Below are 57,022 nucleotides of genomic sequence, written 5' to 3' on the forward strand. Positions count from 1 at the left end.
CAACCATCTCATCCTCTGTTGTCCCCGTCTCCTCCCACTTCACATCAAGTTCAAAAGTAGACAAAATGAAATGATGTTGTTCAGGGATGCATACAGAGAAAGTAAAGTTATAAAGAAACACATGGGTTTTAGTAGCATAATCATCAGGATGGTGGTTCCTGAAATTTCCAGTAGAGCGAGAGAAGGGGATTGTGATTGGGAGAAACATGTGGAAGCTAGGGTGCTTGATTTGAGTGGTAGCTAAATGTGTGTTTACCTTATCACTACCTCCTAAACTAAATGTTGAGGTTTTTCCACCTTTATATGCATATGCCAGATTTCACAATTTTTAAAAGTTTTTAAATGTTCAATAGATGGCTTTAATAGTGGATTAGAAATGGCTGGAGAAACAATTAATAAATTGTAAAACAGAGCTAAAGAAAGCATCCAGAATGTAGCACAGAGGCACAAAGAGATAGAAAATCTGAAAATACTGAAAAATAGGACACACTGAAGATAGAATGAGAAAGTCTAACAAAAAAGTAACTGCCGTGCCACAGGGAGAGGACAGACTCAGGCAACAGCAAGATTTTAAGAGATAGTCACTAAGAACTTTCCAAAATTGATGAAAAACGTAAGTCCACAAATTCAAGAAGCCCAAGATAAACCAAACAGGATAAAACACAAATATATCCAAATGTAGACATAGATCTTAGAAGCAGCCAGATTTAAAAAGCTGATTACCTTTAAAACCATGACTTTTAGACTGAAAGCTGCCTTCTCAGTGGCGTCAATGAAATCCAGAAGAGAGTTGAATAATATCTTCAATACGCTGACAGAATAACTGTCAAAGAGAAAAAAAAATACGTCATATTAAAAAAATCAGAAGCAAGAATGTTTTCTGACTTTTCAGTGAAGCACTAAGAATTAGAAAACATTGAAGCAATGCCTTCGAAATTTGAGGGGAAAATTTTCTCACCTAGAAGTCTACAACCAAACTGTCAACTTTCAGGTTAGACTAAAGGTTTTTCCAACATGAAAGAACTCAAATAGTTTACTTCCTCTGCATTCTTCTTTTTTTCTGGAAGCTACTAGAGAAGATGTGCCACTAAAACCAGAGAAAAACCTAAGAAAGAAGTAGAGATGGGATCTATGAAACTGGGGTCCCAAGCCAAAAAAAAAGTCAAGTGCAATCTCCAGGATGATGGAAGGGGAACCCAAGGTGGTAGTGGGCCTGGAGGGAAAGTCAAAAGACTCCAGGAAAGAATGCTCCAATTGAATGAAATCAATGGAACACTGTAGGACATCTTTCAGCAGCTGGAGAGGAGAGATAGCCAGTTTGGGAAAGTACTGACCTATGGTAAGTAGTAGAGAACAAGCAACATGGGGGTGGGGAGAAACAGTGTTAACTCTGAAGAAAACAAAATATCCAGACAGGGGACTTCCCTAGTGGTCCAGTGGCCAAGACTCCACACTCCCAATGCAGGGGGCCTCGGTTTGAGCCCTGGTCAGGGAACTAGACCCCCCCATGCTGCAATTATGACCCTGCAGAGTCAAATAAATAAATAAATATTTTTTAAAAAATATATTTAAAAATATATCAAGAGAGAAAGGTAAAATAATCAGGGTTGTCATAGACTTGATAATGTGAACACCAAGGAATCACCTAATGCAGATCATTGTATACTGTCCTGGGAGGATGGGGGTGGTGAAAGAGCTACATCATCATCTTTTATTGTAAGAATAGTCAATAATTCCTATAATCTAAAAACTAAAGAAATAGCACTATAAACAATTTATTTAGAGAATTGGAAGTAAATGCCAAAAGAAACAGCTAAAAGGGATGAATATAGTTGATTCTGGGGAGTGGATGGATTCCATCCCCAGATGGAATCACCCACCCCAATCTGTTGTGGGTGAAAGCAACAGATAGCTATTTTTGTAATAAACCTTGTAAGGGAACCCTTTTCCTCTTTGAACCAGGGGTTGGCAAACTATGGGCTGGTTTTGTACACTGGTGAGCTAAGTATGCTTTTACGTTTAAATGGTTGAAAAAATCAAAAGAAGGACATTTTCTGGCACGTGAAAATGATGTGAGGTTCAAATGGCAGTGTCCGAAGTGTTATTAGCACACAGCCACACTGATTCATTTACATATAGTCTCTCACCAACTTTGTGTCATAACAAAGGTCCAGTTGAGCAGCTAAAACAAAGAACATGTGACCACAAATATTTACCAGCTGGCCCTTTATAGAAACAGTTTGCTGATCCCTGCTTTAAATTATGTTCATACATACCACTAATAAATGAAAGAACTAAGTATTTTTAAAGGAAACACAATAAATTAAAATTTGCTAATGACTTGTTCTATTGGGAAATTTTATAGATATCAAATAAAAATTAAAATTGAGGTGACCTAAATTGGAAGGAAATCCAAAAAAAGAGAGGATATAATTATACCTGTAGCTGGTTCACTTCACTGTACAGCAGAACCTAACACAACATTGTAAAGCAACTATACACCAATAAAAATTATTTAATTCATTGACTACACTAAAGCCTCTGACTGTGTGGATCACAATAAACTGTGGAAAATTCTTAAAGAGGTGGGAATACCAGACCACCTTACCTACTTCCTGAGACACCTATATGCAGGTCAAAAAGTAACAGAACGGGACATGGAACAACAGACTGGTTCAAAATTTGGAAAGGAGTATTTCAAGGCTGTATATTGTCACCTTGCTTATTTAACTTATATGCAGAGTACATCATGTAAAATGCCACACTGGATGAATCACAGGCTGGAATCAAGATTGCTGGGAGAAATATCTATAACCTGAGATATGCAGACGACACCACCCTAATGGCAGAAAGGTAAGTTGAACTAAAGAGCCTCTTGATGAAACTCAAAGAGGAGAGTGAAAAAGCTGGCTTAAAACTCAACATTCCAAAAATTAAGATCATGGCATCTTGTCCCATCACTGCATGGCAAATAGATGGGGAAACAATGGAAACAGTGACAGACTTTATTTTGGGGGGCTCCAAAATCACTGCAGATGGTAACTGTAGCCATGAAATTAAAAGATGCTTGCTCTTTGTAAGAAAAGGTATGACTAACCTAGACAGAGACATCACTTTTCTGACAAAGGTCCATACAGTCAAAGCTATGGTTTTTCCAGCAGTCATGCATGGATGTGAGAGTTGGATCATAAAGAAAGCTGAGCACCAAAGAATTGATGCTTTTGAACTGTGGTGTTGGAGAAGACTCTCAAGAGTCCCCTGGACAGTGAGGAGATCAAACAAGCCAATCCTAAATGAAATCAATCCTGAATATTCATTGGACTGAAGCTTGTTCAAGGACTGAATATTCAAGGACTGAAGCTGAAGCTCCAATACTTCGGCCACCTGATGCAAAGAACCGACTCACTGGAAAAAGACCCTGATGCTCAGAGAGATTGAAGGCAGGAGGAGAACGGGATGACAGAGGATGAGATGGTTGAATGGCATCACTGACTCAATGGACATGAGTTTGAGCATGCTCTGGGAGCTGGTGATGGACAGGGAGGCCTGGTGTGCTGCAGTCTATGGGATCGCAAAGAGTCAGATATGATTGAGCGACTGAACTGAACTGAGCTGAGGGAGGCCTGGCATGCTGCAGTCCACAAGGTCACAAGGAGTCAGACACAACTGAGTGACTGAACAACAAAATGTAAATAAGAAAACTCAAGATTGAGAAAAGAATAGGTTGGCGAAAAAAAATGCAAGGCCACTAGTGGAAAAAAGAAACAGGTACATAACATCCAAATAACCAAGGGAAGAAAGAAAGGAACTCGATTAATCCAAAAAGCAGAAGGAAAGGAGGAACAAAATTAAATGAGATATCAGAGTAAATATAAAATAGAATGGCAATAAGATGTGATTATCAGTGACTCTATATCATAGTGAAGAACAGGGAAGCCTGGCATACTGCAGTTCATGGGGTCAAAAACAGCTGGACACGACTTAGTGACTAAACAATAATAAGAAAGCCGAGACAGCACAGAGTACTAAACATAAAAATGAAACTAAAAAGGTATCAGAAGAACACAACAGGAAATTTTTTTATAACCTTTGTGTGGAGAACATCTTTCTGAACAAATCTCAAGCCAAAATGCCATAAAGGAAAAGATTCACATACTGTACATGTACATTAATTTTTTTTTAATCTATAAACCTTCTTATAATGAAAGAAGTATAAAATTAAAAAGAAGCAACATTTCAGCTTGTTTCAAACATTTGCTCCTTAAAAATAAAATATCTCCTAATAAACTCATTCAGTTCACTTCAGTCACTCAGTCCTGTCTGACTCTTTGCAACCCCGTGGACTGCAGCAGCATGCCAGGCTTCCCTGTCCATCATCAACTCCCTGAGCCTCCTCACATAAACCCATCAGGGGTTGCCAAAAAAGAAAAGTATCTCCATTAATATTTTTAAAAAGCAACGGATTAAAAGATCTGCAATACCTGTAAGAGACAAAGGACTAATCAACATAATATTTTTTTAAATTCCTACAAATTAGGAAGCTAAAAAGAATTTACCAAACATAAAAACAGTAAATGGTTGTAACAGGCAGTTCAGAAAGGATGAACTGCGAATGCCAGTAAACGTACAAAAAATGTCCAACTGGAAGCAAATCAGACAGACATGAAACAAATTATTGAAAATGGTTTCCTTATCCATCAGAAGGCCGGACATTAAAAAGATGAACATTATTCATTGTTGACGGGGCCTGGGGAAAAGCGCACTCATATAACTGCGAATAGAATGACACAGAGGTTCTGGGTTTCATTGCGCCATTATCACAACACGAAGCCTTTAACCCAGCAAGGACGTGGGTCCCTGGCCGCCTTCAGGGCCACTGTGGGGGCTCTCGGGAGAGCAGCAGGTTTGAACTAAGTGGCTGAAATAAGGGTGTGTTGGTGCAGAGAAGGTACCGGGGGACCACGGAAGAGCACCTCAGAGTCACAGGGACGAGCTCCGTGGCCTTGCTGATGGGTTGGTTCGGCGGGGTTTGAAGTACAGAAGATTCTAGAAAAAGAAACAAGGTCCGTGCAGAAATGCCTTGCTGCCTCAAGACGCTCAGACCGCTTCACCTTTTGTGAACCGCGTTCCCCACCCTCCCCCCCACCCCGCCATGCCACGCCACCGCCCGACGTTGGGCTTCTGTGGGGCTGGAAAGGGGGCAGCTGCCAACTGGAAAATTCCAGCGTGGCTTTTATCATAGTGTGAGAAAATGCACAAAACAAACTTAACCACTGTAACTCTTTTAAAGCTTGTGAACGCACAGGCCCTCCGTTATTCGAGTCAACACGTCTCGCAACCATCGCATCTAGTTCCAGAAGTTTATCTTTTTTATCACCCACCCCCAAGGTAGACTCCGGTGCTGGTGCTGAGGCAGCTCTCTTTGAGCTGACAGGACAAGGGCAGATACAAAGGACTAATCTCAAGTTATCTCGAATAATGTGCGACATATGAATGACAAATATTCAAAATGCGTGGGATTGGAGGGCGCGCGGACAGAGCGGCGCGGGGAAGGGGCGGCGCGCGGAACGAGGAGGGAAGCGGCGCGCGGAACGAGGAGGGAAGCGGCGCGCGGAGGGAGCGGCGCGCGGAGGGAGCGGCGCGTTTGTACGCCACGCAGCACACTCCGCTGCATTTGCTCCTCAGACGCGGGCGTGTTCGCAGCTATGGCCGACGCTGAGGCGAGCACCGCGATGGCGGACGAAGCCAAACCTGACGCGAAGACTTTGCAGATTCTGCGGGACATGGCCAATCGCCTGCGCATCCATTCCATCAGGGCCACCTGCGCCTCGAGCTCTGGGTAAGGCGCCCTCGTCGAAGCTCGGGTCGTTAGGTGGCTCGCCCTGAGGGGACGCCTGTGGAGAGAGTTGAGGGAGCTGTCGCGGGGCGGGGAGGGCTCAGTTGTGGAGGCCCCGTTTCACGCTCTCCGGGTTTGGCCGCCACGTGCTCCGGCAGCCACCCCTCTAGAGCCCGTGGCCGGCCGACAGTGGCGGCCCGGGGCCTCCGGCCTCTCAGGTTAACGGAGAGGAGTCCGGGCGCGGCGGGCGGAGCGCATGGCCCGGGCGGCTATCGTGGGAGCGGGAGCGGCCTGGCGCTGTTTGTGTGAGGAGGTGTCCTCGACACCAAGGCCTCGAACCCAGAAGGTGGAGTTCGGAGAAATAAAGCTTGAAAGAAAGTGATGGGGAAGTAAGAATCCGAGCAAAGGGGGACTGTTGCTTCTGCTGGTATTTTGTCGAAGATGTTTCTGTCAATATTCATAAAAGATATTGGCCGTTAGTTTTCTTGGAAGGTGTTTGTCTGCCTTTAGTATTGGTATAAGGACGATTCTGGCCCAGAGTGAGTTTCAACGTGTTCTCTTCAGGGTTTTTTGTTTTTTGTTTTTTTCCTGGAAGAGTTGGAAGAGAATTGAGGATTCAGCAGTGAGGCCATCAAGTTCAAAGTTTTTCTTTGTCATGGAGCTTTTCCACTACTGATACAATTTCCGTATTGTAGATTTATTCAGATTTTTCTCTTTGTGAATCAGTCTTCTTCGATTTTGTTTCTAGAAATTTCTTATAGGTTGAATGATTTATTGCCATACAGTTGTTCGCAGTACTTTATAGTCCTTTTTATGGCTGTAGAATTGATGGTTATAGCCTTACTTTCATTCCTGAAATGAAATTAGTAATTTCAAATCTGATTTAGTACATTTAGTAGTTTTCTTTTTCATTTACTCTAGTTAAAGGTTTGTTAATTTTGTTAATCTATTCAAAGAACCAACTTCTGTTTTGGTTCATTTTCTACATTGTTTTCCTAGTCTATTTGTTTCTGCTCTAACATTTTATTACTTTTTCCATTTTGGTAGCTTTGGTTTAGTTCTGCGTTTTTTAGTAAGTTGTGAACTTAAGGGCTTCCCCTGGTGACTCAGACAGTAAAGAGCCTGCCTGCAGTGCACGAGACCCAGGTTCGATCCCTGGGTCGGGAGGATCCTCTGGAGAAGGAAATGGCCACCCACTCCAATATTCTTGCCTGGAAAATCCCAAGGACAGAGGAGCCTGGCGGGCTACAGTCCATGGGGTCACAAAAAGTTGGACAGGACTGAGCGAGCTCACTTTCTTTCACTGTGCACCTAGGTTTGTTTTTGTTTGTTTGTTTTCTGGGTGTTCTCTTTTTTCCCTTGAGAGACTTTTTTTTTTTCTAATTTATTTTATTTATCGGCCTCACCGTGCAGCTTGCAGGATCTTAGTTGCCGGACCAGGGATTGAACCAGGGCCCAGGGTAGTGAAATCGCCAAGTTCCAACGACTGCACTGCCAGGGGATTCCCAGAGATAGTTCTTTTTTAATGCAAGAATTTACAGCTATAAACTTCTCTCATCACTGCTTTTGCCACATCCCACAAATTTTGGTATAATGTGTATTTCATTTGTCTCTAAAAGTTTATCAGCTTTTCTTGCAATTTCTTCTTTGACCTATTCATTTAAGTACACTGTGGAGGATTTTTGTTTTCTTTTGAAATTGAATTATAGTTGACTTGCAATATTAATGTCAGGTGTATAATACAGTGATTCAATATTTTTACGGATTATACTGCATGTAAAGTTATTTTAATAGTGTGTTGCCTAATTCCCACAGAAGTGTAAGCTTTACCATTTTCCTTGTATTATTGACTTCTAACTTCACCCTGTCATGGAGATGTGCATGGTTCTGTTTTTGGTTTTTTTACACTTATTTTTGCTCCCTTCACCTTCTAAACTAATAATGGTTTACATTTTCTCAAGAGATCTCTGACAGGAGCATCTACTTAGGGGATACTTGGAAAGCCAAGAGGTTTCTCTCTCCATTTTCTGTATTGTGAAATTTGAAAGGGGAGATTAGTAATACACATGAGCTGCACTTAAAATCTTACTCTTCTGACTTTTGGGGCATGGCAGGGCTCTAGAGTGCCTGCCTGGATGCCCATGAAAGCTGCTTTTTTAAGAGCAAGGGTTGCTTCATTCTATAAGGGCCTCAAGTTATTCCACCATGAGAAACTTCTCAGTCTGACCATTTACTTCCTAAAAAAAATTCATTTTAGGTAGTAGAATGCATTTTATTCATTGGGGTTTTTAAAAATTTTCTTCCCCCCCCCCCAAAAAAAAAATTTTCTTTCCCACTTTCATTGAGATGTAATTGAGCACACGGGGCTTCCCTGGTGGCTCAGCAGTAAAGAATCTGCCTGCCAATGCAGGAGATGAGGGTTTGATCCCTGGAGAAGGAAATAGCAATCCACTTGAGTATTTATTCTTGCCTAGGAAATCCCATGGACAGAGGAGCCTGGCAGACTGTAGTCCATGGGGTCACTCAGAGTGGGACACGACCTAGCAACTAAACAATTGAGCACACAGCATTAATATATTAGCATAATAATTTGACTTAAATATATTGTAAAATGATGACCACAAGTTTATTTACCATCCATCATCTCATAGATTTAAAATAATGGAAAAGAAAAATGTTTTTTCCCTGTAATGAAAACTCAGGATCTACTCTTTTAACAACTTTCAAGTGTATATCATACAGCAGTGTTAACTATAGTCATTTAGTTGTGTTTTACTTCTCATATCTGGAAGTTTGTAGCTTTTGACAACTTTATCCAATTCCAGCTCCCCCCAACCCCCACCTCTGGTAACCACAAATCCGATGATCTTCTCTGAGTTTGGACGTTTGGTGTGGTTTTTTTGTTTGTTTTGTTTTTAGAGTCTACATGTAAGAGATAATACAGTATTTGTTTTTCTCTGAGTTATTTCAGTTAGAATAATATTCTCAGGGTCCATCTATGTTGTCACAAATGACAGAATTTCCTTTTTACGAGTGAATTATATTATATCATATATATGTACCACACATCTCCTTTATTCATTCATCTTTTTAAAATAAATTCTATATTTTGTTTATTTACTTAGTTTTGGTGGCTCAGCATGTGGGATCATAGTTTCCTAACCTGGGAAATCCCCCATTCATCTATCAGTGGACACTTAGGTTGTTTCCATGGCTTGGCTACTATAAATAATGCTGCTGTGAACATAGGGGTGTTCTGCTCTGGTGTACATTCCCACTGACAGTGCACAGGCTTCCCTTTTATCCACATCCTTGTGCTGCTAAGTCACTTCAGTCATGTCCAACTCTGTGCGACCCCGTAGACGGCAGCCCACCAGGCTCAGCTGTCCCTGGGATTCTCCAGGCAAGAACACTGGAGTGGGTTGCCATTTCCTTCTCCAGTGTGTGAAAGTGAAAGTGAAGTCGCTCAGTCGTGTCTGACTCTTCGCGACCCCATGGACTGCAGCCCACCAGGCTCCTCTGTCCATGGGATTTTCCAGGCAAGAGAACTGGAGTGGGTTGCCATTGCCTTCTCTGCACATCCTTGCTAGCATTTGTTAATTCACCTTTTTGATGATAGCCATTCTGATGGGTGTGAGGGGATATCTCACTGTGATTTGGACTTGCAATTTCCCTGATGATCAGTGACATTGAGTACCTTTTCATGTGCCTTTTGGCTGTCTATCCTCTCTGGGAAAATGCCTATCAGATCCATTGCCCATTTTTAATAGGATTTTTTGTTGTTATGAAATTGTGTGAGTTTGTTATATATTTTGTGTATAAACACCTTATCAAATATGTGATTTGCAAATACTTTTCTCCTATTCAGTATGTTGCTTTTGCATTTTGTTGATGGTTTCCTTTGCCATGAAGAATTTGACTCAGTCCCACTTGGTTTATGTTTGTTGTTGTTTTTGTTGGTTTTTTTTTTTTTTTGCTTTTGCTTTTAGTGTCAGATTCAAAAAATCCTCACCAAGACTCAGGTCAAGGTGCTTACAGCCTATGTTTTCTTCTAGGAGTTTTATGGTTTTCAGTGTTACATTGAAATCTTAATCCATTTCAAGTTAATTTTTGTGAGTGGTATAAGATAGAGGTCCAGTTTCATGTTTTTACATGTGAATATCCAGTTTTTCCCTTACCGTTTGTTGAAGAGACTCCTTCTTTCTGCATTGAGTATTCTTGGCTCCCTTGTCAAAAATTAGTTGACCATATAAGCGTGGGTTTATTTCTGCTTCGTGGAATTTCTGATTAATGATACCACAAATGAATTCAAGTGAAATAATACTCAAATGTTTACAGAGTCACCAGGTGAACTTCTCCAAGTATGCCGGTGCTCCACTGATAGAAGGAGGCTAGTCTATGAGGCCTTGCTCTCTTCAGGGAGAGGAGTTGTGAGATTACTGGGCCTTAAAGCATTCTTAAAAGCTGTGATCTTGGTTGGGGGGGGGGGCACTGAGTGGCTTAGCATCCCTTTCCCTTGACTGGATTCTTCTGGGGCTGGAAGAAATGACTGCTGCTTCTGGTTTGAGGAGACCATGTGTTGAAAGGCCTCCTTGTGCACTGTGTGTGTCCCTGGTGAGTCACTTGCCTGTGAGAAATGACCTGTGCCATGTCTTCCAGCCACCCCACATCATGCAGCAGTGCTGCTGAGATCATGTCTGTGCTGTTCTTCCACGTGATGAGGTATAAACAAACGGACCCAGAGAACCCAGACAATGACCGTTTCATCCTCTCCAAGGTAAGCTGGCACAGGAACCTAGGGGCAGCTCAGAAACTTGGTTCTTAAATTCATTTTAAAAGCCACCATGTGTCAACAAGGCCTGCGATGGCCTCTGTTTATCCTTTTGGTTCTTCCCTCTTTGCTTCATGTCTTCATCTGTTTAGGTTGGTATAACAAAACACCAGAGACTAGGTGGCTTATAAACAATAGAAATTTATTTCTCACAGTTCTGGAGGTGAGAAGTCTAAGATCAAGGCACTGGCATGGTTGTGTTCTTGTGAGGGCCATCTTCCCAGTTATGGACTTCTCATTATATCTTGAGGTGGAAGGAGAAATGGTTTCCCTTTTTATAAGGGCACTGACCCCACTCCTGAGTGTTCTGCCCTCATGACCTAATCACTCCCCAAAGACCCCCACCTCCTTATACCATCACCTTCAGCTTCAGATTTTCAACATAAGAGATTTGGAAGGAGGGGCACAAACATTCAGACTGTGGCAACTCATAAAGATCTAAAAGGTGTTCTAGCAAAAACTGCATAGTGGGAAGGATGACTTGCAGCAACTGGCAGCCCCTGTTTTCCTTCAGTACTTCACCTTAACCCATCTGGCACCCCTACCCAGAGTCTTGCTGCTCCCATCCTGGGCCGCCTTGGTAGAGGAGGGCAACATTGAGCTTGATTTTAAGGTACATCCCACTTCTATCAGTCAGCTTTCTCTTCCATTTTTCTGCAGATCACCAGTAGGGAGTTTCTCATGAGGCTAGATATGGTAACCAGATACCTCATGACATTGGAAGACAGGAAAGAAAAGGAATGTTAAAAATAAGATCGATCTAGGAGAACAAGCAGCTCTCTTGATGCTATCGGAAGGTTTGCTGTGTTCTGAGCAAAGTATTTAAAACTTAACTGGTAGAACATCATGTGCAAATAGAAACCCCAGATCTAAGCAGTGGAAAGTAAAGAGAAGGCAGAGTACGGGCAGAGAACCTGGAGCTGTAGTTAATGACCCTTGTCTTGGTGTCTAAAATGTAATCTCAAGTGAGGTTTGCCCAGGGATGAATAAAAGATGTGTGTAGAGGAAGAGAGAGAAAGCAGATGAGTGCAATTAGTAATAGCTAATAAAATCTAGGTAAAGAATGTGGGGAACTTCATTGTGTTCTTTTTACAACATTTCTGTAAGTTTATATTTCCTTCATCATAAAAAGTGAATAGCTATAGATATACAAAGTATGACTGTTTAGAGCTCTAGTTTGGTTTTGGGGTTTTTTGTTTATTGGTTTTGGGTGGGGGGCGGTGGCTGCAGCATTCAGAATCTTACTTCCCTGATCAGGGATTGAACCCATGCCTCCAGCAGTGGAAAAATAGAGTCTCAACTACTTGACCACCAGGGAAGTCCCTAGAGCTCTAGTTTTTTAAAAAAGGAAAGAGGGACTTCCCTGGTGGTCCAGTGGGTGAGACTCTGTGCTTCCACTGCAGGGGACTCAAGTTTGATCCCTAGTTGGGAAAGTAGGATACCCCATGCCATGGGATGCAGCCAAATAAAAAGAGAAAGATGTGGGAATTCCCTGGCAGTCCAGTGATTAAGATTCGGTGTTTCCACTGCCAGGGGTGCAGGTTTGATCCCTAGTCCAGGAGATAGCTGCAAGCAGGACAGCATGGCCTAAAAAAAAAAAAAATGCCTAGATTCTCTCATAACCGCTGCTGTCATATAATCAGAGTCATTAGCCTTAGAGGTATAGAGTGACTTTCTGGCATGCAATCGCAGGCTGGACACTGGTTAGCTACCAGAATTTGTGTGTTTGTCAGATTTATGCAGCAGATAAAGTTAGAAAAGAGAAAACACTCAGGAGCATAGTCCATCTCGGATCTGGTTGGGAATAGAGTAAATGGACTTGCTGGAGGCCAAGAAGCCAGGGTCTTCATAATCCGTGCTCCTAGGGCACCGGTGTCTATGCAGACAACTACAGATGGAGGCCACCTGCTCAGGTCTGGGCATGGCGCTAAATGAAGTGCTCAGATTCCCTTGGAGCCCTCATGGTGCTCATGATCCCTCCATCCACCACCCTGGCCTTAGTTTTTGTTTCACAAACTTTTGTTTTCTTCAACGAAGCAGGCCTGGGAAGTAACCAAAAAGCCTGTTTGTAAACTTGTTCTTGAAGTGTACTTTGTGTCACAACAAAGATGAGAAATGCTACCTAGAAGAGAAGACTTTCTTTTCTGGGTGCCCTTGGCACACTGAGTGCATCTTTATTCTTGTCTTGGACCACCTCAGTTGTGTGTCCCCACACAGCTTAGGAGTTCTTGGAAAAGAAAAGGGAACCCATGGATTAAACCTGGGGGAAGTGGAGTTGGTCTGAGCATAGAGCCCAGGCTTGGTCCAAGGGCAAGCAAGGCACCTGGGAATCAGAGCTTGTTACAGGAGTAAAGTAGGAGCTGTGGGGACGAAGACAAAGTTAGAAAGGTTGTCAGGAGGGATTTCAGTGGGACAGTTGTCAGAGCTAGAGATGCAAAACAGAAAAAGAGTGAGGGCACGAAGCACATGGAGGAAGGTCAGGAGCCCCAGGAGGAACAGAACCATAGGGTGGATCAAGACAGGAGAGGGATCCAAGAACTCACAAGTACCATTCAGCCATCCTGTAGTGACAACACTAACCAGTCTGCTTGAATGAAGCTGACATCTGAATGGAGGGAGGGGACAGAGAAGAAACAAACCCAGAAATAGCTAGCATGCCAGAGGGGCCAAGAATCCTAAATCCAAAGGAACTGGAGGGGCAGGAAGTACTAGGTGAAAGAGATGATCCAGAAAGGTCTTGGTGTCGACATTTGAGCTGAGAGTTGAAAGGAGTGAGCTGTGCCCCTTCTTAGGCATAAGCACCGGGCACTCTGGGGGAAGAGGAAGGCACAAGTGCTGAAGCCCTGAGTCAGGTGTGTGCCCGGTGCATTCAGAAGACAGCCAGGACACCAGGCACCCGGGGCAGTGGGGGAGAGAGTGAGAGGTGATGGGGGTCACCGCAAGAACCCCCATTGACGTTAGATGGCAAGACCTTGGACAGTTCTCCACAGCGATTGAGGCTTAGGTTTTAACATGCTCCGCCTGGTGGCTGTGTTGAGAATTGACTGGAGGGAAGCGGGGAGGCCACTGCAGTGACAGAGAGAGGTTTGTGGACAGGCTGAGATGGTAGCAGTGGAAGCATTGACCAAGTTTGGTGTCTCTTTAGAAGTTTGGGAGTGGGGCCTCAGTGCAGCAGACCTTTGACACCACCTTCTCTCCATGGGACAGTGACAGCCTGTGCCTACAAGCAGGGTGGGGGGGGGAACAATGGAGTGGTGGTGGAAAGGGATTTATTTCTAGCATGACCTTTTACATAACCCCTTCCCAAATCTCAGTTGACTTGAGTTTTACAAACCAGGGGAATGGAAGTCTTCAGTGTGTCTGATTCCTGTTTAAGAGCCCATGTTCTTCAAAAACATTGAACATCTGGTTTGTATATGGCTAGATAAAAGGCCTTGTGAAAATGGCAAGGCTCATGCTTAGATTTTTTTTTTTTTTTTTGGTTTGCTTTTGGGCTCTGCTTAGGCTGCCATGTGGAGAAGTTGCCCTCTTCTATGTTGTCAAATCTGCAGTCGCCCTCACCAGCTGCATAGATTCCATGTGACTTCCTTGTCTTTTTAATGTTGATCTGAGACTTGGAGAGCGTGTGGGTGTGGGGAAGAGTTAATTCCCTTGCAGGGTGGGAGGGGCTGCTGTGAAGAGTAACCTTTGTCTGGTGCCTGATCCTAGGAAGTTGGTGCACCCTGCAGGTGCACCTAACCTAGGTTCTTTTGGTCCCTTCTCCTACAGAGACTCTCATTTGTTGATGTGGCAACTGGATGGCTGGGGCAAGGACTGGGGGCTGCATGTGGGATGGCGTATACTGGCAAGTACTTTGACAAGGCCAGGTAAGACACTTACTCAGAAACCATTTAATTCTCCAATTACCCCACCCCTGGCACTTTGGCTTTGTTTATTCTTTATTAGTTTGGGAATACAGTGATTTAAAAGTTCAAGTCACCAAGTATTCAAGCAATAAAAAGAAATCGTATTTCAGGAAACTGTTACGGCATCTCTGGTTGGGTTCTAAGTGCTTCCTGCAGTATAGAAACTAGTTTGTTAGGATTCAAGTCTTTACCAAGATAGATATCTTCCTGTTTCCCATCTTTCAGTGAGCTTCACTATAGAGTGAACAGATGGTGTGTTCGCCTTTCCATTTGGGACCCCTGTATGTTAATAATCAAAGGTCTCTTTTTGGAATGATTCCACCTTCCAAAAGACAGGCAATTTCATGCCTTTATTATAAGGGTGTGTGTCTGGGTGCTGCTGATATAGGAGCAGCAAAATGGGGTGTCCCTGTTGTGTGCTAAGTCGCTCTTTAAAAATTTCACTTACAGCATTTTTCTGCCCCAGCAGTGGAGAAAGCACAATAAAGTGCTTCCAGAGGGGCTACCTGGGCTGGAACCTGGGACTGAGGGGCCACAGACTCAGGTGCCCTGGGGAACCGTGGGACTAGAACATACATTCCATGGTGTGCTTTCTCCACTGCTGGGGCAGTTGCCCTGCTCCATTTCCCATAAGACTATTGACTTTTTTCATCTCTCCTTTTTGCCTCTATTAGTCCCTGTTGTGTGGTTAATCACTTTTTTAAAAGTCCATTTACAGCCCGGGGTCTGCATTATATTTTATTGGTATAAACATTTCATGTTTCTGCTGTGGAGGAGTTTAATATTTACAACAACAAATGCTCCTGAAGTAGAATGTTTTGATTGTTATGGTTATTGTAAATAAGTTTGTAAGATCAGAAATAGAAGGTAGTTGTGCTTTAAAGAGCTTACCAAGAAACTGTATATGTGAATGTTTGGGTGTTTAAGGGCCTTCTCTCCATCCCCTCTTGTTTCTTGGACCCAGAGAAGTGAAAGAACCTAGAAATAGCGTTTGCAGCTAAAATGAGAAAACTAGCCAAAGGTGCAGCCCATCTCATGAGGCCCAAGCTTTTAAAGCTGCGATTCCTCAGCTGTTGAGTTTGGGCAGCTTTGACAAGGAAAACTGTCTCATAGGAACCTGCTGATCCGAAGCACGTGCTTCATTCTCTTCCTCTTGTTTCTCTTTGTGAAATGTACTTGTTCGAGTGGCTCAGAGGAGCCACAGGCAGGGTCATAACCTCTCTTGACTTGCCCCAGCTACCGGGTGTTCTGCCTCGTGGGAGATGGCGAGTCCTCAGAAGGCTCCGTCTGGGAGGCCCTGGCCTTTGCATCCCACTACAGTCTGGACAATCTTGTGGCCATCTTTGATGTGAATCGCCTGACCCACAGCACCACTTTGCCTCTCGAGTACTCCATAGATGTCTATCAGAAGCGCTGTGAAGCCTTTGGGTAATTGTCCTACTTGATGTCACCTCCTTTCTGCTCCTTCCCCCTTCGCCTTCTAACCTGGATGCCTCTTCTGTTGACAGGTGGAATACTTTGGTGGTGGACGGCCGTGACGTGGAGGCACTGTGCCAGGTGTTCTGGCAGGCAGCTCAAATGAAGAACAAGCCCACCGCTGTGGTTGCCAAGACCTTCAAGGGCCGGGGCGTTCCAAGTAAGGAAGTGTTGCTTTTATGCTTAGGGTTGTTAGCCTCTGCACAGCACATGAGGCTGAGGCTCGCTGAGCAGACAGACGGCTGACTTCATGCACAGTGATTACGCTTCTGACATGTGCCAGACGCTCTCACTCTCCTTGATGCTTGTAGATAGCAGATCTGGTCAGGGCTGGGGGCGGGAAACCCAGACGCCCAGCAAGTGATTTGAGCACGAGGGAGCACGAGGGAGCGGCTGGGAGGATAGTCCATCAGTTATCGAACCAGCAGGGAACCATCTCCACAGGGCATGCAGAGTGAGAGAGGGTGTGTGAGCAGATACTTAAACAGGAATGTATGCACATGCATGCAATGGCTTGTGCCCACGCTACCTGGGAGGACACACAGGCTGCTGGTAAAGTGGCCCCTCTGGGAAAGGCAGCTGTGGAACTGAGGGTCAGGGGAGGAGGGTGGTTGAAAGTCTTAATAACTTCTTGCAGATTTCAAAGTGGACACTTAAAGTTGTTCATCTCCAGTATAAATAGTTGCAGTGGGAGTGATTTCTGCTGTGTTCTTAATATTAACATTTTAGAAGAAAACTATTCTCTGACTTCTCAAAATAGTCTTCTGGTACACCCAGTTCAATAAATGACAACTTGCCCAATTTGCTCCTGTAAGAAATCTGGGTATTTCTTTGTCTCCACCTCTCCTTTATGTGCCGCCCCACACACACACCCAGTCTGTCATCCATTCTAATTGATTCTGCTCCTAACGTATGTCTCAAGTCTGTTCACTCCTCTCCACCTCTCTTGCCCAAGCCTGGTCTTCTCTCCCTCACTTCAGTTTCCTCAAGCCAGTCCCCATATGCCTGCATTGGTGATCTTTCTACAACATGGATCTGATTAGTTACCTCCCCCACTTCCAAACCCTTCAGGGGTTTCCCATCTTGCTTTGGGCAAAACTCAAACTCCTTGTACCCACAAGATCCTCCCTGCCTGTCTCCAGCCTCATCTCCCTCACCGTTCCCTCCATTCACCAGCACGTTAGCCAGTGGCCCCCTTAAGAGCCTCTCAGCCTTTGTCCAGGCTGTCTCCTGCCACCACAGTACCATGTCAGGCCCCTTGTGCCACGTTTTTACTCTGTGGCTGACATCTTTCCCTTCCAAATGTCTTTCAGATGACTGAACAGGGGCTCGTGAGTTACAGAATAAATGTCTTTTATCCATTGGGTTACAGGTGTTGAAGATGCAGAAAATTGGCATGGAAAGCCAATGCCAAAAGAAAGAGCGGATGCAATTATCAAACTAATTGAGAGCCAGATAGAGACCAATAAGAGTCTCGAACCAAAAGCCCCTGTTGAAGACTCGCCTCAAATCAACATCTCAGATATAGAAATGACATCTCCACCTGATTATGAAGTCAGTGATATGGTAGGCAAACTTTTTTCTCTGCTTTTGCTAAATACAGAGGACTCCTGTTTACTCTGATTTCCCCAGATGAACCAATTCTTAGGTGGTGTGACATTTAGTTAAAGGTTATAAGCAACAAAGATGGATTTACCTTTTTACTATTTTGATATTTATTCTTTGATTTCAAACTTAACTCAGGTCTGAATTTTCTTACCAGTCAGTCACTACTTATTTGCGTCCAGTGCTATGCAGCTTTTGCTTGCTTCCTAAATTCAGTCTGTAGTTTGGCAGACCATTGTGCATGAAACTCCATGATTCTATGTCAACTTGAAGGACAGGGGCCTAGCTGGATTGATCTTTTGGGCTTAATCCCTGGTTTACACAAGGAAGAGCACCAGTTCACCGAAGGCCAGTTCTTCAAAAAGGAAACAAATTAGGCATGAAACCCTGATAAACCCTTTCTGTTTTTATCATGATTTTTGTGTCCTGCCTTCTTGTATATTACAGCAGATCCAAAATAGGCAGGCTCTTCACAACCTAAAGAAACAAGGTGGCGAGCCTGGGAGGAAGGAAATTTTTCTGACTCTTATTTGTCTTCCTTATTTATTTGGGAACATTTTGAGTGTTACTTATGTTTTCTTAGCCTGGTAATATGGATTAATAATAAATGAATTGACTGAGAAACTAGAAAGCAAATTTAAAAGCAGAAGAAAGCTGTTAATAAAAAGCACATATTAACAGAAGGTACTTTGGTACTATGTGTTAACACCAACTGTTCACACCCTTCAAAGTAGAAGTGCAACTCACAGGTATTTATCCTACAGAAATACCTGTACAAGCATGCAGGATAGAATGAATGTTGATTCCAGCATTGATTATGGTGAAGTGTTTATGTCTAGAAAGTATGTGAGATTATTGGAACTTTTCATTTGAAGTGCATGTATTTTAATAGAAATTAAGGACACAGGCCAATTGATTAAAAAGTTAGTGAATTAAAGAACAGGAAGTCACATTAATACACAAATCTAGGAGTTGGCTCTCTGAATTACTAAACAGTAGACAAGCTGTTACCTAGTCTACTTAAAGAGATGAAAACTATAAATGAATAAAATTAGTCACTAGAGAAGATTACCACAAATCGAGAGAATATTCAGAGAATTTTGAGAAAACTATGCTAATTGGTATGAAAACCTATTTAAAAAATGGACCGTCTTAAGGAATACATAAAATACCAAAGTTAAGTAAAAATACACAAAATGCCTAAGTAGGTCAGGGACTTCCCTGGTGATCCAGTGGTTAAGACCACGCTCCCAATGCAGGGAGCGTGGATTTGATTCCTAGTCAGGGAACCAAGATGCTGCATGCTGCACAGTGTGGCCAAAAATAAAAATTGTTAAAAACACTTAAGGAGATAACAGCCATTAGGAAAATTTGAGAAAACTGTCTAGGAGTTATACCTCCAAAGTGCCAGGCTCAGTTAGTTACAAGAGTGACTTTAATTTTAACCTTCAAGGGATAGATTAATTCCTCTGCTATTTCAAATCTTCTTGAATATGGAGAAGGTCATTTATGAAGCCAAAATGTTATAAAGCTAGCCCAAAGGAAGAAACTACAGGCCAGCCTCACTTAGGAATATTGATTTAAAAATTCTAAATAAGACATTTGCAAAGAGTTGGACAGGACTGAGTGACTGAACTGAACTAATGGAACTGAAATAAGACATTCACCAGTCTCAACTTCTTTAGTGCCTTAAAAGAAGTATTGGAATCAGTGAAATTCAAATTAGTAATGCAAATCATTCACCAATATTAAGAGAGGAGAAATTGTGGTCGTTCAAAATAAGACTCCCTCCTGACAATGAGAAGGCAAGCCTATTTGCAGGTGGTAGAGTTGTATGTCTGGAAAACTCAAAAGAGAATCGAAATAAGAATGAGTAAGAAAAGAAATAAGAAAATACGTTAGAAATAAGAGTCCAGAAAGAGAGCTTGTAGCAAAACTAATATATAAGGATTGATTGTTTTCTCATATTAATTGAGAGATTATTCCTTTTTACAGTAGCAATAAAAAATAAAATAACTAAAAATAAATGTATATGGTCTATATTAAGGTACTTATGAAACTATAGCTTTAAAAGCTCACATGCTGTCAAAAGAATACTTCACAACCCTATCATTTCCCTTACCTCTGGGGAGATGAACTGGGAGAGCAGGAGGAAGATGGCCTCTTCATTCAATATGCTTTCATAACTTGACTTTTGTACTCATCTATGTGAATTGCCTGTTTTAAAAAATATTTTTTAGAGTATTTAAATGAATGAACAAAGATAGATAAATGAAGAGGCAAACCTTATTTTTGTTAATAACAGCTTTATTGAGGTAAAATTTTCTCTACAATATACCCATTTGAAGTGTACAATCCAATGGTTTTTAGCATATGAGAGTTGTGCAACTATTACCACACTGAATCTTACAGCATTTCAGTCTTCCCATAGAGATACACTATATTCACAAACATTACTCTCCATTCCCACCCAGCCCCTAGTAACTGCTAATTTACTTTCTGTGTCTGTGAATTTGCCTGTTCCAGACATTTCATATAGATGAGATCATATAATATGCAAACTTTTTGAAGCTGCTATTTATCTATTCATCTGTTGCTGCATATTTGGGTTATTTCTACCTTTTGGCTATTGTGAATAATGCTGCAATGAACATGAGTGTACAGCTTTTTGTGTATTTGTATTTTTCTCTTGGGTAATTACCTAGGAGTAGAGTTGCTGGGTCATAATTGTAATTCTGTGCTTAACTCTTTGAGGGAATACCAAATCTGGGGGTTTTTTAATAGAAAAAATATAGTAAAGATGTCAGTTCTCCCCCAGATTAATCCATGGGTTCAGTCCAGTCTCAAACAGTATGCTAATGGAATTATTTTTTATTTGTATCATGATTCCAAAGTTCTCCATTTTAATATTTACAGTATTATCATTTTTAAAAAATATTTATTTTTGTCTGTGCTGTATCTTCGTTACACATGGCCTTTCTCTAGTTGTGGAGTGCAGGGGCTACTCTCTAGTTGTGTTGTGCAACTTCTCACACCGTGACTTCTCTAGTTGCAGAGCATGGGCTCTTGGACACATGGACTTCAGTAGTTGTGGTGCATGGGCTCAGTTGCTGCACAGCTGTGGGATCTCCCGGGAGCAGGGGTTGAACCAGTGTCCCCTGCATTGCAGGGTGGATTCTCAATCACTGGACCACCAGGGAAGCCCCTGTTACCAGCTTTATAATAAAAATAAGTCACAGAGGCATTTGCATGTTGGGGAATTTAAGTTTTTAATCAACTATAAGAATGAGACAAGAATAAATTTATTTTTGGGAAATTGATACTCAAGTGAGAGAAGTATGGATGTAAGATTGGCTAGCAATCCTGTCTTTGTTTTTTCCCTTTTGGTCACATGTATGGCATGTGGGATCTTAGTTCCCTGATCAGGGCTTGAACCTGTGCCCCCTGCATTGGGAGTGCAGAGTTTTAACCACTTGACCTCCAGGGAAGTCTCAGCAGTCCTTTTTTATTACCCCAAGGGAGATTATTGGTGAATTACAAATTTGCTTTCTTCATTAAGGAGCTTGACAATTCATAATTCTACCAAATTTCACCTGCCTTCTAAATGCATTCTAAGAAATTCTCCTGTTGATTTTCAGGTAGCTACTCGGAAAGCATGTGGTTTGGCTCTGGCCAAGCTGGGCCATGCAAATGACAGAGTTATTGTGCTGGATGGTGATACCAAGAACTCCACCTTTTCTGACATATTCAAGAGAGAACACCCTGAGCGCTTCATCGAGTGTTTTATTGCTGAGCAAAACATGGTATGTGTGCTAGGAACATCACTTTGAGTCATCTCATTGACAAATGGCTACCCACTTGAGGAGGCCTGCCCCCCTTACGGTTTTTCTTTCCACTTATAAAAGCAAAGGAAGTGGAGGGGAAAAGTCTCAGGGGAAACAAGTAGAGAGCAGTCAGGTAGAATGTGAGGGTTGGCTTCCAGGATTGCTGGGACAGGCATGGTTAGACGGCCCCACACACTCTCCAGAAAGTCTGCGGGCTGCAGCCATCTGACCTCAGGGCTCCAAGTCTGAAGAATGCCCAGCTCCCTAGTAGCTCTAGGTGGCCCCTAGGATGTTGTAGGATTGCCTGGCTGTGGCCAGTAGGTGCAGAACCTCAAGGGATTGTGGTTTGTCTCTCCACCCTGGGGCCTGATATAGCCTAGATATTTCAGTGTTCGTGCAAGTAAATGCCTTGACTTCTAAAGTTCTGCACCAGTGCAGAGGACGCACACATTTTTTTACCCTCACATCACAGAGGCCAGAAACAGCACTGGCCAGAAATCTATGGGCCAGTAGGCCTCACATGACCAGAGATATTTTGTTTGGAACAAATAGTATTTACAAATATTTTAAATTAGTTGCCAGCTTTTTAAAGTCAGGAAATTTTTATATGGAATCCAGATTTCTGGATTTTTCTTAAAGAATGGGAAGATCTGGCAACACTGGAACAACAGTCCCTCCTTCCTGCCACCAGTTGGCTAGAGTCAAGCAGGGGCCCTGTTTAGATGGGCATGCACAGCCATCTCTCCATGTCCCTGCCTCCTGCTGGCCTGCTCCTTGGTTCACGGTGCTTCCCTGGCCCTATCAGTGTTGGAATCTAAGCCCCTCAGTTCAGTAAACCAGGTCATTTCAATTGTAAGGATATGAGCATTTTTCAGTGGGTCTCCTTAACTTATTTCCATTTTGAATGGAAAAAAATACAACTCATATTTTTCTGAGTTGAGCCTCAAAAGTTTGCTTCCCTATGCATTGATTCTTTCAACCAGCAACTGAAAAAAAAAAAAAAAACCTAGTAAAGAAGCAGCCAGCAAGTGAGTAGTGTTCTGTGCTGCCAGATAAAACTGGTGGCTACGGGGAGAGCATGACTAGGGCCAATCAGGAGCAAGCTCTCAGAAGAGGTGACATTTAAACTGAGACTTCAGCGACAAGGAGTCCGTCACATGCAGATCCAGGGACAGCATTCCCAGCAGAGCGCCCAGCTAGCTCTGCTGCATGCCCAGCTTGGAGCTGTTCAGGGAGCAGAAGGAAGGGCCCAAGACTCTGGTGTGGAGAAGAGCTTGCTGAGGGAAGTAGGGGAGTGGCAGGAGATGACAGCTTGGATCAGGACAGTGGCTGTGGGGTTGGGGAGATGCAGACTCATGCAGAGTAGATGACCAGGTGGAACCAAGGCTGGCACTAGGGCATAGGCCAGAGCACCTGGGAGACAGACAAGACTGGGGCAGGAATGGGTTTTGGGGACACAGGAGCTCTCCTTGAGCCCTGAGGGGTTAGACTACCTCTTAGACTGGGGATAGGGATGCCAGGTAGGTCAGAGGGGATAGATCATTTATCTCCAAATATGTTTGCTTTTCAAACCGCTGAATGTCTTTTTCTAAGTAAATCTAAGCTTTAAGTTAACATCTAAATTTTTCATTAAATTTTTTAAGTTCACATCTAAATATATCCTTGGCATCTAGATTTAACTGATGCCAAGGATGTAACTTCCCATATATTATAATTTGTGACACTCGAATACTTAAATCATCCAGTTACACAAAGGCTCTCTCTGTCAGAAATTAAATGTTTTCCTACCTGAATTCTTACTTCCATTCTACTTCTTATTCATGGAAGCCTTTTACTGATAATTCTGCAATAAACTATGCATATACATTGATGGTTTTTAAAATTTGTTTCCTACATCCACAGGCCTTGGAACATTACCATTTTTTTCTTCTGGATTGAGCTATGGCTATAATTTTTAGCTTGTGTAGCAGTAGTTAAGTACACTTAGAGCTAGAATAAGACAAGATTCAGAACAAAATCTATTTGTATTTAAATGATGTAAGTGCCAGAAAACCTTATTCAAGAAAATATGGTGCTGGGAAGAGTGAGAATTTTGTTGCAGCAGCGTCATTCAGTTCATTTGAATCCTGTCCCAGTTATAAGCCAAAAATCACAGTGATCTTTCATGTCCAATTGTTTGTGGAAAATTACTTGTAAAGGATTGACACTTCACTTAGGTTCTCTTTCAGTTTTGTTAAAAGAATTTGAAAACCCCTGACTTACAGAAGGATTTCCAGTCTTTTGAGCTTTGTAGTTTCTCAAGGCTGCTGTGATTATTTCAAATTATTCTTTCTGTTTCTGGAGCTCTTAGATTCCAGGATGTTGCCCCACTGAAGGAACAACCCGAGGTGGGCGACTTACAGAAGGATTTCCAGTCTTTTGAGCTTTGTAGTTTCTCAAGGCTGCTGTGATTATTTCAAATTATTCTTTCTGTTTCTGGAGCTCTTAGATTCCAGGATGTTGCCCCACTGAAGGAACAACCCGAGGTGGGCGAGAGTATACCTTTTGGCAGTTAGTTGCTGAGAGGCGATTATCAGGGAGACAGTGGGAAGGATGCCCTGGGCCCTTTCCCTAGCAGGCAGATGTGGGAGTCAAGGATCTTGATGTTGAGACCAGCCATAGCCATGCGCCCTTTGGAAGGTCTTTGTTTACCTCCGAGATACTCATCTTCTAGTTTAAAGGCCACCAGGGTGTGTGAGCCTGGCTTTGCAGGAGAGGTGAGCAATAGAGAGACAGAGGAGACCTTAGCATCATGCAGATCAGAATGACACCATGGGACCCCATGCTGGTTCCCTGTGAAGAAGGCAGATCAGGAGGAGTGTGGCACTCAACCCCAGGACTTAGTCCAGGTGCACCACCTGGCAGATCCAGTCAGGGAGGGAGCAGCAACATCCAGTGAGGCAGGCGTTCCCTAGTGCTAGATGCTCCTCAGAGGTCAGATGCGATGCAGAGGAACTCAGGTGACTTCTTGCATTTGGCAGGTTCCAGGTCCCTCATGGGGATGGCAGCCTAGATGAAGGAGAATGTGCAGAAAGTGGGAAATGAGGGAGCATGCAAGGTTTTCCTGTGAAGGAGAACATGGATGAAGTGCAGGATCTGGAGCAGGAGGACAAGGGGAAAGTGAGGGAGAAACTGAGGTGACACGGGAGGGGAGGGGACAACTGCATGGTCAGAGAGGCCCTTGAGAAAGTAGGAGAAGGATGAGATTCAGCAGGGTGGGGAGAGGGGACAGAGGCAGGGGACAAGGAGAGTGGGAATGAGAGCCACAAGGACTGCAGGGTGGCCTTGAGCGTCCCGAGGTTCCCCAGCTTGGATTTGAAGGAATGGGTCCAGCACTTAAGTTCCTCTCGTTTCTGGCAGTGTTCAGGGGACATGGTGAATTTGCCAGGTTTGGGGTTTTCCCATGTGGCTGGAGGAGGGGTGTGGCGAGGTGAGGGGGCACAAAGGATAGGTGATCCTGAGAAGCATACACTCTACACTGGGAAACAGGAGGGGAAGTGGGCTCCAAGAGTGTTCTGATTCACCTTCTTTGTGATGCAGGTGAGCGTGGCACTGGGATGTGTCACCCGTGGTCGCACCGTGGCTTTTGCTTGCACCCTCGCTGCCTTTTTGACCCGAGCATTTGATCAGATCCGGACAGGAGCCATCTCGCAAACCAACATCAATCTTATTGGGTCCCACTGTGGGGTGTCCATAGGTATGAGTTCTCAATGCCATCATCTTAATTGCCCTCCTCCTTTACAGAGAAAGATCAGCATGTGAGCAGTTGAACTGCCCAATATAGAGTTCCATGATATTAGTTTGATTATTTGTAACCTGTTTTTTGAAAAAGGCCATATTGTGTTTTAGAAGTTCCAGAAACTGGGTAACATTTTAGCTGATCTCCTGGTATTACTGTAAAGTGCCCATTGTTTCAGTCATTGAGAAATACTTATCCTGAGTGCCTCTTCTGTGTCAAGTCACATACTAGTAGTGATTAGGCCACTCTGGCATCACAGAAGTCTTTCCTGCTGTTTGGTCACCTTAGTCTGAGTTGGGACAAACAGCCTGCCAGGGCCCTGCTGGGATAAGCAGCCTGGTTGGATAGAATGGGAAGCCTCAAGGCGCCCAACATCAGGGCATTAACTGTGGATGGGAAATGGGGGAGCCAGGAGGAGGATGGAGGTGTGCATTAGCACTGGATAGAAAATGGAACAGACTTGCAAGAGCCTGTGGAAAGACGTCAACATTGCTGACAGGAGGAGAAGTCCCAAACTGCATGAGAAGCAAAACGCCAGTGCCCAGTGGTTTCTTGCCTAGGAAACATCTGGGAGTTGTGTTTGTGGAGGATAGCAATGGGGACTCTAGAAAGATGGGGCACCTGACATGCCTGTGGCAGGGCAGGTCATCAAGGTAGATGTGACTGACAGCTGACCCTTGTTGTCAGAAGGCTGGAGGGGAGGGCTGGAACTGCACATCTGGGTGTTGTCCCAGGGACTTCCAGGGAGAGCTTGAGTGGCAAAGGAGACTCTCTGTGGGCCAGATTCAAGGGAAAAGAGGAGAGAGGAGGGCCTGCACAGGGGCCTCTCCTGGGGCTGGGTGCAAAGTTAGTTTTAAAGTCAGCCAAGTGGAAAAGTGGTTCTAAGTCCAACCCAGAGGAACTGAAGTTCTTTGGAGAGACAACGGTCCCAGGACAGGCAGTGTCCACGGTGGCAGTCCCCTTCCTAGCTGGAAGAGCTTGGACACCCTGGTGTACATTGGGTTACATGAAGTCCATGAGTTCCAACAGTACCCCCAGGGCACCCCGAAGGTATGTTCTATAATGCTCAGCTACTTTGAAGGCCATGAGAAATGAGAGACCACTTGAGTCTGAAAACATTCGTCTCTTGATGGAAAAGGTTAAAAGCACAGAGAAGAAACAACAGAGTCTGGAGGGACCCTCTTCAGAGAAGAGGACACGGGAAGAGACATGGTACTTGGAAGAGAGTGCGGGTCACCTAGGGCAGCAGTACCAGTCACACTGAGTGCCAGATGCTGGCAAGGCTTGAGGCCAAGAAGTGGCTTCTGCTGTGTTGCTTGCAGTGTCTGTGGCTACTGCTGGGATGGTGGCTCCCATGGCAGGCAGCACAGTCGCTCATCCAGTGGAGGGCAGGCTCCTACTGGGGTTTCTTTGTTGGGCTATGATTTTGCTTTCTCAGGTGAAGATGGCCCCTCCCAGATGGCCCTAGAGGACCTAGCCATGTTCCGAGCCATTCCAAACTGCACGATTTTCTATCCAAGTGATGCCGTCTCGACAGAACATGCTGTTTTCCTGGCAGCCAATACCAAGGTATTTCTTAGAGAACGCTGGTGCAGACAAAAAATGTGTCTGGGCTCTGCTGCTAGTTTGGTACTGATGGTTTGATATTACTTGTCTCATCATAAAGGTAATAGATATTTGTTACAGGTAATTTGATTGCAGCCTTTTTTTGGCTGCACTGGGTCTTTGTTGCTGCACAGGCTTACTCTAGTTGTAGCAAGTGGTACTTACTTTCTAGTTGTGGTGTGCAGGCTTTTCATTGTGATGGCTTCTCCTTGCAGAACATGGGCTCTAGGGTGCACACAGGCTTCAGTAGTTGGGGCGCATGGGCTTAGTCTCTCTGCGGCATGTGGGATCCTCCTGGTCCAGGGATCTAACCTGTGTCCCCTGCACTGGCAGGCGAATTCTTAACCACTGGACCTCCAGGGAAGTCCTGTAGGATTCCCTTTAAAGATAGAACTATTACCCCAAAAAGGGTAATAGAAGCATGTAGAACATGAACACATTTGCATTGTAAAAAAACAGTGCAGAAAAGGTCAAAGTCCCAGCGACCTGTATGGGGTGGGACCTAGGTCATGAAGAGGGGGAAACTGTGGGACTTTGGGACTGGGAGTCCTTGGCAGAGCCAAGCCCACTGGAGTGGGCTCCAGTGACAAGTCACCAGGTGCAGGTGTTAGACACAGCCTGTGTGACTGCCACCTCGTGATAGCCAGAAACCTGGAGAGTTGTCAGCTGCAACTGCAGATGAACCCTAGAATCCCCAGCCCTGGCTCACCCTCCTCAAAAACTGCTTAGAAGGGTAAGAGTCTGACTTCTGCCCTGCCTGCCCCTCCTGAAGTCTCACCCAGGGGCATCAGTTGGACACAACCTGGCTCTTGTCCAGAACCCAGCTGCAGGGGCTTCCTTGATGGCTCAGAGGGTAAAGAATCTGCCTGCAGTGCAGGAGACACAGAACCCTGCAGCTGCAGGAAAGTTCAGGGAACAGAATCTTTACCTTTCCAAACTCTCCAGCTAGCAGTCACTGGATTCACCTCACCACCACAACCCCCCAGCCCTGCACACAGCCCTGCACACAGTTGAGGTGGGTCATGCAACATGCAAGGTCCATTCCTGGCATTTCCAACGTGTGGGAGACATGAGTTTCTTTGACTTTTTTTTCTTTTTTTTTTTTTTTAACCTAAGTGGGCTCACACATGGTTCTGTACTTTTCTACTTGGTGTATCCTGGACATTATTTTATGTCTGCACATACAGCACAAGTTCATGTGTGCTGCGGTATCTTACTTGTGGAAAGTTCAAAAGAGACATCAGAATAGAGGTTGCTGCTTGGGTGGGAGAGAGGCATGTAGGAACTTTTGGGCAGGTACAGATGCTCTCCAGACTGAGGAGACAGATAGATACATGGTGTATAACTTGTCAGAATTCAGGGTGTGCTCCACTTAAGTAAATTTTACCTCCTAAAAATGTACTGAACAGAACTGGTTCATAGTGTGTAAATGAACAAAAGGAAGCAGTGTTTCTAAATTAATGTATTAGTTTATCGTGTATGATTTAAATATGTATGTAAATCAACAATTGGGTTCTCAGGTGGTGCAGAGAATTCGCCATTTCCCCTTGTCAGGGGATCTTCCCAACCCCGGAATTGAACCTGGGTCTCTTAGGTCTCCTGCACTGGGAGGCGGGTTCTTTACCACTAGTGCCACCTGGGAAGCCCTGTAGACAGAGGAGCCTGGCGGGCTACACAGTCCATGGGGTCGCAGAGTTCAACATGACCTAGCACACATGCACACAAATTAACAAATACTCTATAGATATTTGAGTATTCATTTATAGTTCTATTTATATGTTCAAGGTGATGATGATGAAAAAAATTGACATCTTCTCATTGGAAGATGAGTAATTTTATGTTCTGGTATCTAAGGTATTTCTAAGAATGAAGTATTACACGCTGTTGTGACAAAAATTGTTTACCATTATGTTTTAGGGTTTCTATTCAAGGTAAGTAAGTGCTCGTGCCCCGAGTTTACATTCTGTCGAGACAGAACAGATCGGGGTGTATCTGAGGAAGCTTTCCCAAAGGGGTGAGCATGATAGCATGGAGAGCTTGTCACTGGGCATCCAGCAGCTTCCCTCACAGGCTTTTGCCTCCTGATCAGTAACACCTGACCAGTGGTTAGAGATGGTTATCCCTCGCTCCAGAATCCACATTTTGTTTTTCATACTAAGAATTGTTCAGTCCTTCCCAGCTGCTATTTAAGGTTTATTAGTTGGAAATTTAGTTTTATTTTCTAAACTGGGGCTCTGGTATTCATTTACACCCTAGGGGATGTGCTACATTCGAACCAGTCGGCCAGAAACTGCAATTATTTACACCCCACAAGAAAGCTTTGAGATTGGACAGGCCAAGGTAAGGCCTTAAGTTCTCCTGTATCTTCCAGTATTAGTTTGTGTTGGGAGCACTATTCTTTAAAGCCAGAGCTAGGGGCCCCGACAGTTGAGGCTTCATTCTTCCTTTGTTCTGTTTTTTTTTTTAATTCATGATATTTGCCTGCTTTTCTTCAGAAAGTAATATTCTGCCAATGTCAGCCTGAACTTAACTTTTCTCCTTTCCGAAAGGAGTCTCTGTTGAACCCTTAAAGATAAATAACTTGAAGACTCTTGAGTTGCTTGGCTGTACGTTCCCACAGACAGCGTCAAGCTAAGAAAATGACAGAACCCATTTCAAATGAGTAGTAGATCTGTTAGGTTCTTGTTTTGCCCATCGGAGGCCAGGAATATAACAAACATGAACCATCTTGCCTCTGGCCATCGTGTGGCCCTGAGGTTGGTTTTGTGGGATGTGGCTACACCTTCAGGCCTGCTGGGTGCTTCCTATCTCCTATGTTCTTGAGAAAGCCTTGGAAGCACAGATAGTTAGCAGCCATATTTTGAAGATGAGGGCCAAAGAAGGGTAAGCAGCAAGCCCAGTAAGCAACCCGCTGTCTGTGGGCCTGCCTTTCGGAGTTGTGTGTGCAGAAAGCCAATAGCATCTGTGGAGAAAATACATGATTGTCCACCACCTAGAAGGCAGGCCTTACAGACATTTGGGCATGTTTTCTTCCTGACTTTTTCTAAGTGTATATCTTAGTTGAGATCATGCTGTGTAGGACTGTTTTATGTCCTGCCTTTTATCTTATAAGCCTCTTAGAATACTCTTCTTAAGTGTGTAAAAGAATGATAGTCACTCTTAAAGGAGCAATACGTGACTTCCAACTTGATTGATAAGGGCTAGGCTGCTCCAGAATTCACAGTGGTAGTGCTCAGAATGAATAAATGAGCTCTGAATAGCTTTAGTGCCACAGGAGAGCAGGTATATCCAGAACAGTTCCTAGCCCCCCGTAGTTTCATTCCACTGAATGGAAAAGCTGAACTCTTCACTTCAGTGTGAACTACAGGTGCTATTGTTCCCTGGACTCCCACTCAAGGCCATCTGTTTGCCTCTGGGGGTGGCAGGGAGGGTGTCTCAGTGACAGTCATGTGGTTTTCAGAGTTTTCACATCTCTCTTGTCTTTTTTTCCCTGTGATGTTTGTCCTATCCTGACAAAATGAAGTAAATTTCCTGATGTGAGTTAAATTATGTGTGATAATATGCATGGCATGAATAATTATAGGCTGGGTTTGCAAAGGGGCATATAGGTGTGTGTGTATATATTTACATACATGCACGTACAAAGGCTAGGACATTCTTAAAGGATGGGGCAAGTGGTTTGAAACCCTAAATATCTAGTCAGCAGTGGTGCTTATGTTACAGGGAAACCTATAGAGAGGAATGCAATGCAGACTAATTCCAGGTGCCTTTGGTTGGGTGACTTTGAAAGAAACAAACCAGTGAAAAAAGAGCAGAGAACCCTGTCTGCTTATAGACTAGCAAATGGTTGGGAACATGGGCTTTGAATTCATATGAGTCTGGCTCTTGGTCTCAACCCTGCCTTGGGTGAGTTCCTCCTGTTCTCAGGTTTGCTTTCCTCAGTCACAGAATGGGCCCACTAATGCATGGGCATCACAGGGCACTTGGGCATGCAGGATGCTTGGCACAGAGCACCCCAAGGTGCTCTCAAATAGCCCTCATTAGCATGTTCATCATCAGAGTCCAATCTGCATGGATGCCCCCAGAAAGAGGTCTAAGCAGTCCAGAGGTGGTGCCTTTTCAGACCCCTTGGTGGGACTGAGTCCACACTGGAGCAGATGTTCTGTCCAATTTGCTTCTGGCCTTCTGCCTTTCACATTCCAGTTGGAAATCCACCTGCTTTGGTAAAGGGTCATTTTGCATACATACTGTAAAAGAACTTAGTGATTTAGCATTGTAAATCATGAGGAAAGGTAGACAAATTTGTTAAATAAACATGAAGTGGGGCTTATTAAAGAGAGCAGTCCTTATTGGTCAGTGTGCTGAACTGTGAAGCACTGAAATTGGTAGGCTCTGGAGAGCAGACTGTCCTCCACTTGGGAGACTCATTCTGTGTAGTAAGCGCAGCATTTTTGTTTTGTGGGCACAACACCAGGTCATCCGTCAAAGTGTGAACGACAAGATTACGGTTGTCGGAGCTGGAATTACTTTGCACGAAGCCTTAGCTGCTGCTGATGATCTTTCCAAGCAAGGTCAGTTGGGGGTTGCTGAACACTGAAGTTTGGGCTGGAAGACGTAGAGGTTGGGCTGCCTGTCTGCCCCAGTGCATCTTTTTAGTCTAAGTCTGCTTGATACACTAAGCTGGTTATTGCTGTTTTCCAGATATTTCTATCCGTGTCATTGACCTGTTTACTATTAAACCTCTGGATGCTGCCACCATCATCTCCAATGCAAAAGCCACAGGTGGCCAGATTATCACAGTGGAGGATCACTACCCAGAAGGTATGTGCAAGCCTTGGGGGCAGACCATTTTGATAGTCTGCTTTGGTGGAACATGTTTTGTTTTCCTTGACCAGAAGTATGCCATGACCATGGGCATTCCAAGTCCCTGCAGCTGACCACTCACCCTGTATTACTTGCTCTTTGCAAGGGTGTGGGTGTAGGGTCTCTTGCCCATCTACACTAGCTAAGGGAGGTCTCATGTCCATCCTCGTTTGTGTGTACTCAGCACAGTGTGCCCTGCCTGGGCCTTGGGTGGCTCAGTGGCAGTACAGAGGAATGTCTAAATTGGCATTGTGGCGGGAGGGATTGTAAGAAGCTTCACAGTTGCTCTTGTGTATTGACTGATTCATAGTTTGCCCCTTGCAAAAAATGCAGACAGTACCTTGCAAGCAGAGAACACAGCAAATGCAGGAAGTGTGGCCAGGGTGAGGGGCTGGGCAGTGTCTGGCCAGGGAAGGTTAGGTAGAGCAAAGGAGCAAGTGGGGAGCTTCATGTGTTCATGTGTCAGGGGCTCCAGAGCAAGCCTGTGGTCTGCAGGGAAGCACTCTCCAAGGAAAGGGCACACACTGGGACCCCCAGGGGCAGAAGACACAGGTCAGGGGTGAAGACCCCCATGCCTTTGGTTCCCTCTCTCTCTCCTTTGGGGGGCCCCCAGCTTGCTCCCTTATCCGGCGGCAACAGATGACCCCCTGGAGACCTAGGGAACCCACTCGAGACTCACTGCCACGAGTATTATTAAGGGCTGATGGCTGCCATTCACGTGCCAAACTTCCCGACCCCAGAGGAAAGCAGGTGTGCCCCATAAACCACCCTGTGGTGCCAACAGCTGAGGCACAGAGACCACTCTTAGCAGTAGGGAAAGTGTCTCATTTATGTCAAGGACTCGCACCAACCTACTGCCCAGGCACCACCCCCGGGCCAGCCTTGCATGCCGGCCTTTCTGAAGTCAGCAGCCAATTCTTGGGCTCCTGACAGGTTTTGAGAATCTGATCTCCACAGATCCTTGTGTCCATGGAGCCCCAGTGGAGATAACCCCTGCCATAAGTAGGGCTGGGAGCAATTTGAAGACTTGTACTTTTGAATGAGAACTCTTCTGGCCAGTTAGGGAACGGTTGTTTATAAATCAGTGCCTAGTGAGAAATATTTCTCCCACGGAATCACACATTCAAAGGTCTCTACATGATGGGGTTTTGAGGCTGACGACCTGCTTCCAGAACAGACCCTAATATCCCTTGCTTCTGCAGGTGGCATCGGGGAGGCCGTCTGTGCAGCCGTCTCCATGGAGGCTGACATCGTGGTCTATCAGCTGGCAGTGTCAGGGGTCCCTCGGAGCGGGAAGCCCAGTGATCTGCTGGATATGTTTGGAATCAGTTCCAAACACATCATACTGGCTGTGGAACATATTTTAATGCAATAGCTTAGCTGTTGGCTTTGACCAACAGACTGGCCTGTTTACCTTACCTTATGTTTATGCTTGTTGCCAAATGATCACTTAAATCTATGTTATTTGTGCTTTATTCTTTTTAAAAACAATGCAAGTTAACTGCTTTCTTGTTAAGCCATAACTACATATACATGTATAACTCTTACCTTTGAATCATTAAAGTGGATTATAAGATAAAGTTTGAAGTGACAGAATAGCTAACAAAACAACCACCTAATAGCAAGTTTTCTGATGAGACTAGAGATAACTGGAGTAGAGACCAACATAAGGTAACAGTTTCTTAAATGTGTGCATTTTCCTCATAAGTAAAAAAAAAATGTGAATTGAATTGTAGACTGCAGTCACCCAAGTTGGGCAGCATTATACCACCATGCTGCCCACTGATGGCCCGTGCATGAGGTCAGGTGCTACTATCCTACCTGCAGCCTTCCAGGTACTGTGTGACTGCAGTTAGTGTGGAATTTCCTCTGGTGTTTGCCTTCATCCCTCCTCTCCCATGCAGAGGCTGTGGAGCAGCGGTGAAAGTTCTTAGGATGTCCTGTGCTGTTTGAGTTGACTGTTCTGTGAAGAGAGGACACAACTAGGTCTGACCTCCACACTGTGCTCTCTGGTGAGATCTCAGGAATGTCTTACTTATCCAGTGACCAAACTGTTAGCTCAATTGTACTCATCTACTGATGATACTGCAGTTGATGTTAATAAAGCAATGAAGAATTGGCTAGCTGTTTCGCTCTGTTTGTGCCTTATATGTGTGATTTGGTTTCCCCTTGATAAGATCCTAAATAAGGAAGAAGCTGTTCTTTAAACCAGGGTAGAGATCCATGTCCCCATCAAGCCCTGGAAAGGGTAGTGGGCAGGAGGTAGACCACTAGAGGACAGTGTGCAGCCTGAAAAGCCAGCCCTGAGCCAACTCCTTATTTTAGGTCAGAGCATTTAAACCATGTGGTTGGAATACAAAAGAATACCTGCCAGATAAATGAAAGATAGACCAGAGCTTCAAAACCAAAGTTGACTGGATGTATCTGGTATGTCGTGGTCCTTATTTCTATCATTCTCACTAACTGGTCATCAAGGGGGGGTTTTTGTTCTAGAATGTGTGCTAGAGATGGAAGAACCAGTCTGCCACTGAGTCGTCTTCAGGGCTTAGTCCTTCTGTTCCTGGCTTTTTAAATCACTAAACTGGTTCCCTGGCCTGTAAAATTAGCATAATTAGTATGTTTATTTCATAAGACTTCAAAAATTTTAAAAATAGTTGATATAATTGATAGAAAAATATATCAAATTTATCAAAATACAAAAATACTAAAAATACCAGGGACTTCCCTGATGGTCCAGTGGCTAAGACTGCACTCCGAATGCAGAGGGCCTCAGTTAAATCCCTGGTTGGGGAGCTAGAGCCCACATGCTGCAATGCTGCAAGTAAGTCTTGGTGCAGCTAAGTAAATATTAAGTAGTTGACATTTTTCTATAAAAATAACAGTTGATTACAGGGTCATATAGAAAATTGATAAAATGCAAATAATCAAAATTTTACCTCACTTAACTGGACATCTCACATTCCATGCAGTTCACCCATTGAAAGAATACAATTTAGTGGTACTTGGCATACTCAGAGAGTTCCGTAACCATCACTGTGGTTCATTTTAGGACATTTGTATCACTCCAGAGAGAACTGCACCCCTGAGTAGTCCATCCCCATTCACTGTCCCAGCCCCTGGTAACCACTCATGTGTTTCTGTTTCTAGGGATTTAACATATTCTGGACATTTTGTATGAATGGCATCATACAGTATGTGACCTTTTTGTCTCCTATCTTCTTAGCATAATGTATTCCAGGTTCATCTACATTAGAGTATGTTACAGAATTTCATTCTTTTTTATGGCCACATAATAGTCCATCTTATGTATAGACTGTTTTGTCCATCAGTTTGTAGAAATCTGGATTTTTTACAAATAGACTTTTTGTCTATTGTGGACAATGCTACATTCATTTTCAAGTTTGTGGATTATAGTTTTACTTACATTGGGTGTATATAAAGCTAGGAGTTGCCAGGTCATGTGATAGTTCTGTTTACTCTTTTGAGTGTGTGTGTGTGGTTAAAGCAGATTGATGAGGGGTGAATGAAACAATGACCATAATGGTACCGTGACATCTATAAAGCACTCTAAGGTAAAGCCATTGTGAACACAGATAAGCCAGGATGTGTGACCATGCACCACACTAGCTTGTATTTAGATGTATAATGCCTGATTTGGGGATATCCACAACAAATCCTGTGCAGCAGTGCACTGTTGAAGCCTAAATGGAGTTCCAAATACAATCCATGATAAAAAAACTCCATTCCAAAAGACTTTCAGGCCCCCGCAGGTGTTGGGCAAGAACAGAAGAGCTGATCTTAGGAATAGGGGCTGGGAGGAGATGATCATGTAGGGATGAGAGTGGCCCAGCTATACCTCCAGGGTGCAGAGTAGCCGAGGTGATAGGGTACAGGAGTGCTGTCAACTGGTCTAGGCACTTAAGTGTCTGAATGTCCCTTGATTGTTCTGGAGTCACAGACTCTGGTGACCCTGCCGCATGATTCTAATCTGCAGGTTGCCTACTCGTGTATGTAAAGGTGAACTAAGGCACCCGTTTTGGCCTGTTTCTTTTGTCAAAGGGGATGACAGTGCTGAGGACAGCTTCTCCCATAGGGCTGTGGCCAGGATTTTAGAAATGCCATATAAATGTCCCCACTGAGGGCTACCCTAGCTTGTGGCGCGTTCGTACTCCCCAAAAGTGGCCTCTGGACTCCGTACGCACGCACACCACAGCCACTTTCCAGCCTCACTGGGATCGCCCAGGGCTCGACAGGGAATCGGCCCCGCCTTCTCCCTCTCTGGCCAACCCTCTCCTCCACAGCCTTGGCAGCTCGAACCCCCCACCTCCGACCCGCCTGTACCTACCCACCATTTGGCCACTGCCTGACGAAGGCCTGCACCCCACCCGCCCCGCCGGCTCTCCGCACACCTTGTGCCCGCCTGCCCGGGGCCGGCCAATCCGCGCGGCCCGGGCCACGTCATTGGGTTTTGTCCGGTCACTCACTGAGCCTTAGCCAATCAGCGTCACCTGCACCGCCCCAGGGGGTGGGGCCGCCCTGAAAGGGGAGACTCTGACGGTGTGAGGCTGCAGCCTCAGCCCCCAAAGCAGAGAGAGGCCCGCGGCGGCCTGGATCCCCAGACACAAGCCGAATAAGGGCAGTGCTCCCAACCTAGGGCTGACGGCCAGCAGAGAGCAAGAAATATGGCCCAAGAGAAGAGAAAGCTGAGGTGGTTGAGGTAGGGGTGGACGGATGGGCCGGGGGTGTGGTGGCGGATATGCGTGAAGGTGCACAAAATGCTGGTGGCAAAGGTGTGCAGCACAAGCCCTCCGGGACATAAAAGGACAGAGAAAGTGATGCCACGTGGAGAGCTGGGGTCTGGGAGTGGAGTCCTCCAGTCGGAGCATGCCCACCTACAGATATGCCTCCCCAAGGACAGCTTTACCAGCCACCAGAGAGGAAGACAGGTACATTCTACCTACTCTGGTGCAATACCTTGCTGGGCCATGGATGAGAAACGGGGTGCCTGACACTCAGTAATCCTGAAATGATCTCTACAGGGTTCCCTGCTTACTGAGAAGAACAAACAGAAAACTTGCAGTCCACTCAGGCAGGAAGGGAGGAGTGTAGGGGAGAGGGGCAGAGATGAAAGATGCCCCCACCCACACTGTATCCCTGTGCGCTGGATCATGCAGTAATTGGACCCCACTTAGGGGTCTAAAGGGCTTTCCTTGTGGCTCAGCTGGTAAAGAATCCACCTGCAATGCGGGAGACCTGGGTTCCATCCCTGGGCTGGGAAGATCCAGTGGCAACAGGAGGTGGTGGCAGAGGGTCTGGAGGACAGTCAGTGTCCCCTTGCAAGGCATCAGCACCAGGTGAGGTAATGACACAGTCCTCAAAGGACAGAACGCCAGCCTTCCAGACACAGCTGGGCAAACTACTTCCATCCGCAAGGGAGGCTCTGGGGGACTGGGGGCTTGCCGATTGTCAGCTTCCACTGAGGGCAACCAGATATCCCGAGTCTCGGTTTCAAGGCCCTACTCGTCCACACAGTGCCCTGCCTTTTAGGAAATGCAGAGAGGCTGGGAATTCAAGCGACCTGGGGATTCTGCAACTGACACAGTGGAATGCTGTGTTTGATTTCCAGCCCCGTCAACTCTACAGGCACAGGGGAATTTGCAGGATGCCATGGAAGAGCTGTGGCTGTCATCCTGTGACTTGAGCTGAGAGGTAAGGCAGGTGTCCTTGTCAGTTTCCTCCCAGGGACACTGCAGTGACTGCACAGCCCAGGCTTGGTCCCTGGCATTCCGTCCATGACAGTTCAGGGTAGCAGCTGCTCTGGCTCCTCGGGCACTTGCTGCCCTTGGCCCTTCACCCCATTCGAGTGCAGGGAGCAGAATGGTGAGACCCCCGCAGGTCATGGGTGCCTTGAGCCCAGGTGGTCACTCAGGGATGGCTCGGAGAGCTGAAGGCACGCAGCGAGTACAGGAAGCAGCTGTCACCCCAGACCCAGGGCAAGAAGGGAAGGGGTTGATGTCATCAGAAGCCCGGAGGCCAGGATGAGGGGCCACGAAGACCGGCCCATCTCTCCTCCATGTCACTGCCTTGTCATCTTCTGAGTCATCTATCTGTGGTTTGATTCATCAGCTCAGATTTTTATTTCAAAGACTGATTTTGTGTCTAACATCTAAAGTTCTTTTTTCATTTTAAAATCTGCCTAGACTTTTAAAATTCGTCTTACCTTTTTGATTCCTTCTTGTGTATCTACTTTTTTAAGTTTATTTTTAATTGGAGGATAATTGCTTTACAATACTGCATTGGTTTCTGTCATACATCAACATGGATCAGCCATAGGTATACATATGTCCTCCTCCCTCTTGAACCTCCCTCCCACCATGTATGTCTCTTTTGGTGTCTCGGAACCTAGTGAAGATTTCGGGAGTTGCACTAGGCTTCATTCACAGGAATGCAGACAACTGGTAAATATCCATGAGAACTGCTCTCTGATCTCATGAGAATTCAAAGGTACTGTCTATTTCAAAGTCCCCCCTGATTAGGCACAAGAGTACAGGTGTTTCTCTTTCTCACCTCCTTCCTTTATAGACTGGTCCAAGGCCCAGGGATATTCACTGGGACTCACCTCCGATGCCTTCAGGACAAGCTGATGTGCGATACGATGCCCCAGGAACCTCCTTGGGAGCCAAATGGAGAGCATAGCATGGAAAAGGGCTTCCCTGAGAGCTCAGTTGGTAAAGAATCTGCCTGCAATGCAGGAGACCTCGGTTTGATTCCTGGGTCAGGAAGATCTGCTGGAAAAGGGATAGGCTACCGACTCCAGTATTCTTGGGCTTCCCTGGTGGCTCAGCTGGTAAAGAATCCGCCTGCAATGTGGGAGACCTGGGTTCGATCCCTGGGTTGGGAAGATCCCCGAGAGAAGGGAAGAGCTACCCACTCCAGTATTCTGGCCTGGAGAATTCCATGAACTGTACAGTCCATGGGGTCGCAAAGAGTCGGACACAACTGAGAGACTTCACGTCACTTCACAGCCTGCAAAAGGAGGTCAGGCTTAGAGGCCAGTGTCCTTAACCACCCCTCCCTCCTGCTAGCTAGAGATTCAGAACAAACTGCTCAAGCCTTCTATGTCCTCATTTGCTCATCTGGAGAAGGGATTAACATGCTACTGACTTCCTACGGCCACCGCGAGGCTGGGATTGGTGAGTCCAGGCCTGTAGCAGACACTCCCAGCCCTTACTGAAAATTATATCATCTGGCTTCTGACAGTGATGCCCTGGGGATGTAACAGGGCCACTCCTCTCTTTGAGGGACCTGCCAGTGTTTCATGAGGATAGGTGGTGTCTTCAATATGAGTTTGCAGACCAGTCTTTAGCTGGCCCTCTGGGAGTCTTGAGTCGGAAGCCAGAGGTGAGGCATCCCTTCTGGGAGCATGCGCTCTGCCAGGAGCCTGGCAGTACAACCACAGTGCCAGGGTTAGGGGGGGATCCTCCCTCAGCCAGTGGTTTGCTGAAGCCCCACTGTCTGTGGCAGAGGGATGGAAGCCCCTGCTTACAGATGATGTGGACCAGTCTTCTGCTCACTCAGACCCATGCTGGGATGGACCCAGTTCTTTTACAGCCTTGTCCTTCCTTCTCACCGTTGCAGGTGACTGTTCAAGAACACTGGTTTTAGGTGGATTCTTGGTTCTTATTTGTGCTTTCCCCATGGATCTCGCTTGCTCACCTGCAGGCCACCTATGCATTTAAATAATATAATACTCTCTTCTCAGTACACGTTTCCTCATCTTTTCCACAACTGAGCTGGCATCCCAGGAGGGCAGGGGCTGGGTGTCTGAGAGGCACTGGCCCCAGTCCCGGCCTACCTAGCCTGGGATCATATGACCCCCCCACCACACACACAGTAGTGGGGCCTGCAGGACAGCAAGAATCAGCCAGCCTGGGTCCACGAAGCATTGGGTGTGGGAACTTGGAAAGTCTGCCCTGTGTCACATGACTCTCCTCACTTGAGGCAGGACAACTTTGTGCCCAAGATACACAACCCAGAAATCATCAATCCAGAGTTTAATAATTTGGTCGCATAAAACTGTGTAACTACTTGACAGCCAAAACCGGCCAGCCTAGTCTTTTGAGACAAGAGACGGGAATTCCACAGTGGTCCAGTGGTTAAGACTCCATGCTTCCACTCCAGGGGACGGGCTCGGTTCAATTCTTGGTCTGGAAATTAAGATCTGGCATGCCATGCTGTGCAGCCAAAAAAGGAGAGAGATCCCTTTCTTCCACAGCCACTAAGGTGCTCAGTCCTTCTGAGAATCCAAGGCCATTTTGGGGTGAGGCCCTCACTTCATCTGGAGACTGGCACCGAGCCAGCAGCCCCACTGAGCACTCGCCCGCACCATGGCCTCTGTCTCGGAGCTTCCTTGCACCTACTCGGCCCTCATTCTGCCCAGTGAGGTGATGGTCACAGAGGATAAGATCAGTGCCCTCGTTAAAGCAGCTGGTGTAAATGTTGACAGTTTCTGGCCAGGCTTGTTTGTAAAGGCCTTGGCCAGTGTCAGCATCAGCAGCTTCACCTGCCATGTGGGGGCTGGTGGACCTGTCCCGACAGCTGGAGCTGCACCACCAGAAGGTCCTGCCCCCTCCACCACTGCTGCCCAATCTGAGGAGAAGAAAGTAGAAACAAAGAAAAAAGAATCTGAAGACCCTGATGATGACATGAGCTTTGCTCTTTTTGACTAAACCTCTGTAGTAACTTCCCTGGTGGCTCAGATGGTAAAGCATCTGCCTACAATGTGAGAGACCTGGGCTCGATCCATGGGTTGGGAAGATCCCCTTGAGAAGGAAATGGCAACCCTCTCCAGTACTCTTGCCTGGAAAATCCCATGGATGAAGGATCCTGGTAGGCCACAGTCCATGGAGTCGCAAAAAATGAGACATGACTGAGCAACTTCACTCACTTTAGTAACACATTCAATAAAAAGCTGAGCTCTTTAGACAGAGAGAGACTGAGAGAAAATCTCTGCAACATGTGGAACACAGGGCTAACTAAGCCCTGCTATATGCCTATCAGGGTCTTTTGGGGGAGCCAAATGCTTAGTATCAATGAACATGGTAAATGCCCATAGGTTTTGACCTGGTAGTTCCACTTAAAGGTAATATCCTGAGGGAGATTTACACATTTTCAGAGATGCTAACAAACAAAGAAGAAGAACAGAAAAGGTAACACTACATCAGTTGGGGATTTGTTATGTAAACTATAGCACATGTGTTCTGTTCAATACCTTGTGACCAGAGATGACATGAGCTAGACTTTTGTGCACTGACAAGGAAGACTTTTGCAAATATATTATTGCTAGTTAAAATCACACTGAATGTACAGGGTGTGTGTTTTTTTTAACCTGAGTGAAGAACTATGTAGGTGATCCCACAGAAGAATATAGTTAGAGGTGAGAAACAGAATTGTTAACAGTATTGCCTAAAACAATGTTTTGTAAAAATCTTCAGTTATGTGCTTTAAAAATATCTGGGGTGCTAAGGAAAAATGGTCCAGCCACAGTGGAATGCAAATTGGCAGTTTCTTCTAAGGCTAATCGTCCACTTCCTTAGGACACAGCACTTGCACTGCTAAACATTCATGCCAAAGAAACGGAGAATTCTGACCACAGGAAAGCCTGGATACAAATGTTCAAAGCAGTTTTTTTCTAGAAATCTAAAAGTGGAAACGGGCAACATGTCCTTCAGTGAGTGAAGGCTTGAACAACTTTGGCTGATCCACACCAAGGAAGAAGCCTAGCAATACAAAGGGAGAACTGACTGCTGATACCAACTAACTATTGATTGAAATGGATGGATCTCAAGGGCAGTGTGTGATTAAAAAAAGGACACCCCGTTATCAAACTGCATGGTTTCATTAACGTACTGACGTGTGTGTGTGTGTGTGTGTGTGTGTGTGTGTGTGTGGCAAGGTATGCAGCATCATCCAGGAATCGAACCCAGGCCATTGGCAGTGGGAGTGTGGTGTCCTAACCACTGGCGCGTGCGCGCACACACGCACACACAGAACGCTGAGCAGCTTTCCGATGGTACCAATGCCATTTCCTAGTGTGAGGTCCGTCTGGATATGCAACATGCTGATGCTGGGGCAACAACGGGAGGGGTATTTCCCTGTAACTTCCCGTGAATTTAACTCCTTCAGAATACAAGCTCACACCAAAGCACATAGCAAGGCTTGGCGTGTACACTCGCATGACTCTGCATGGAAAGTCTGGATCTCTCCGCGGGGAAGTCCAAGGGCCCACGACACGCCCGCCTAGGGACTGAGGAAAGAGAGCCCGAAGGCCGAGCGGAGGGCGGAGCTCACGAGATCGGCCTGCTTTGACTGGGCCACAGAGGTGCCCGTCACAAAGAGGGACTGGCTGGTTTGGCACGGGAGGGCGGGTCTTCTGAGGAGTCGAGCATGGTCATTGGTACAGTCAGACGGAAGAGGTGGACAGGAGGGCAGTGCTCCATGGCTTCCGGTGGGCGGACTGAAGCGGGAAGCGAGAGATGACGGCCGCTGGGGCGGTCAGGGCGGGGCTCGAAGCGCGGAGACGGCCCCCTTGCTCCGTGTCCCCGCCCTCCATCTCGGTACTCGACCGCACTCCCTCTGGGTCCTGGGCGGGGTCAGAGCCCCGCAGTTCGCTGGGTTGTGCGCCCCCTCTTGGGGGAAGGCGAAAAGACGCTTCCCCCGAGCCCAGGGCCCTGGAGACCTTGGGGATTCCGTCGGGGCCCCACCCCCCCGCTCCTGGCAGGACTCCGCCTGCTGTACTGAGGGCGTCTGGCCCTCGAGATGACCCGCCACAGTGTATTGGGGGAGCCCAGGGACGGTGGGCGGCAACCCCACCAGGATGCTGCCAAAGAGCAAGGTCAGGGGGTCTCCACTCGGCCCCGCCCTCCAGTCCTGGCATCTGAGGGCGGCCTTGGCCCGCGTTCCTGATTCCTTCCACCATCCCAGGGTCTAGAATCTGGCCTCCTCCAGCCGCCCCCACCCCTTGCCCGGCCCACGCTGTTCCACCACTCGTGAGTGTGACTGGGACAATTCTCTGTGAAGCCTGGATCCTTCCCCCTTCCCCCCTGCCCCACACGGAATAACAAGGGAGAGGTGGGCAGAGCTGAGCCCAGTGCCCAGAAACGTGGAGTCAGGCAGGGGTGCCATGCTTCTCGAGGTGGGGAGGGCCCAAAGTGACACAGTCTTGCCCCTGTCACTCGACAGGTGTGGCCCGCTGGGAGGGAATCTCGCCCAAGCACTCCTGTTCTCCAGGACCACCTATGGTTGCAGCCCTCAGTGCCTGCTGCCTGCCTCTTCCCTGGAAGGTCAAGGTGAGTGAGCCCAGCAGGGAGAGAAAGCCCATGGCTTCACTAGGAGTGGATGAGATCAGAAACCATCCATCCCGATGGCATCTGAGGGCGGCCTTGGCCCGCGTTCCTGATTCCTTCCACCCTCCCAGGGTCTAGAATTTGGCCCCCTCCATCCATCATGCTGGAAGGGGCGTGAGAACACCTGGAAGGCTCACTCAAAGCCGGCCGCAGGGCCCCGCCCTAGAGTCTCTGATCTTGCACATCTGGGGTGGGGTTTGAGCATTTGCGACTCCAACAAGCTGCTGGTCCAGAAACCCCACAGTGAGAAGCACTGCTCTAGAGGCCCGAGACTCCTAGGTGTGTGCCCCCTGCCCTCCTCCCAGACTGGCTCTCTGCAGGGTCCCCACGGGGCTGGGAAAAGCCAGGAGGCTGGTGGCTCTCGCGAGATCTGGGGCTTCCCGTTCAGCGTTGAGCAGTCGTCACCCTTCCCTGCCTGAAGCCGAAGGAGGGGACTGTCCACAGCCCAGGCAAGATCAGGTGTCAGGTTTGTCGAGTTGCTCAACAGCTCCTCACTTGGGCTGATAACATCTGGACACATAGGAGGGTGGGGTGAGATCAGATCCAGTGGCTGGGTGTGGGGATGGAGGAACTATCTGATGAGCAGAGGAAAAAGGCATGCATGTCGAGCTCAGGGATGGGAAAGGAACATCAGCCCTGAGACCAAGTGTGGGTCTAGGGGAGCATGGAGACCCGAAGGGCTTCCCAGGTGGTGCTAGTGGTAAAGAACTCACCTGCCAATGCAGGAGACATGAGGAGATGCGGGTTCAATCCTTGAGTCAGGAAGACCCGTGGAGGAGGGCATGGCAACCCACTGCAAGATTCTTGCCTGGAGAATCCCATGGACGCAGGAGCCTGGTGGGCTATAGTCCATGGGATTGCGAAGAGTCGAACACGACGAAGTGACTTAGTACACATGCACGGAGACCAGAAAGGAGGTTGTCTGCCCAGGAACTGCCCTGACAGCTGTCTGGTCTGCAGGTGTGGTCAGCCTTCTCTTGCTGGTGGGAAGCCAATGCCTTTCCTGCCACACGTTCCTCACCAAGAGGGTCTCCCAGCTCTTGGGTGATGCTGCCCAGACCTGCTCAATGCCCAAATTTGAGCTGGGCACCACCCACTGCTTTGGCCAGTCTTTGCCGAGGCTGGTCTGTCTGTGGCTCCACATCCAGTTGGAGCCGCAGATCAAAAGCAATGCCAGTGTCCAGCTGCCCCATGTGCCCAGAAGCAGCAGCTCTGGGACCCCAGCCCCCGAGCACATTCTGGCTGTGAGATCATTTCGGGGGGTACGGGGGGGCGGTTTGGTTGGCATTTTCCAAGGCCACCTCCTGCACCCTTTTCCTTTGGGTCGCTGATCTTTTCTTATTGACTGGTTCAAGTTCTCTATACATTAATGATATGAGCCCTGAGTCACATCTTGGTACTATTTTTTGGCCCACTTTGTCACTTGTCTCTTGACTTTGTGGTTTGGGGTTTGTGTTTGACTAGGCAGACGATCTTAGCATTTGTGTCATCAGACTTTTCCAGGCTCTTCCTAATGGTTTCTGGGGTTTCTTGTCGGTTTGTTGCTCCCAACTGACTTAGGGTGATCTTCTCCATTTAAAGTCATCGTGTATAAGTTACCCATTGCTGAGTAACAAGGGGATACCCAGGTGATGCTAGTGGTAAAGAACCTGCCTGTCAACACAGGAGACATAAGAGACGTGGGTTGGGAAGATCCCCTGGAGAAGCAAATGGCAACCCACACTAGTACTCTTGCCTGGAGAATCCCATGGACAGAAGAGCCTGGCAGGCTACATCCATGGGGTTGCAAAGAGTCGGACACGACTGAAGTGATTTAGCATGCAAGCTTGCGTAGCGAATTACCCTAAACGGAGTGTAGTCCCTTAAAACAACCTGCACTCATAATCTCCCAGGTGTCTGAAGGATAGGATTCTAGAAGGCCTGGCTGGGGCTTCTGGCCTGGGGTCCATCACAGGTTGTGGTCAAGGCTTCTCCGGGCCACAGCCCTCTGGTCTGCCTGGGGTGTTGGGGCGGGAGGGGGGCAGGCTCTGCTTCTGGAGGGCTCACGGGGCTGTGGCAGGGGACGGTCCCTCCCCACCAGGCCTCTCCACTGGGCTGCTTGGGTCAGGCCTTCCCCAGATCCAGCGATCTCAGAGAGACAGAGCAGCCCTGAGATGGAAGCCAAAGTGTTTGTCTCACAACTCATCTCGAGGTGACACTCCCTTGCCTCTGCTGTGTTTTTATGGGTCACACCGGTCACCCCGTGGAGAAGAAAACAGTACCCGCATGGGCCTAGGTTCTTCACATTCATGGCACATGAGAAGTCTCCGAGGAGTGTCTCTGCCCCTGAGCCCGGGTGTGGGACTCCCGGACTACCCGGAGCCCTCAGGAATGTGTCCTTTGTGGAAGCAGGGGTGGCGGGTTGCAGCCCGGATCCAGGCCAGGCCAGGCATGTGTTGTAAGGGCAGAGAGTGGCTTTTCGCCTTGAAATGGTTGCAGAACAAACACACAGAAAGCCAGAGAAACAGAGACCATGTAATGATCCCAGCATGGCCTGCAGAGACCGTGGCGTGTGCCCTCTGCCCAGGTGTCCGCAGCCTGGAGGGCCATCCCAGTGAGTGGTGCAGCCCTGGGAGTGCAAGCTGACAAGCCCCTTTTCTTCAATGACCGTGCCCGATAGCCCCGGGCTGGGCTGGTGCCAGCCTGAGGTGGCAGCCGAGTGTCCCTTTGGTCCCAGGAAGGCACTCCTGCTGTGCCCATGGGGGACATGCCCACCCCCCGTCCTGGCTGGGACTGAGATGGGACTTCCCGATGACACGCTTGGTGGCTCTGAATGTGTCACGCAGCTTCTGTGGGTGGTGAGGGCTCCTCCTGCTGCCTCTTGCTTCTGGGCAGCACTGGGGCCCTTGGAGACAGCTCCTGGCCCCATCCGTGGCCACCACGCTCTTCTCAAGCCTGACGACCGTGGCCTCGGGAGAGCCGGGCTCTCTATCTCCGTCCCGGGGCAGAAGCAGAGGCTGAGGCTGAGCTTGCGGGGCCTGTCCTGGCCCCAGCCCCACCCTGCTGTCCACTTGTCTCAGGCCTCACCCTCAGTCCTCATCCTCCGCCTGCTGGACATGATTGTGCCTGCCCTCCAGAGCTCAGGGGTCTGGAACGGCCCATTCTCCACCGGTGCTGTGTCCCAGAACCATCCCCCAGTCCCAGCCCTCATTCAGCCCCACTCCCCGGGCTGTGGCCTCCTTGGGCTCACGGGGACTTTGCAGACATCCATGGCAAGCATTGGAGCTGGCTGAGGCCAGCCTGACCTCTGAGCAGCACAGCGTGCCCCTGCCGGGTGTATAAGTCCTGCTGGGGGTGCCCGTGGCCTGTGGAAGAGGCTGCTGTAGGTGGCTGGCCTTGTCCTCTGGGGACCTGTCCACAGCTGGGACGTGGAGCTGGATGATACACACAGACACAGACACAGACACAGACACACACACTCGAGTCCTGGCGGCCAGATCCATCACTCCTCACGTTCGCTGACCCTGACTTAGCGGCTGTTCCCCCCTTGGCCCACTGCCTCTGCTGGGGTTCCAGTGGGGTCCCCGTCAGTGCCCTGGCCCTGTGCCCTGGAGTCGGGTGTGGCCGCCCAGACCGGGGCCTGTGCGGGTCCTCCAAGGGTCTCTAGACCGTCGCTATCGTTGAAACGCTGAGGCTCCCTCTCTGTGGGTGGTTCGCTGTCCCATCCTGGGGGGTGCTGTGCACCTCGCTTCACCTAGGTCTGGCACACCCTCCTGGGGAAGCGGGCACCAGGGAGGGTGGGGTGCAGGGGTGCCCTGGGGCGGGGTGGGGGCTGGTCGTGGTGTGGGAGTGGTCAGCTCCCCCATCCCCCCGACTCAGAGCAGACAGGACCTACAGGATGCAGGGGCCACTCCCCACAGGGTGACCAGACACCCCCTCCCAGGCTTAGTAGGGAAGAAGGGCCCTGGCGGGCATCTGTGGCTGGACCCTTCCTCTGCTCTGGGCACCTGGTGGCAGGCAGGTCTCGGCCCTGGGGCCTGTCAGGGCTGGGCCCCCTCCCCTGCTGGCTCCGGGCGGGCAGCCCAGGCTGGATCCCCTGTGCAGAGCCCAGGGGAGGCCCAGCTTGCCCCTGACTGTGTCCTGGCAGCTGGGGTGTGCTCTGGGGGGTCTGCTCCTTGGGGCCAGGTCTCAGGTCTCTTGCCCCCAGCAGATGGGCTCCTGGTGCCATCTGCATGTCCCCCTTTCCAGAAGCCCTCCAGAGGTGGCTCCCTGTCTTGCTCCCTCCTGCCCCTGCCTGGCCGAGGCTCTGGCCTGCCCTGGCCCGTGACCTCCGTCCTCAGGGCTGTCCTCAGGGTCGTTCCCTCTGCAGTTTCCAGCTTCTCCCCTTGCCGCCCCGCAGGCCTCATGACCGCCCAGGTGCGATGTGACATCCGGGGAGGGGTCAGGACTCCTGGTTATGTTCAGCATTCCTCTGTGGCCGTTCTCCCTCCAGGGGCCCCCACCAGGCAGGCTTTGGAACGGGATGGCAGGGAGGACTGATAGCAGCGAGGACTGTCTCCTCTTGGCAGACTGGTTCAGGCAGCAGGCAGGAGAATCTGGGTGAGTCCAGGTAGGGGAGTGGTGCCTGGTGGGCTGGCAGAGGTGAGAAGGGGCTTTCTGGGAGGACCTCGCTACCCAGCTCTCCCCAGTGGTAGGGGACTTCTCTGGGTGGGACTTGATTTTTTTCACTGAGTTCCTGACTGCCCTGGGGAGGGGCTGGAGCTAGTCTCCAGGGCATGGTTATGCTGAGCCTAAGGCCAAAGGCCAGCCCCATGGGCAGTAACAGTGGCACCCTCCTTTCCTTTAGTCCCTTGGGGAGGTTCATCCTCGTGGGCTTGTACCCACAGGCTTGTACCCACTCTTGGATGGCTGCTTCTTCAGTGCTGGGACTAGCCCAGTAGAGTGGTCAAGGTGGGGGTGGTCCAAGATTGCAGAATGCTGTCTGCTGCATCCCCTAGACCTGGGGGCGGGGGGAGGGCACGGCTGATGTCAAGGGTGGCATCAGGAGCTCCCCCCGCTTGCTATACCTCCCAGGCACTTCTCTCTGTGCTCCACCAGGGATGCTGCTCAGGCTGTCTGGCAGGGTCCCAAGCTACTAGCTCGGTTGCCTCATCCAGGGCTTTCCAGGCTCCTCCATGTCTTCCAACCACCACCACCATCCCCCGACTCTGCTCTGGTGGTACCTAAGATGGCAGGAGATGCCCTGCACGCTGGGAAGTTGATGCCCCCTGATGTGCTCCCAGTACCACTGCAGCCCATGGTCCAGGCAGGAGCCTGGATGTTGGTCTCAGAGCCCTGGAAAGCCCTAGGTGGGGACTTGGAAGCCTGAGGTCTCTTGGGGGCTCACGGAGCCCTCAAAAGCTTTGCCTGGGGTGCCCAGAGCACTCGGAGGCATTCAGGGGCTCTTATGGGGCTCCAGGGCCTTGGAAGCAAGGCTAAGCCTAGTGGGAGTCTGGAGGGAGGTCCAGAATCCTCAAGAGAGCTCTCTGGGAGGCGGGTATCTCAGAGCCCTGGGGCAGCGCTTTTGAAGCAAGGCCCTCAGAAACCCTCCGTCTGATGCATGGTGATCAATGGATATGGTCACCCATGGGAAATAAAAGGGGGAGACTATGTCACCTGGGAGGCGACTCCATCTTCCTTCAGACACAACAGTGATTGCCAAGCACATCTAGCCTCCCCCTTGGTCCTGCAGATGGAGGATCTGAAGCCCGGAGGGGACCATTCCGTCCAGAGGCCATGCCATCTCTCTCCCTTTCCTCCCTGCAATCCCTCCTCTCCACCAGGACCCCATGGGGCTCCCGCTGCACAGCCACCCCCAGGAGGAGCCTTGAGATCACTTGCTGAAATGAGATGTTGCGCCATGCCTCTGCGGAGTTCTGACGCCCTGACGATGGGACTCCTTGTTCTCCCCCGTCCAGTTCACTGATTTGACCACCTGCCCCTATGGTCACAGATGAGTAGGCCACACCTCCTGCCCATGCCCACTGCCGATCACGGAGCATCCGTGTCTCAGCTCTTGGTCTAAGATGGCACAGGACAGATGCCGGGGGCCCAGGGGTGTCCCGGCCACAGCGGACTGGGTGCCATGGGAGTCGGGGGAGTGCCTAGCAGCAAACGAGGGAGGCTGGGGCTCTGGGAAGGGTGAGAATATGAGAAGCCATTTCTTTCTGGTGTATTTGAAATGCACAAAAAAAGCCTGTTGGTTTTAAGAAAACACCCACCCCACCCCAGCTCACCCCACCCCCCCCCCACCCCACCCAAGTGCAGAGACTAGGATGCAGCAAGAAGAAATGTCCGGGAGCTTTGCTAAAAAGGTTCCAGTCCTGGCCCTGAGCAGAGCTTACCCAGCAGCCATAGACAGCGGACAGCCCCAAAGGCTCAGGAGACCACGGTGCATGTGCAGGTGAGAGGGCAGGCCCTGCCAAGTCCTGCCACCTGTAGGAAGGAGCCCGTCAGAGCTGAGGTGCCAGGGTCCCACCCAATGGTGGCCCAGGGGGTGCCTCTGCTTCCCTTTTGAGTGCCTGCCTCTCCAGGCTTTACTGCCCTCTACAGGCAGTGCAGAGCCCAGACGCACAGTGTGGCATTTTACCCCAGGTTTCCTTAGCACTTGATGTGAAGTGAGTCACTCAGTCGTGTCAGACTCTTAGCGACCCCTTGGACAGTAGCCCGCCAGGCTCCTCTGTCCATGGGATTCTCCAGACAAGAATACTGGAGTGGGTTGCCATTTCTTTCTCCAACTCGATGTTAAAATCACATGTAAACTGTGAAAACTGTGAAATGCCCAAAGCAGAAAACCTTGCAGTAATACCCAGGTGAGGAACTGATTTACTGAAAGGGGATGAAACATTCCAGAGGACTGAGAGCCTTTCCCTGTCATTAGACAACCAGCTTTCCAGCAGAAACAGCCCATCAAGCAGATGCCTCATTTCCTTCCCATCACTCTGCTCTTGGACACCACGGTTGGTGTCTGCTGGTCCCAGTTGAAACAGCCAGAACTGACACGGTGCAAGCAGCCTCACTTGCGTTTCCCAGTGGGCTCTCTGTGTGACATTATTTTTTATAAGTACTTACAAGAGCTTCTGGTAACATGTCAGGGAGTGGGCACCAGAAGCAGAACACAAATGAGTCTATGGGTAGCCTATGATCCCTATCTCAGGCTCAAAGGACGAAAGGATGAACTGATGAAGTCGGATGGCAATTCTGGAGACCCAAGGCCTGGAAACCTTTAGTAGGGGGGCAGCCCAACCCCTCCCCACGTTAAAGAGAAGAACCCACATGTTAAAAATAAATGGTCTTTTATTGTGTCCACGAAAACAAACTCAGGGTGGCCTTTGGTTAATCCCCCCATGAGGTGACGACAAATAGGAGGCATGCGATGACCAAAACCGTGTTCTCCTCTCCAGGAGAAGGGTCTTGCCTTCCTAGGCCCAAAGGGTGACAGGCAAGCAGGGCCAGGAGGATCCAGAGGCAAGCCCACCCAGGCCCACCATGCTGCAGAGGGCCCAGGCCTGCTGCCTCCCTGGCAGGACAGGGAAGGGGTCAGCAAACATTGCCCCTGTCCTGGTAACCCCAAGCTAGAACACACAGAAAAGCCCCAACCCCCCTCCCCCAGCAAACACTGATAAGGCAGTCAGCCAGGGCTTCCCAGAGGAGCTGGCCTCCAAGGTAAGAGGCCAGACCCTTAGGGCTCTGCCCAGAAGGGATTGCCATCCTCGGCCTGCATGGAGTAGTAAACAAAGAGCAGGAAGGCAGCAAAGACCAGGAACAGCAGCACCTGGCCCCAGAGCGGGACCTGGCGATCCTGGCCCAGGCCGGCAGCCCCAGGGGCCTGCTTTTCAGGCCGGATGGCTCGACGGGTGAGCCACGAAGGGGCCGAAGATGAAGATGAGGACACACTCGAGGTGGAGGAGGATGTGGGATAATAGGACAGGCCCAGGGAGCTTCTGGAGATGTTGGAAATAGGGCGGTAGTGTGCGATGTTCTGGTAGGCACTGTCCCGGCCATACAGGAGGTGTTCCCTGAGGCAAAGAGGGCAGCAGGTAGACCAGGAGGGCCTGAGCCCTGAATCAGCCCCAGCCCCTGGCTTGCCTTAATACTCACCGATCCTTGCCTTCCTCTTCCAAAGAGAAAAGATTGTCATCACGGACCTACAGAAGTGAATCAGAGTGAGGATACCTATTGGCGGGGTCGATGTAGGTATGACAGGTCATACCCTCAGTCCACACTACCCTTCCCAGCCTGTTCTGAACACTGCTTAAAGGCCTGGGCCCTGCTACCCTCCAGACCCCCTTCTTGGTCCCCAGCCTTATGTCTGCAGGGCCGTGCCACTTGTCCCGGCTGCCTGCATCCTACTTTGTGCCCCAGGATTCTCAAAAAGAGCTCAAACCTAGATCCCAGACCAGAGCCAGGGCATGTCCTGGGCACACTAGTCAAAACAGTTCTGACAGCCCCTTCCCCTCCCCAAAGAAAGGCCCTCACCGGGCAGGTGTCTACAGGCCCCGCCTCTCCCTGGAGGTTTCTGAGGCACCATTTGCGCCCAGTGGTCCCCTTGACTCATCCAAACCCCATGAGGACCCCCTCAGGTTGTACCCAAGTACAGGGTGCCCGACAAGTCAGCTCACCTGGCGGTGAAAAGGGTCAGCATCTGAGAGTGAAGCTGAGGGCTGGCGGAAGCCCTTGGATGTGCCCATAGACTCAGGTTCCCCGTAAGTCCTGGTGGTCAAGTAACTCTCCTCATAGTAGTCATCATTATAGCCTTGGGAAGGGGGGGCAGCGGTAGCAGAAGAGGCAACGGTGTCCCTACCTGGCCCGATGGCCCTAATCTGAATCCCATTGGGGGGGCCTGTGACACGGTTTCTCCCCTCCAGGGCTACTGCAGGACGCTTGGGGTTGAGGTCTCAGGTTCTGGCTGACAATGGAAGGAAGGTGTCAGGGTGCCCACCCCACCCCTGCCTTACCCTTGCTCTGGTAAAGTAAGGCGTCCTCTTTCTTGGGCAGATCATACATATCCGAGTCCACGGACGCCGAATCTAAGTCTGAATGGGGGAGGGGCTAGGACCATGGCCCACAGGGGTCCCCTCCCGTTTCCCCCGCGCCCCTTCCGGCCGGTGCTCCGGCCACACCCCCGCGACCCCTTTCTCAGAGTCACCCAAACCGTGTCCCCAAGGGCGGCCAGGCGGGGCCCTGGGACGGAAGCCTCACCCGAGAACCGATAGGAGAAAGAGGATGCGGACGAGCTCGGGGGCGAGAGCCTCCGCCTCTGGGTCTCATACTCGAAGATTTTCTTTTCGTAGAGCTTGCGAGTGGAACCTGATCAGACGCGGGGCACAGGGCGGTCAGGGAGCGGGCCGGGAGCGGGCCGCGGGGCTAAGCGCGGGGAGGGGGCCCGCCCTCCGTCCACCGCGTACCAACGACGGGCCCGTGTGGGATGTTGTACTGGCGCAGCACGGCGGCCAGCTCGGAGTCCGACAGGACTGCGTAGTCGTCCATGGCGGGCAGCGGACGGCGGAGGCCTGGGGGAGGCCTGGGCCTAGCGACACCGGCCGAGAGACGACGGCCTCGGATCGCGGCGGGGGCAACAGGAGCGCTTCGGGAGCGGCTACGCGAGCGTCACGCCCGCGTCACAGCCGCGGTCTCGGCAGGCAGCGCGCGCTGCGCGGAGAGGGGCTGGGCCTCGCGGAGAGCCGCCAGCACAGATTGGTGGGGCCTTGGGAACGGGCGGGGCGGGGCGGAGCTGGCGAGCCCAGAGACGTCACACGCTGGCGCATTTAGGGCCGGACGCCAGCGAGGGGCGGGGCCTGGGCGCGACGGGAACTAGCTTAGACCCGCCCCGACTTGGGAGCGGGGCGGGGCCCGCGAGCCGCGACGTCACCCGCTCGGCTATTCGGGTCAGAAGGGTGGAGGGGCGTGGCCTGTGGCCGTGCAACCAGCAGAAACTGGCCAGGATGTGGGAGCTGGGCGGGGCTCGCCCTCCCTGAGTCACGTGGACTCCGCTAGGTCCCAACTGACCCCTCTGCACCGAGCTCCGGCGCTCGGGGGTCCCTGGCCGCGCCCCAGCCGGCCGCCTCGCCGGCAGCCAAGAGAAAGGGCCCGATCCGAAGGGGCGAGACCTTGGAGAGCGTGGGTCTGGACTAGGCGCTGCTGCCCGCGCTGGGCGCTCGCGCGCCACGCCAGGGAAGCCCATAACCACCCGACCCTAAGCCACCCCCCAGACCCCCAGACCCCCTGCCCCAGCACGCCTTCCCGCTCTGTGGGACCCTGGCCTGAGCCCGCAGGTCCCCACCGCCTCTTCCCCTCCCCGCTGCACCCCGGAGGAAATGGGGCACTGGGCCAGGAGGCCACTGGCGCTCCAGGAGCCAGCAGCCTTGGAAGGGGCCCGGGCATGCCAATGGGCACTGGCACGGGGCGCCCAGTGATGCGATGCATGCAGAGATGGCGGGTGCCTGCCTCACCCACCGGCAGTCCACTCGAGGCGCGAGGGGCTTCCCCTCCGTGACTGGGATGGCCCGAGTCCAGTGTGACCCAGGAGACTGCCAGAGGGACCTGCCCGGGGCTTCCGATAATGTGCTCTGAGCACCTGGGTCTCAGTGGGCTTCAGGGTCATGGGAGCGCAGAGGGGGCCTCCTGGACAAGGGGCCAGGGGACTGAAGCAGGCAAACCATGGAAGGCAGCCGGGACCTGTCACAGGGAGTTGGTGAGAGCCTTGGTCAGGAAAGAGCTGTCCCATGAAAATTAGGAAGGAGATGACAGTCACGTTCTAACAAAGCCAGCCAATAGAATGAGGGGAAACTGAAGTGCCCCTCCCTGAACTGGGATGAAGGCTGGCAGACTGGCCCAGCTGATGAGGGTCACAGCCTTGGTCTCAGCAAAGGTTCGTTCATGTGGTGGAGAGAAGATAGGGCCCTGGTTTAACCACGTACGAAGCCCCTCTGCTAGGTTGCTGTTGGCCAGGTTTTATAGATGAGGATTTCTCCACCTCCCAAAATATGAGGGCCCCACGTATGCATGGTCGGATGAGGGGCAGCGCCCCGGGCAGGGCAAGGGTCTTGCTGCTTATCTCCAAGCAGAGAGGGAGATGGCATTTGGGATCTGGGCTCCTCAGAGCCGGCCTCGCGGAATTTGGAGTTTGGGCCAGATCAGATTCCCCAGCACCTCTCTAAGCCTTCTTTTGCAGTGCTGGCCCCCGTCCCGGAGGCCAGCCTCCCCTTGCCAACCCCCCCCCCATACAGACCCGAGCCGTTTCCTTATGAGGTCAAGGAATTCTAAGTTTGCCTTCTCCTCTGGGAGCAACCCCTCCCCGGCACCTGCCTTGGCCCTCTGCCTTTTATTTCCCTCTCCCCCAGTTGCCCCACTATGAGGTCCCACCACAGATGGCACCACACGGCTGCCCTGTGATGGTCTCCTGCGCACGAGACCACCTGGAGCCCCAAGCCAGTCCCACTGCAGGCAGACCTGTCTCAAACCACCAGAAACCAGGCAAGCCCTTGAACATCAGAGCTGAGAGGCCCTTGGCACCAATGCCGTCACATCGAGGAGGAATTAGGGGCCCAGAGAAGGAAGAGACTTGTGCAGGGGCACCCAGTACAGCAGTTCATTCATGGATGTTCCCCTAGCCAGTACCTAGCCCTCGGGGTCATAACCTGGACAGTGTGGCCCATTGAGGGTTCTGAGTCAGCAGAGGAGCTGTTAGTGGAAATCTGGGCCCTTGAGGGGAGTCTTCCTGGGAAGAGTGGGCAGAGTTAAAAGGAGGCATTTCTCTGGAACTGTAGCTGGGGCAAAAAGGGCTTGGAAGCCACTGATTCCAAGTCAGTAACAAGAAGACAGTTTCTCCTTTAAGGACTGGGATTCTAAGCAATAGATTATGTAACTTGTGATCCTAGCAACATCAAAAATTGTAAGAAAAAGTAATATCAACATGAATACATTTCTCAACAGGTCCAAGGAGACGATTATTCACTGAGAGATTAATGTTTTAAGATCAGAACCTGAATCATTTGGTACAATACAAAGCTTACTTTTTCTCTTCAAGGATGTTAAAGATCCTCTGGGTTTGGCCTGGCAGTCGAATGCTTTAAAACATGGCTCAGATGGTAACAAAAGTTGTAAGATGGTGACTAGCGTGAAAATGACCATGTGGAAGGTTGTCACAATCAATATATGGCAGGGAATGGTTAGCCGACCAAAGCCTCTCAGATGACACCTTGTGTTCCGGTCCTAGGACACATCAGTCTGCCTTGGGACAGTCAGCATGGCAGCAGGAATGGAGCCACTTCTAGTGCTTTTGTGGAACCTTCAACACAAAGTGGTGGTTGAGTCGCTAAGTTGTGTCTGACTCTTGCTACCCCATGGACTGTAGCCCGCCAGGCTCCTCTGTCCATGGGATTTTCCAGGCAAGAATAGTGGAGTGGATTGCCATTTCCTTCTCTATCAACACAAGGAGCAAAAGCCTTTGTTAAAATCTTTTACTGGGGAAGAACTGGTGCTGTATAAACCCTCATTCCTCCCAGACCTGGAAAAGTAGAGACCCTGAGTTGCATGTCTCAGGGGTGTGGAGGGAGGGGAGAGAGAGAGTAAAGAGAGGATTAAAATGGAGGTGGGGGGTCCTGAGATCCAGCCATGAAGCCATTACTTCCTCTTTGCTACCCCAGCTATTGCCCCACTGATTCCCATTGCAATGCCTCTGGCAGGTGAGTGTCCCTCCTTGAAAGATAGCCTTGGTCATGAGCTACCTCGTGGACCTAAACTCAGGCTGCTCATCTATCAAGAGAGGATAACCCACTGCCATGAGCGGCGGAGGGGTGCATCCCATTAGATGGGGCGGGGAGAAACAGAGACCGAGGCCACTGCTAGGTGATCTCACCTGGGATCTAGGTGGAGAGATCATTGCCAACAAAGGCAGCAGTGGCTGCAGAGAGGCCTGAGGGCAATCAGTGCCTTCCTGTGAGTGTGCAGCGGTAGATACAAACCATGTTAGCAGTGAGAGCACACTTCTCCCTTCCTCCCCCTGTTCCTACCTGCTTCTCCCTTTTTGCCTCCCTCCCTCCCTTCTTTGCATTTTCTCCTTTAACGCAGTAGAATAAAAGAAAGATCAGAGTGCTTTTCAGATGGTAAGGGACAGTCTCACTTGGTGGAACATTTATTTCAGCCATTTGTGTCGATCTGCATGTGTGCCTGTGGGTATTGGCTCAGGATGTAAGATGCAGTTCTTCGTGAGGGTTGTGGGCACAGTGAGAAGACACTGCTTTGTGTGGCTTTCCCCGAGGAAGTGACATTTGAGCTGAATACGAAGCTGTTAATACCAGGAAATGGGCATGCAGAAGAGGAAGAGGGAGCTTGGCAGTGCCAGGGTGTGGCTGTGCCCACCCAGTTCCCGGACACTTGGCTCCTCGGCTGCACCCCACCGTCCATGCCCAGGCCTCAGGACTGCAGCTAACCGTGCTGCTGAGAATTCAGTCCATTTCTGTTGCTTGCTTCCAGGCCAGGCTTGGCACTGGGCAGGGGCCAAACCCGTGCCAGCCTGGGACGTTGGTTGGCTCGTCTTGGGGTTGGGGTCCCTGCCCCTGTGCAGATTTTCAGGTGGGAGGCGCTCAGTGCATACCTGCCAGGGCCTGTTGGACATCCCCCTCTAAGGTAGAATCCAACTTGCCCGACCAGCCCCAGGCTTGGGGTAAAGGGGGGGGCAAGACTGGACGGCTCCCTGGAGGAGGTGGCCTTCGCTGCTGGGCTGAGACGTGGGCTCTGCAGACCCTCCAGGCCACCCCTCCCCGTCAGCAGAGGGTGAGCTCATCTCATGGGGGTGGGGGGGCGTCGCCGGCTCCCCGGGCGCCTGAGCTCACGGCGCGCCCCCGCGGGGCCCCCCCCGAACCCCCCCCCCCCC

General features: G+C 49.0%; 3 protein-coding genes and 1 long non-coding RNA gene across 5 annotated transcripts; 3 read left to right on the forward strand and 1 right to left on the reverse strand.

The window, feature by feature from the left end:
- Positions 1-5,461: 5,461 nt before the first annotated feature.
- TKTL1 (transketolase like 1) lies at positions 5,462-33,844 on the forward strand. Of its 2 annotated transcripts, XM_043458593.1 has the most exons (14): positions 5,462-5,480; positions 5,686-5,839; positions 10,496-10,613; positions 14,436-14,533; positions 15,809-16,000; positions 16,081-16,208; positions 17,421-17,614; positions 21,292-21,456; positions 25,057-25,213; positions 26,694-26,824; positions 29,117-29,200; positions 31,335-31,431; positions 31,562-31,681; positions 32,926-33,844. In XM_043458593.1, exons 2-14 carry the CDS (start codon positions 5,706-5,708, stop codon positions 33,096-33,098), a joined length of 1,791 nt encoding a protein of 596 aa, XP_043314528.1. In that variant the 5' UTR covers positions 5,462-5,480; positions 5,686-5,705; the 3' UTR covers positions 33,099-33,844. The 2 variants fall into 2 exon arrangements, with proteins under 2 accessions (XP_043314528.1, XP_043314526.1); XM_043458591.1 differs by lacking the exon at positions 5,462-5,480 and having other exon boundaries at positions 5,604-5,839.
- Positions 33,845-36,447: 2,603 nt separating this feature from the next.
- Positions 36,448-38,547, forward strand: LOC122434936. The gene is made up of 3 exons (XR_006267504.1): positions 36,448-36,669; positions 37,350-37,432; positions 38,306-38,547. It is a non-coding gene; the product is annotated as an uncharacterized LOC122434936 (long non-coding RNA).
- A 62-nt stretch (positions 38,548-38,609) lies between these two features.
- Positions 38,610-40,578, forward strand: LOC122434817 (60S acidic ribosomal protein P1-like). Its single transcript, XM_043458539.1, has one exon. The coding sequence runs from the start codon at positions 40,111-40,113 to the stop codon at positions 40,450-40,452; it is 342 nt and encodes a 113-aa protein (XP_043314474.1). The 5' UTR covers positions 38,610-40,110; the 3' UTR covers positions 40,453-40,578.
- Positions 40,579-50,424: 9,846 nt separating this feature from the next.
- EMD (emerin) lies at positions 50,425-52,801 on the reverse strand. The gene is made up of 6 exons (XM_043459599.1): positions 52,554-52,801; positions 52,348-52,455; positions 52,104-52,181; positions 51,768-51,901; positions 51,247-51,293; positions 50,425-51,164 (listed from the first exon to the last, which is right to left on the reverse strand). The coding sequence occupies exons 1-6, from the start codon at positions 52,633-52,635 to the stop codon at positions 50,828-50,830; spliced, it is 786 nt and encodes a 261-aa protein (XP_043315534.1). The 5' UTR covers positions 52,636-52,801; the 3' UTR covers positions 50,425-50,827.
- Between the last annotated feature and the right edge of the window lie 4,221 nt (positions 52,802-57,022).

This window comes from Cervus canadensis, chromosome X (genome assembly GCF_019320065.1).
Source record: "Cervus canadensis isolate Bull #8, Minnesota chromosome X, ASM1932006v1, whole genome shotgun sequence".
In the NCBI taxonomy this organism is placed as follows: domain Eukaryota; kingdom Metazoa; phylum Chordata; class Mammalia; order Artiodactyla; family Cervidae; genus Cervus; species Cervus canadensis.

Bases quoted from the DNA above. Each gene is read 5' to 3' on its own strand.
- LOC122434817 (XM_043458539.1), top strand. From the start codon at position 40,111: ATGGCCTCTGTCTCGGAGCTTCCTTGCACCTACTCGGCCCTCATTCTG.
- TKTL1 (XM_043458593.1), top strand. From the start codon at position 5,706: ATGGCCGACGCTGAGGCGAGCACCGCGATGGCGGACGAAGCCAAACCT. The intron at 31,432-31,561 runs GTCAGTTGGGGG...GCTGTTTTCCAG, and splicing joins TGATGATCTTTCCAAGCAAG to ATATTTCTATCCGTGTCATT. The intron at 31,682-32,925 runs GTATGTGCAAGC...TTGCTTCTGCAG, and splicing joins GGAGGATCACTACCCAGAAG to GTGGCATCGGGGAGGCCGTC.
- EMD (XM_043459599.1), bottom strand. From the start codon at position 52,635: ATGGACGACTACGCAGTCCTGTCGGACTCCGAGCTGGCCGCCGTGCTG. The intron at 52,182-52,347 runs GTGAGGCTTCCG...TCCCCCATTCAG, and splicing joins TTTCTCCTATCGGTTCTCGG to ACTTAGATTCGGCGTCCGTG. The intron at 51,165-51,246 runs GTGAGTATTAAG...TCTTTGCCTCAG, and splicing joins GAAGAGGAAGGCAAGGATCG to GGAACACCTCCTGTATGGCC.